Here is a 69,952-nt window from a genome sequence, read left to right as displayed (position 1 = left end):
GACAAAAGCTAAACTTTTGTTATATTGAGCCAGTAGAACTTGGGAGTTTATTGGTTACTACAGTGTAACAGAAACTGTCCTGACTGATACACCTGGCTTTGTAATTTGCTCCAGAGGTAGAGGCTAGCTCCACTTGGTTCAGGGGCTATAACAAAGTCTGTCTACACTGGGACAAGCAAGCAACAGAGTTCTGGTGAGACCACCCTCTGGGGTCAGGGAGCCAGCATGACTGGGTCCTAAAGAGGGCCCTCTTTGGGGTTGCAGAGTGCTGGGTTCTCTCTGTACATTCATATGACAGACAGACAGACAGACAGCTCATTCTTTGGCCCCTTCTTAGAGGGCCACTAATTCCATTGGTGAGGGCTCCACCCTCATAGTCAAATTATGTCCAACGCCCGCACTTCCAAGGACCATCACCTGGAGGTTAGAATTTCAACAGATGAGGTTTGTGAGCACTGTTTGACCCCTCATGGGCATAAGCAGGTGACACTCTCAGACTGGCCAAGACATTCATCTAGATTGCTCTTGCCTGCAGGAGCGCTGTCCCATCCAGGAGCGTCTGAGGTTAAATTTATCCCCCACTTTGCTGCCACTTCTCACACTGAGCACAGGCGTCCAGCTATCTTGTCACCATTTCACTGGGTCCAGGGCCTTGGTTTGTTTGTTTAGGTTTTTTGTTTTGTTTTGTTGTTGTTGTTGTTTGCTTGCTTGCTTTGGGTTTGTATGGGAACTTTTTATAGGACACCGACACCTGGAGTAGTAGTTGTTTGCTGGAAGCGCCTGTCTCCACTGAGGTAAGCATTCAACTGGTGAGCTGTCAACGGGTGAGTGCTTGAAGAGTAACCTACCACCTGGCCACCCACAGAGGAACAGGGTACACACATGCTTTTGATGAAGGCAACAAGAGGTTCTCTGTGGTCAGCGACTCAGGTCTAGCCTCTTTCTTGCTGCTTACACAGAGTCCCCAAGGCCCTACTCTGAGACAGTCATTTGCCTCAGCTGACCTACTTCTTGCTAAACTGTTGGTGTAATGTTCTTGTGGACTGTATACAATTTACCCTTGTTCATTCACATGCTGATTTCTCTACTCCACTAATTTGTTTCAATCCGGACATTGCATTGTGATGTTTATTCTAAGCATAGTCTGTCTCAAATTTGTGTAAACATGCTACCATGTTCTCTGCGTTGCCAACAAAACTGAGCAATGGAGAGAATAGGGTGGGACATCCTACAGCAGCAATGCTGAGCAATGGAGAGAATAGGGTGGGACATCCTGGTCCAGAGGGAAGGAGAAAAGCAGTGAGGGGGAGGAAAGGCTGGGAGAGAGCCGAGAGGAGAGGAACTGGAGACACCAGGAGAGAGGAACTGGACCTAAGATTTAACTAAAAGCAAGTATAATGTGGGAAATCTGAACGGGAAGAAGCTATGTGGGCTTGGAGGTTTAGAAAGAGTAATTATTGCCCAGCATTGTGTTGTAGGTTAATTAAATAAATCCCAATCTCTGTGTGGTGATTTGGGTATACAGCTGGTTTAGGAATAACTACTGTTTAACTAAAAGATAAATCAATAATAAATATTAATAATCATCAACACTAACCTGTTCCAGATCAGCTCTCAGGGCTGGCTGCGCATTGGTGTGACCCCACCTTCACTTCCTGCCCCCATCTTTCCCTTTCAACTCCTCATGAACTCAAGAAAAATTCTTTTTCAGCATGTTCTAATTCCTCCCATTTCTTTCTTTCTTTCTTTCCTTTTTTTTTTTTTTTTTTTTTTTTTTGGTTCTACTTAACAGAAGGCTCAATGACTTGTGATTTGAATGTGAACTGTCCCCTATAGGCTCCTGTGTTTGAACCCTTGCTCCCCAGCAGGTGCCATTGTTTTGGGGAGACTGCAGAAACTTTAGGAGGTGAATCTCACCAGCAGAAGTAGGTGTCTAGGGATAGGCCTTGAAGTTGACATTTGCTCCTGGTACTAGTTTGAGCTTTCTACGTTCTAATCTTATACATGCTTTAAAAAACGTAGTCTTATATCAGTGCTGCATAAGACGTTGTAATTTGCAGTTTTCAGGTGAGATTGCTGGGGATCTAAGACGACCAGTATTCTAGAAAGACATGTGACCTCACACCCTGCCCTCTCACAAGCTGGGATGAGAGAGTTACCAGTTCCCCCCAACCCCACAACTGTCTCGAGGCATCGCTGGAGTGCAAGTGATGACAGGTGAGATGTGGAGTCTGAAGTGATTCATTCAGAGCAATAAAAAGAATTTTGGGCATGGGGAAAAGGTGTTAAATAATGTAACAAGGTGGTAAAAAATTCTGTGTGTACAATTATCAAATGTAATGATCACAGCTATGTGAAGACAGACATATCTGCGGGAGTCCTGTCTACCCAACCAGAACATTCTAGGGCAGCTCTGTGTTTAATGACTGTAGTTAATGACAGTCTTTTTTTTCCCTCCAAAACATAATTTTTATTGCTTATTTGGGAGTTTCAAATAATACACCCCAATCACATTTACCTCCCAGTCTTTCCAGGTCCATCCCTTCACCCTTGCGACCTCCCTCCCTTCAAAAAAGAAGATGAAAAGAAGGAGGAGGAAGAAGAAGAAAAAGAAGAAATATATACAAACCCCCATGTTTTGTTGCCCAGATACTCACTGGAGCATGGTCAAACTGCCAGTGGTCAGCCCTTTCAAGAAAACTGAGTCCTTCTCCACCCCCACCCCCACCAGAAGCATCAGATCCCGATCACAGTTTTTTAAGAGTTCTCTTCAATGGCTTCCCATCTAGACTGTCTTTTTTGTGGGGGAGGGGCAGTGGTCACAGAAGTAGTCCATGCCTCTCATTTTCAACCTTGAGTCTGTAGTCATTGATACCACTGCAAAAAAAGCTCCACTGCCCTTTACAGTCAATGAGAGCATGGATCATGGACTTCCACATTGTTTCTTGTAAAAACATGAACATACAGACCACAGACACCCTCATGGCCCTCAGTGGCAACATAGGCCACTGCCCTCAACATGGCCTCCAGCTGATGACAGTCTTAAACTAGATGCTGTGCTCTGAGTTTTGGAGGCTTGGGGACACATGACTACTTAAAGCCAAAGGATATGCTGCAAACACCTAAGCAGGTAGCATTTTATTTTATTTTTTTTAAATATAAAACTTGGGAAAATTAAAGGGTGCTACAAATCTAGGGGGTTAAGGAGCAGACATTTGGAGGGGCTATCACAGTGTTGCTAATTACTGTAAGTTGTTGCTGATGCCTGGCCTAGTCATCAAAAGGCTTCTGCAAGCACTGGCTTTTGATAGTGAATGGACCAACTCCGTTAGAAGTCATGCTCCCTCCACCCAGCAGTATAAGCAAAAAGAGTCAGGGAAAGGCCTTATATTCACTTCCAATAGTGAGCAGCAATGATAGGGTTATCCTGTTAGATTTTTCAAAAACCTACTTTATTTTGGGTTCTTAAATCCCTCTACCTCCCTTCCAACCTCCCTGCCTCTAGTTAGGAGAGAAAGGGAGAGAAAGGTTAGTAGGGACATGGGGCACAAACTTGTCTAGCTACTTCCTGATGGTTTGGGTCGTTGGGTTCTTTAGGGCAATATCAATCTCAATTATCCAGATTCCAGAAGTCCAGTCAAACAGCCAACAGCAAATGGTAGCAGCAACCTGGAAACGATCTGTGTAGTTTTTCTCTCTAGGAGCATCTTGAAGTGAAACAAAGCCAAGTGATGTCAAGCCATGCAAAGTAGCAAAGTGATACAAAGCGACATTTCTCTGCCTCTGGGCTCTTATTTATATGTTCTCAGAATCCAAACAAGGATGTTTTCCAGCTGACAAAAACCACACCCCTTGTGCAAGGTAGTTTCCAGCTGGAAAAGATCAGGTGCCTTTCAAGTGTCTGTTTTCATGGGTGGATAAAGCATTTCCACATCCCACACTTGGGACCAAAACAAAAACACATTCTCATAACACAACTGAGTTTTTAAAGAAACCAAGACTTCCACTACATTGACTCCATTAGTTGTCTCCAGTGGGTTATTTGGAATTGTTTTTATTTGAGGATTCTTATTATCCTGCATTCATGTTAGTTCTTCCAGCTTGTCATTTCATCCACTGATGGTTGGCCCATCCATCCATCCCTTCTTTCAGTATTTACCAGTCTCCTGTTATGTCCTAAGTTCTGTGCTAGCACTGAGCAATCCTCAGGTTCTTGCCTGTGATGGCCTCACTGGTACATCTGGTGATCCCAGGTGCACACTGGAACATGTGATATCCAGTTGATTTGTCAAATCCTTTCAGAGAGTTTGTGCCCGAGACTCCATTTCACCCAGGGCACAGTGCTTTCCTAAGCAGAGGAGAAAGCCATCTTGTCCTGCTTCTAGTGAGCTCATGGACCGGTGGAGGAGATACAGACAGGGCAATCATTACAGATAACCATCAGTTATAAGAGGGGATTTTCAGTAAGGGGACTAGCTAGTGATTCAGCAGCTATGGGTGTTGGAGGTTGGGTCTGTGTTACTGGCCTTCAGGATCTGGTTACTCCTATTTTTATATGCCTAAAACATACCTGATGATTGATTGATTGATTGATTGATTGATTGATTGATTAAATGGCCTATACCTGGGCAGGGCAGAATGGGGTAGGTGTGGTTAAAGTTTCTGGGCTTTGGGGTTTAAGAGAGAATCAACAGGAAACAGATCGAAGGGAAGAGAGGAGGAAAGAGGACACCACGATGGGTTAGTGTGGAGAAAAATCCATGCGGGCCGAGAACAAGTTCTCCAAAAATGGTTGAAAAGGCGCAGATGAAGAATACAAGCAAGTACCATGGGATTATGGATGGAAGGTAGTCTAGATGAGGAGAATTAAAGTGGATGGCATTGGATGGGGTCTGGGATGGTGAGGCTATTAAACCAGCATATGTGAAATGTCTGCCCGGCCCAAGGCAAATAAGGCAAGTATAAAATTTAACAGGTGTCTTATTATTTGTGATAACAAGTTAAATTGCGCCACCGTGATAATCTTAGGGTTAATAATAATATATAGCACAACAGTTTTGGTTTTTTTTTACAACAACATATGTGTGCAGAGTTCAAGCAGGAAGGGGCTAAGATGAGGCTGGAGAGATAAAGAGGCCTTTGGTCACCATGCTAGGCAGGGGAGCTAGAAACCGGTCTGTCTGGCCAGTGATAACCGCAGCGCTTACCAGCCCTACCCACTCCCAGCCCTGAATATGTCAAATTCCTGGGACTCATGAGTGCCTATAAGGCCAGATGATAAAATACCACTAGTTGTATTTTATGCCATGTTATCCATGTATTTAGTACTTTACGCTTTAAAAGGCAAATCACAGAGGCTGGGGAGATGGCTCCGTGGCTAAGAGCACTGGTGCTCTTCCAGGAACCCAGGTTTGAGTCCTCGAACCTACATGATGGCTCACAACTGTCTGTTACTCCTGTTCCGGGAGACTCAGTGTCTTTTTCTGACCTCTGTAGGCATCAAACATGCATGTGAGAAAAACACTCATACATATAACAAAATAATAATAATGAAGAAGAAGAGGAGGAGGAGGAGGAAGAGGAGGAGGAGGAGGAGGAGGAGGAGGAGGAGGAGGAGGAGGAGGAGCCAGGCAGTGGTGGTGCATGCCTTTAATCCCAGCACTCAGGGAGGCAGAGGCAAACAGATCTCTGAGTTCAAGGCCAGCCTCTTCTATAGAGTGAGTTCCAGGGCAACCAAGCTACACAGAGAAACCCTGTCTCAAAAAACAAAAAATAAAACAAAACCAAGAAAACAAGTCATAGGGTTGCCTCTGAAAATTTAACTGATTTTCCTAGTTCGGAAAATGGTCTTTAAAGTCCTTTGGGGGTGTTTTTCCTCAAACTTGGCTGAAGTCTGTGTTTTCGTTCCTCAGTGGGGGTGTAGAAGACATCAAAAAACAGTAGCCAGTATCCATAACGGGAGTTAGGGGTTACACCAACAAATTTTGGTCTAGGGTTCCTAGCCAGCTTAGACCATGGAGAATGGCCGCATGAGAAGCCATATATAGCTTTGCCCCCCTCCTCCCCACATCTGCCCAGTGACCTGGATCTGCAAGGCCTGAGGTTCTAGATCAAGGTCAAAGCAGCAAAGCTCTTTGGCAAGGAGAAAGCAACACCCCGTGCGGCAGGGAAGGCTTCAGCTGGAAGCTGGGGCCACTCAGCAGGAAAAGCAGAGCAGCCTGGCATGCTTCCTGGTAATCAGAGCTTAAGATTCATAACTCTTTTTCTTTTAAATTTTATGTATTTATTATTTGTACAGTGTTCTGCCTGCACACCAGAAGAGGCCATCAAATCTCACTATGGTTGTGAACCACCTAGTGGTTGCTGGGAATTGAACTCAGGACCTCTGGAAGAGCAGCCAGTGCTCTTAACCTCTGAGGCATCTCTCCAGTCCCCCAAAGATTCACAATTCTTGATTTTCATTTAAAAATTAAAAAAAAAAAAAAGATTATATCAGCACTGAAAATTTAAAAGCATTCTTCCAAATTAAAGGTATTAGGTCAGATAGTCCAGAGGGACTTCCAGAAAGGTTAGCAACTGGAAGGTCAGTTTTAGTGGGTCTCAGGAGACAGCTGGTGTCTGTCTGTCCTCGGGGCAGGAAGCTAGCTCTTGGTTAGTGGTGCACAGCCAGGAGCTGGGGAATGTGTCCTTGGTGCCATGGAGCCAGGTGTGAACTCTCTCGAGTCCTTCCTTCCAGAGTCTAAGCTTTCGGATAAGGTTGGAGGGGAGGGTCTCAGAGAAGTGAGACTCTTGTCCCAGGCCACCTGAAAGGAAAAGGCAGGACAGCTGGCTCAGCAAGGTTATTAGGACTCCAGCAAAATGTTGTTTTCTGATGAACAGTGCTGAGGGAGGGAAGGGAAGAGAAGAAAATCAGGGAGGAGAAGCAAACGGACAAAAAAATAAATAAATAAATAAAAAGAGAAAAATAGAAGAAGAAAGCCATTAGGAATGAGGGAAGAGGAGGTGGGAGATCAGAGTTTGTCTTTTTTAGCAGTGTCTGTCTGTGTAGCTCAGGCTGGCCTTAAATGAGTAAGCATCCTACCTCAACTTCCCTAATTGCATGAGGTTATCTTATTTATGTGGCTGTTTATTTGGGTGTTTGTATGTGTTGGGGGGTGCATGTCCACATGTGTGTGTCACATGTGGAGTCACCCTAATCACTCTCCACACACACACACACACACACACACACACACACGCAAACATTTTATTTATTTGTTTGTTTGTTTGTTTGTTTGAGACAGGGTCTCACTACTGTTACAATGGCTGTCCTGGAACTTGCTATACAGTTTTTCTGGTTTTTAACTCACAGAGATCTGCCTGCCTCTGCCTCCGGAGTGCTGAAATTAAAGGTGTGTATGTATCACCAGGTCTGGCTTCACCTTATGTTTTTAATGCAGGGTCTCTCTCTAAATCTGAGGCTTACCTTTTGGCCCATGGAGCCCAGGAAGGATCCTCTTGTCCCCTCCCCAGCCCTGAAGTTACCGGCACATGTATGCTGGCATGAAGCCGAGGGCCTCACACTGTGAGCGCATTACCAGCTATCTTCAGCCTAAGACCGTCATTGACTAAAGCCTCAACCCATCAGCTGCTCTATTGGTTTGTTTTTTGTTTTGTTTTGTTTTGTTTCAAAGTTTTTATTTTTTTTCAAATCCCAAAGAAGGTAATAATGTATTGCCAGCCTGGCTGTGTTTCAATGCTTAAGACGCCATATCTGAAAAGCCCATTGTTCTGTATGCTGAGAATCTAAGTCTGTCAGTGGTACAGTCCTGGACACAAAGCACCCCTCCTCCCACTGGTGACCTGCACGGACAGCCTAATGCCCTCTGGTATGCAGCGCCCGAAGAGTAGGGCTGGCCTTTCACAAACAGCTGGCCTGATTCATCTAGAACAAAGGCAGCTCTTCCTGCTAAATCCCTGGCAGGCATGAGCTGTGAGGCCAGCAGGGACCCTGTGCCCACCACTAGAGTCTCCCCCACTCCTCTCTGTCTTTCTCACCCTCTCTCTATTTTAGTTACTTCTCTATTGACGTGACAAAACACCATGACCAAGGAAACTTACAGAGGGAAGAGTTTATTGGGTTTTCAGAGGGTGAGTTTGGCAGACTGAGAACCACCAAAAGTCCTTTGCCCATGTTCTAGGTTCCTTCCTGCCTTCAATGACTCTGTCGATGGCCCTGTCCTTATGAATAGCCGATTTGACATCTATTTTCCATATGTGCATGTTCCATATCCCGTATAAAGCCCACTACCACAACCTGATCCACCCAGAGACAGCCATTTTACACTTCTTCCCCCCATCCCTAATCAATCTCTCGTGTGAGGTCTTTTCTGTGGCGACGCTCTGTGACCTATTCATTTGTGGTATTCCTTGGCTCAGGATTGCCAAGATACTTTTTCACCACAAAAACCTTTTCGATATGACCATCATGGTGAGAACTATAGTAGGAGGTAGGCAGGCATGATGCTGGAGCAGAGAGCTAAGAACTCGCTTCCTTAAGAGAGAGAGTAGGGAAAAACCCCCAAAGGAATTAATTGTTCTCAGTCATTGTCTGGAGTGGACAAGGAGGGGCTTAACATTGTGCTGTAACACTAAGTGAGATACTTCTTTTTTTTAAATATTTGTTTTATATTAAATTATGTGTACAGGAAGGCAGGTGCCTGCAGAGGACAGAAGGCGCTGGACTTAAAGGTTGTTGTGAGCCGCTCACAGTGCATGCTGGGAACAGAACAGGACTCTCTTCAAGAGCAGCAAGTGTTCTTAGCCTCTGAGGTTTCTTTTCAGCCCCTTGATGAAATAATTCTTGATACTGTATAGCAGGCACAGAAAGGACCTTGATCCTGAACTGCCTTTCGCTTTGGCCGAAGAAAGGATTCTCGTTAGAGACAGATCTGGGTTCAAATCCCCTTCTGTGGCTCTCCTAGCTCAGCAATTGGAGACGCTGACATTAACAGCGCTTAATGGAAGGAATAAGTGGCGGTTGTGACTATGCTTTTCGTTGTCATTATTAGCGTGAATGCCACCGTCAAAAGGCCTGAGGTGTGCAGCCGGGGGGGGGCGGGCAGCAGCGGAAGGCTCAGCAGAACGAAAGAATAAATGGCACTTGGCGTCTTTCCTTGATAATGTGCCTTGAAAGGCCAGGAGGCTGGGAAGTCCTGGCTGCGGGGCGGGGCGGGGCGGGGGGGGGGGGGGGGGGGCGGGGCAGGGCCAGGCTGGATGCAGTCAGTGGTGTGCTGGTGTTTGAAGGGAGACTCAGGGACACAAGGGCTGGAAGCCCTGACCTAAGGCTCTTTCTGATTCCTGTAGAGACAGCCACCTCAGCTGATTTCTGACTATCATTCCCTGCATGATATCAGGGAAGGCAGAGTTAGAAAGAGACGTCAGAACTAGTTGGTCTAATAATTAGTGCCCAGTTACACGTGGCATTTCTGCCATATGGGGGAAATACTGGAAATGACCTTGAAGTCTAGTCAGTAGTGAGCTATAGTAAATTTGGGAGTCCTGCTTTCAGAATGAATTAACGGTGCAGTTTATTTAATAATAGGTTCATATGAGTTATTATTCATATAAATTGTGTTTAAGTTGGCTTTAAAATATTCCGAGAGGTTTACTAATCAACGCTTGTAAGCTGGTGTGAGCTGGCTGCAGCCATCCCTGAAGGGCAGCGGACTCCTCCCTCCAGCTCCGCCTCCATTCTCTACACATCTGAGCCTTCGAAAAAAAGTGGGTCTCCTTTTTCGAGTCCATCCTTGTGCCTCCATCCTTCCAAAGATGCCTCCGCCTTCTGCCTGGTAAAGCTGTCTTTCTCTATCAGAATTCCATCATTTTTTTTAATTAATGAGGAATTTCTTTCTTGAGACAGCAGCTCCTGTAGCCCAGGCTGGCTGGAGACTTGCTGTCTAGTCAAGAACGGCCTTGAACATGGGATCCTCATGCCTCTACCTCCGAAGCGCCAGGATTACAGTCAGGTAGCACCATGCCTGCTTGGTGAAGTACTGAGGATGAACCCAGGGCCTTGTACCTGTGAGGGAAGCATTTTACGAACTAAGCTTCAGCCCCTGGAACGGCATCCCTGCAACCACCGATGAGGGTAGGAGAAGTCAGGTTTCTGTGGCTCGAACCTGCTACTCTGGCTAGAGTATGTTACAAACATGGAAGATAGTGCAAATACGGGTTCCTCGTGAGAGTGATGTCTGTGGGTAAAACGGTAAAACGAGGCAATCTTGAGAAGGAAGCAGGCGCTTCAAATTGTCTACTGCATGACCTATGTGTGACTCATCTCTCACATCCTCATGCTAAGCACGGAAAGGTCTTCTGTCAGGAGACTATGTCAAGATTCATTCTGTCATCTGCAGGTGAGGATCCAGGTCAAACATACCTGACTGAGGCTGAGCTTCAGGGAGAGGATAGCACCTGTGCTGGCTAGTGTCACGTCAACTTGACACAAGCTAGAGTGATTGGAAAGGAGGGAACCTCAACTCAGAAAAACGTTCCCATAAGATCCAGCAGTAATTTTCTTAATTAGTGATTGATGGGGGAGGGCCCAGCCCATTAGGGGTGGGGCCACACCCAAGGGGGTGGTCCTGGGTTCTATAAGAACGTGAGCAAGCCATGGGGAAGCAAGCCAGGGAGTAGTGTGCCCTACCGAGACTTCTACATCAGCCCCTGCCTCCAGGCCCCTGCCCTACGTTTCTGTCCTGACTTCCTTCAGTGATGAACAGTGCTGTGGGAGTGTAAGCCGAATAAACCCTTTCCTCCCCAGCTTGCTTTTTGGTCATGGTGTTTGTCGTAGCAAACAGAAACCCTGCCATCTTCAGATATGGCGCTGAAGGGACTTCGAGACCCCTGCAGAGCAAACTTGACCTGAAAGGGCAGGTTGGGATATCCCCTGGGCATCTGTAAACACTAGGAAGCGGATGGACCAGAAACCTGCTTGCCTCCCCCCCCCCCTTCAAGCATCCCTAATCATCCCAGCTTTATCCTTATAATTAGTTTTAGTAATTTCAGGTGACAGCTCGGCGCTGCTCCAGCCACTCTGGAATGAGCAGTGTTTCAGCAATAAGTCCCTTCTCCCTCTGAGCCTCAGACCCTCTTCTCTAACAGGAGGGCCTGAGCAAAGGTTCTCTAGGGTGTCTTCTATGCCAACACGATACTCTTCAGCTTGGGGGAGACACAGATGTAAGGTTCCTCCCCCCTCTGTCTGGAAGGCGCTGCTGGGTTTGGAAATGATGTGTTAGGTAATTCAGTACACGTAGGCCCAGGCTCGGAGTCAGAGCAGAGAGCAGAGCAGCTGGAGCTTTTGCCTTCAGCCCACTGGGAGGGCCACACGCAGCCTCTGGAAGAACCAGAGTAACCGAGGTGGGTGTGAGATTCCCTTCGTGTGGGCATGCTAGATTTTTAGAGAAAGTGGAACTGTGTAGGGCTTGTCACGCCAGGAAGAATGGCACAATGTGACATAGGACTTTGAACAAAGGAGCCAGGGCCAAGCCTCGTCCATAGAAGACCAAGCCCAGAGAACTACTCAACCCTTTCTGTGGCTTGGTCATCTCATCTGAAAAGTGTGCATCAAAATGCCTACCTCGGGAGACAGGAAAGGGAGGATAAAAGCTGGAACTCGGGAAGCACTTGTGTGTACTAAGAGGAGTAGGCGGAGGCGTGTGTGTGTGTGTGTGTGTGTGTGTGTGTGTTTGTGTGTAAGAACCAGGCAGGATTCCCCAGGCCTTGCAGCTTTCCTGGCTACTTCTCAGGGAAAGACCAAACTAGGATGCTGATTCCGAGGTCTTGCTTTCTCCGCTACCAAAACACCAGCCTTGGCACCTAGTAATTATGGGAATCCCGGTACATTTCAGTCGCTGGCAAACAGGAGTTACTGTCAGCACTCAGCCTGGAGCGGGCGTCCGTCTTTTGGTGCAATCCCACGTGTGGTATGTGGATTTGCCTTGGCCCCGTGAACCTCGGTTTATGAGTGATCCACCATGTTTGCTGAGCGTTTTCCCTCCCATTTGGCAAGTGACTGCCCTCAGGGTGAGAGGTGTGACGCTCATTGCCTAAAGGCCTCGGGGCTGGACGCGTCAGGAGTTCCAGTCCGGGCCTCCCGGGTCTCACACCTAGCTACTGCTCGCGTTTAGGAGGGGTTGCCTTGGCAGTTTCCGCTTCTGGGTGACTTTGGAAGAGATTCTCCTTCATGCTCTCCAGGAGGGCGAGCTGCTGGCCGACTGCACCCTGGGCCTCTTCTGTCGGGGAGCTACTTCTCAGTCGGAGGGCTTTTCCCCTGAAGGCCCTCCGGGAGCTGCTTTAGCTCTGCACCGCAGGCTACCCACGCCCAGGGCCGTCTTCCGTCCCCAGCCTCGCCCTGGTGAAACCTCCCCACCACCTTAGGCCCCTCCAGATCTGCCCTCCACGGCCCGAGCCTCAGTTTCCTCCTCCAGACCGCAGAGAGCTTGAAGGACACCTCCCCCCCACCCCACCCCCCCGGACAGAGGGAGCGGTGGCGCCCTGGACGAGTGCCACCCCCAGAGCCGGAGTCCACACCCCCGGCAGCCGCGCTCCTCCCCGCAGCCCGCCCCGCCTCCAGGGCGGCCCGGGTGCGCGCCCTGCCCACCCGGCCGCCGGCGCCGCGCATCCCGCCCCAGCGCCAGGAGCCAGCTGAGCGCACAGCTGGACCGAGCCGCCGCCGCCGCCCGCGCCCTCGCAGCAGGTAGGGAGGCCCGCCGCCGGGGGCCCGGCCTTCCGGGGTCGCGGGCTGAGCGGGGCTTTCTTTCCCTCCCGCGCCCATCGCGAGGTCGCGGAAACCTGGAGCTCGGCCCGCGCGCGGGCGTTGGGGGGAGAAGGACGTGCTCGCTCGCTCTGCCTCTCTTCCACGGGACCTGGGGGTGTGGCTGGGGGCTGGAGGAGCGGTCCGTGCCGCCAGGCCTAGATCCGCTGTGCTGCAGGCTCCGGACCCCACTTTGACCCCTCCCCGCGAGTGCGGGGCACTGGGCCTGAGTCATCATTGCCTTGGGGGGGTGTCTGACCCCACATACAAGTGACTGCCCACGCATGATTTGGACAGTGGCTGGGCGAGAAGTGCGCGCATCCGGCTGTCACTCCTGAGCAGTCCCTTCCTCCTTGGGGCGCAGAACTGTTAGAAAGTTCTTCCTCGGGTGTGCCTGACCTCTCCCTGACTGTTACCTGCAGGCTCTAGCTCTTTCATTCCCGCCCTGCAGTGCTGTGTTCCCTTCCGGACTGGAGAAAAAGCTTCTGACTGACCGCGGACCCCTTCCTGAGTGATTGGAACCTCGCCTCAGGGCCTCCATCACTTTTCAGGTCCGCCCCCCCCCCCCCCCCCCCCCCCCCCCCCCCCCCCCGCGCCCCCCCCCCCCCACGCCCCCCCCCCCCCTTGGGGCCCCCCCCCCCCCCCCCCCCCCGCCCAGCTCTACCGCAGTAACTTCCCCATGGTGGGGGACTCTTGGGCTGGATGGGCCTGCGGTGGAAGGATGTGGGCTAGCGGGGGATAGGACTGTCGGTTCTCCTCAGCCCGGACACCCACCCTTTCGTCCATCCTTACACTCTTCACAGAGTGTAAGAATCTTTTCAAAGACCCAGGTGTCCCTCCTGGCAGCCCCGTGGGTAGCCTTTGTGGAAGGGGTTAGCTTCTGGCTTTGTTTGGCCTCGGGGTCTTCTTACTTAACCTGCCTGTCCTGTTCCTAGGGACCACATTTCTGACCTCGCTCTGTGGATTTGCACCCCATCTCCGAGTGTAACCCCCAGGCCCGAGTCTCACAGTGAGGCAGGGCCCGGGACCCCAGCTCTGTGGGCTTTGAGACTCTCTGGTATTCCATGCAGTGCAGGCCCCACCCTGCCCCACACTGTTGAGGACAGGGCTGGTATGCCTTGGGGGACTTTAAAGGAAGGAGGGAGAAGGATGCTAAAAGGGGACCCTGGGTTTCCAGCTTCTTCCAGACTCTTTTCCTTTCATGGGCCTCCCTATTTATAAATGCCAGGGGAATCATCAACCGCCAAGGGAGCTTGGTTTGGCTCTTGTGTAAATTACACAGCGACAAAGGTTTCCGTGTGAACCAGGGGAGGAATTTACTCCAGAATTTTCCATAGTCTTTTTATTAGGAACTCACACAGACCAGGGAAGCAGGCGGGCTCGCTGGTCAGTCTGTTTCCTTCCCTCCTACCCTGCTGTGGCCGCTTATGCTCCTGGTCCTGACTACAGAGGAACCCAGGAGCTCCAAGGAGAGTGCTCTATACTCCCCATCTTGACATATCTAGACCATACCAGTTACTTCAGCCTTGAAAGAGGGGGTGACTCATTGTATCCAGGTGAGCCAGGCCTTGGAAATGAGTAATAGTTTGCCAGAAGAGGGCCGGAGACAGAGCTATTCTAACAGGCAGGGAAGTTTGTGCAAAGGCACTGAGCATTTCTGAGCACGCCACATGGCTAGAAGGGAGGTGGAGGGCGAGTGCTGGATTGGGACTGTAAATGAAGACAGAACTGTGAGAACTGAGGCCTTCGACTTTACCTCACAGGTAAACTAAGGTGGTAAAATGCAGGGAAAGGTTTGTGACCAGTGCAGTGACCGGGTGACTGATGTGGGGGCGCCCGGGGGAACAGCGGTAGTGAAGGCAGGGAGGCCCCGAGGGGGTGGTCTCACGGTCAGCAGGCAGATCCAACCCAGAGCAATGCCTGCTGGGATGATCAATGAGATCCAGGAAACTCAGCTTCTGGTCACGGAAGCTGTAACCTTTATCTGAAAACAAGTGGGATGCAGCTGCCGGGAAGATGCTGTTATCGTCAGTGTCTCAGTGCTGATGTTGTTCTTAAAAAGTAGTTAAAAGAAAAAAAAAAAAAAGACCACTGGTATAGGTTCAAGACAAGGGACGGCCACACAGGCTCCTTTGTCTTGACTGCCCCACTGTGAACAGTGGTCTGTGCAAGGAGACGGGCTGTCACAGCGAGAACGAGGCATGGGAGGGGGGACTCGGTGTTTCCTAGTCATCTGGAGCCAGCGGGCCCTCCTTCCAGGTCCATGTGGGCAGTTTGGTCCTTACATGACACGCTGCCTAGCCACAGAGGTGGTATCCTTCTGGCCTGTAGTGCTTTGCGGAGACACTGATCTTTGATTTTCTTCAAGGAAACTCTTGTGGTCCGCACCCACAGCGGCTGAGTATTTGCTGACCAGAGATGATAGGTTAGGGGGAGAGAGAATGTAAGCATAATTACAAGTGCTAGCTTAGGCGTAGGGCTGCGTTCTTTGTTCTTTTTTTTTTTTATGTCTGTATGTGGTATGTGTGTGTGTGTGTGTGCATGCGTGCATGCGTGCGTGCGTGCGTGTGTATATGTGTGTGTGTGTGTGTGTGTGTGTGTGTGTACAGGTGTGTATCCGTAAGGTATATTTGCAGAGGCCAGAGGTCAAATTCAGGTATCTTCTGCCCCTTTCACTTTATTTTTATTGCGGTTGTGTTATTGTGTGGGTGGGCCGGGGTGCTGAGCGCACGTGTGCAGGCCTGAGGACAACTTTGTGGAGTCCTCTCCGCTTCCACCTTTCCGTGGATCCTGGGGGCCACGCTCCCGTCATCGGGTGTGCAGGAAGCTCTCACCCTGCCCGGCCCTCTGCCAGGTCAGCCAGGCTGACTGGCCAGTGAGCTTCAGGGGCTCGCGGGTCTCCGATCCCTCCACCCTCAGCGCTGGGCGTGCAGCAGCTGTGCCCCCGGTGCCCCCGCCCCGCCTTTACACATGTGCAGGGGACTTGGTATGCACAGCCCAGGAAGACTGGCGGGGCCTCAGGGCCGTCCATCAACGGGTCCCCAGAGCGTGTGTCCATCTGCCATCTATTTCAGGAAATTCCGGCTCCTGGATGCGGGCAAAAGGTCTCTTGTTAGCTGGGCGCCCTTTCTGCCATTTGACAAACTTTTAGACAACCCCAAAATCTGGGGGAAATGAGTGCCCCTGGTACCCCCCCCCCCCGAAGAAAATGTGGACTGAAGCAGAGAAGCGGGTCCCAGGAGTGGTGCGTGGTGGCGGCGGCGGCGGGGAGGGGCCAGCAATGTTTAGGCAGCTGAGGGACGCGGAGTAAAAATATCTCCTTCCTTTTCAGCTGCATGAGCGTGTGTCATGTTTCAGCCCGCTGCGGTTTGCGAAGTCGGAGACCACAGGCCGGCTTAGTTCCCGCCGCCTCTCGCTCCCCCTCCCCCTCTTCTTGAGCTGTGTCTGCCGGCTCCTACCCCGCCTGGGACCGCAGGGGCAATTGCAGGGTAGAGGAGAGCGAAGCCGCGGGTGTGGTGGGCGGAGCTGGGCCGCCGGGGTTGGGGGTCCCGTCTGTGCCGCCGACAAAACGAAGGGTGACGCTGGGCTCCTGGCGCTTCTCTCATGGGCTCCGGTGGACGCCCCAGGAGGGGCAGGACAAGGCGTGCCAGGCGTGCCCGGCTCCCAGGCCTGCTGGGCCAGGGTGCGCTGCCCTCAGCGTGCCAGCCTGGCACCCGCAGGCGGAGGGACGCGGGTGAGCCCGATGCGGTCAGAGGCAGGAGCCCTGTGGCCGGTCTGGAGCCTGAGTGGAACCCGCTGTCCCGTCTTGCACAGGGGAAGTTGGGAGTGAGGTCGCGCTCAGGCCCAGTTCCCCGACCTCCCGGCCGCTGTGCGCTCCCCTTCAGGCTCATGCTGGGGAGTGAAGTCACTTAAACCTTATCGCAACCCCAGTGCTGCCCTTTGGTAGCCCATTCTGCAGATGGGGAAACTGAGGCCCGAAACACTGAGACTCCTTGCCCAGACACCCCTTCCCCGCTCTTTCACCCTGCAGTTCGTCATCAGCTTCACAAGCTGCCTCGGCACCTCTCGCGCTCCGTGCTTCATTTAAGCCATGAGAACTGGATCTCGCTATGTGGCCCAGGCTAGCCTAGAACTCACTGTGTAAACCAGGCTGGCCCAGAACTTACAGCGATCTGCCTGCCTCTGCTCCCGAGGGCTGGTATTAAAAACGTGCCTCAGTTTTGAGGTTCGTTTTATTTTTATTTGTTATTGTTGTTATTAGTATTACTATTATTATTGTCGTTTCCGGTTATAAAAGTCTCCCTGAAAATGGCTTTTCCAAGAGGAATCCAGAAAGGATTTGAGCCATGGAGCCTGGTGGGGAGCACTGACGAGGCAGCCAGGCCAATGGGAGTGGACCCCTTTAGTTTGCTAAGTTGGTTAAGCGAAGGGTGTCTTGTTACCCTCCAACCTCAACAGACCTGTCATTTGGGGCAAGTACTTATCAAGCAAAGGATACGTATACATAAGTCAGCCTGCAGGGAGGGGCTCTTGACTTCTCTGCTGCAGAGACTGGGCTGGGCTCAGTAAATACTAGTTAAATTTGCAGAGTGGCTTAGTGGCATGGGTGGCTGCTATGCTTTGTCTCTTTATGGACCTTTCTTCCTCATGGTGCCAAGAGCTTGTAATAGAAATATGGGAAAATAAAATCTGTTTTTATTTTTAAATTTATTTATTTGTTTATATTTTATGTGCATTGGTGGTGTTGCTTTGTTTTGTTTTGTTTTTGCTGTTGTTTGTTTGTTTGCAGGGTGTTGGATTTTTTTTTTTTTTTTTTTTTTTTTTTTGGTTTTTCAACACAGGGTTTCTCTGTGTAACTTTGGCTGTCCTGGACTCACTTTGTAGAGCAGTTTGGCCTCGAACTCACATTGATCCTCCTGCTTCTGCGTCCCTGAGTTCTGGGATTAAAGGCGTGCCCCGCCATACCTGGCTAGTGTGCCTGGCATTTTGCTTGCCTGTGTATCTGTGGGAGGGTGTTGGAGCTCCTGGGGCTGGAGTTCCAGACAGTGGTGAGCTGCCATGTGAGTGCTGGGAATTTAACCCGAGTCCTCTGGAAGAGCACCCAGCGCTCTAAACTGATGAGCCATGTCTCCAGCCCCAGAAAATAAAAAGATTTAAAGGCTAAAACCAAAACAAACAAAAAACCCCAGAGAACTATCCATAACAGCCACCCACATGACCACTGCTAACGTTTGGGTGTGTTTTCTTCCTGGCATTTTCTTTCTCAAAAACTATTTATTCCATTGTTTTAATGTGCATGCCAGTGTATCTGTGTGTGGGTTTGTGTACTTTAGTGCAAACATGTGCAGAGGCCAGGGGCATCTGAGCTCCTGGAGCTGTCGTGGCAGGCAGTTGTGAGCTGTCTGCCATGGGTTCTGTGAACTGAACTCAGGTCTCCTAGAAGAGAATCACCTCTTTAGACTCCTGTCAGTCTCCTGTCCGTCTGTCTCCTGTTCGCCTCCTGTCTGCCTTCCGACTCCTGTCCTCCTCTCCAGCCTCCTCTTCCTGACATTTTCAACACCGCGTGACGGTCATACTGTATTCATAATTTTCTGTTCTTTTCCTCAATATTACAACATAAACATTTCCTCATTAAAGATTCTTTAAACTTAACTTTTAAAAGCGGTCTCAGGTTTACCGTTCTTAGGTAAGTGCGTGCATGTTTTCGCTGTGTAAATTCCTTTCCTCTTACGAGCCAGAAGGGTACAATCATAGAATAATATAGTTTATTTATTTATTTATTTTAAGTTTTCTTTTTCTTTTCATTCTTGGTGCTGGGTATTAAACTCCAGGCTTTGACAGCAGATGCTTCCAAACCCTGAGGCACCTCTTGCCTCTGGGTCCCTCCTTCATTTTTACAAACGGAGTTCCTGACTGAGTTGGGACACATTGCATGTATCGCATCGTGGTCCACTGTCTAGCTTCTGCCAGATTGTTATTCGGAAAGAATAAGAGCGGCACCTGTTCCTCCTGTCATGGGTGAGGAAATGATATTCTTGAAGGAGCACCGTAGCAGACTATCAAAAGTCTAGCTGTCCTACAGAAAGTCTAGGAACCGTTTTCCTGAGACAGCAGACTTCAGCTCATTCTCTCAGCAAACGTTTTTGCATAGTCCAGTATCAGAAAAAGGTAGAACTTCGATCCTAGTCTGAAGAGCAGAGGGAACTGGGTTCTCTTTGTACTTGAGATTCAGTTCTGAGCACATGGCCTCTCTGGGGTCTGGTTTCCTGAAGGGTAAAGTTAGGATTTCAACGCTAGCTTCCTACATTTTTGTAAGTCTGTTTTTAAGACAGGGTTTCCAATAGTCCAGGCTGGCTAGTCACTATGTTGCTAAGGAAAACTGGAACGCCTCGCTCCGTCCCTCGACGTGCTGGGATTACGGTCATGCGCTGATGTGCACAGTTGCATGAGGCCCTGAGGACCGAACCCAGGGCGTTTGTACATGCTAAACAAGCACTGAATCAACCCAGCCCATTCCCAGGGTTTTGAGAAGTGCTGACGTGATGCTTTGCCAGTGTAGATCATTCAGATCCTGGGGACTGCTGTTTCCTCATCTGATTTAAAACATCCTGGAACAGGAGCAGAAGGGTAAGGATATTATTATTATTAATTTTTTGGTCATGTGTTCTAGGCTTCTCAAGCTTCAGGTCAGGAAGTGGAAGCCACTTGAGCAATGCCGTTCAGAGTATTTCTCTACAAAGCATGAGAACAGTTCATTCTAGAACACTCCTTTAGAAGTTGGGAACTGCCTGCCTGACTCCTTAAATGGCCTTTGAAAAAAGTTTGTAGGATTTGTGGTAGCATAAAATTCCATTTTCACAGCTGTAAATGGTATTTTAGATGCTGGAGGGCTGCTTTTGGAAATCGCAGGCTCTGCCCTTAGCGTGGCCATACTTGGTAACTAAGAAAACAGGGATGCTAGTGAAATTAACATTTCAGACAGAGAAGGAATAGCTATTTAGTATTAGTATCTTCTCTGCAATATTTAAGGAATACTTATGAAGAAAAACCAGTGCATATCTGCAGTTCAAATTTAAAGGAACATGCAGCGTTTTATCCAGCAGCCCCATCTTCTTTGGGCCTGCCGTATCTGTTCTGCACTCGTACAGGAGGCTCATGGGATAGTCCTACACAGTTTCAAGTGCTGGAGGCCTTGCTGCAAACGGAGCCGAATCCTTCCCGTAATGACTGCGTGTGTAAAATCAAGCGTCGTGTTTGCAGGGGGACTGGTAGTTCCCACATGACTCATTTGTGTACATCTGGGTGTTCCTATAGTGTGCTTTCACACGACAGAGATCTGTAGGACTCATTACCTCGCCACTGGGCCTGCCCTCCGGCTCCAAAAAGTCTGCCACGTTACGAGAGAAATAATACAATCTGTAGAGAGATGGGAAAATTCATTTATTCGTGATTTTGTCTAAAAGTATGGTGAGTGGGAGAGTCTCAGAGTGGCAACATGTAGAGGGGAAAAAAAAGGAACAAAAGCCAGGAAATGTGCACAGTGGCAGAGTGTTTCTCTAGGCATCAGGGCTTCTGTGGGTGGCCCACCTTCACCCCCCACATGGAATGTTCCTAGAAGAATCCCAGTTCCTCAGCCCCATTGTTGGCAGCTGAAGGAAGGATTCTTGGCTCTCATCAGAAGGCCCGGCAGCTCGGGAGGCCTCAGTTTCCTCACCATTCTAAGCATCCCCGCCAGGGTCCACGCCAGGCTCCTCTCTGCCTCCACGCTTGGGATGGCGGCACCAAGCTCTGTGCTCCTAACCCCGAGACTCTGTCGGGGAGACTGTGCAGAGGGCGCCACCCTGTCCTCTCACCTGACAGGCCACCAGTTCCAGACTGCGTAGATGGGCCATCTGCTTAGTTCCGCCTCTTCGCTCCCCAGGCCAGGGGTTCCCACACCCCAGACAGCAAGTCCCAAACACCCTCCTAGGGCCCTGGGCGCCATCACTTATGATAGTTCAAGAATACACACCTACATCAAAAATTATTTCAGTTACTGTTGAGCCCAGGGCCTAGGAAGGTCGGTGAACCCGGCCTCGGACATACCTGAGCTCATCGTGGCTGCTGAGCTAGGGTGCATCATTCGCTCACCTGTCTAACCTGGCTCTGTAGCCGGGCTCGCACTCCTCTTGAAATGAGAATCTCCTCCCAAGGTGCTGCCCTACCTGGCGGGGTGGAGCGTGCTTTCTGAGTGTGCTGGCGATCTGAGAGCAGAGTGACGCAGCGGCGCCAGGGAGGGGGCCGTTACACTCCTTTTGGCAGTATTGAAAAAAGACGGAAAGGATGGTCTAAAGAATCTCCCAGAGACCACCTGGGGAGAACGTAGGTGCTGCTTTCTTAGGGCTGGGCTGGGGCCTGGAATCTGCATTCTGATGGCTGATGTCGCTGGTCCGGGGAGGGGGGGGGGTCACGCTGAATTGGAAGATTATAAGCTGAGGACTGTGTAGAGTGCGTACCCAGCATGCCTGAGTCCCTGAGTTAGATCCCAGCAGTGCTAAAGGGCCTACGGTGATACGCACCTGTGTAAAGTGGGCACAGTTCAAGATCTCTTGGATGTGTATTGAATTCAAGGCCAGCCTGGGGTAAATGAGACCCCCTGTCTTAAAGAAAAAAACGGAGGGGCAGATAATCAGTTGACTGTCAATTTATAATGAGCACGTAAAAGTTAAGTCTATCCATAAGGCACAAACAGCCAGTCCAGAGCCAGGTGCGTCTTCGGTTTCTTCAGAGCTGGGAGTAGAACCCCGAGCCTCGTGCATGCTGGACAGGCGCTTCACCCATGAGCCGCCCCGAACCCCGGTCCTTTACTATCTCACCCTCGAGATTCCTTCTATCCATGCCACCCGCTTCCCTCTTCTCTCTGTACTCCGGGTCAGACTTTACTGTTTCTAGAATGTGAGCGGTTGTTGAAATAGTTTCCTGCTAAGTCACGGAGAAGGAGGGCGCCTCCATCGGAGAGAGTGACTCTGAAGGGAGAGAGAGCAGCTCAGGGGCTGCAACATGGCTTCGGTCAACATCTCCACCAGCAGGTATTAGACTTGAGCGGATAAATGCGTTCTCAGTAAATATGCGAATGGGTGTTGCCGAGGGGCCTCGATTCGTCTCTGTATGGCCCCGAGCTAAGAATGCTTTTTAAGAAACAGTAAGTACACAAACAAGCAAACAAAAGAAACAGAAAGAAGAAAGAAAGGGAGCGAAAAGGGAGTGTAACGGTGTCTGCCTGGCAGGCTTATGGCATTGCCTGGAGTCTGGTGCGGAGGAGCTGTGCAGAGAGGGCCATCTGAATTCTCGTGGTGTGACTGGACATCAGGCCCAAAATCCTCCTGAGTACTCGGGGGCGGGAGTCTTGTAGGAGGAGACGAGCCACTGCCGTAGCCTCCACTGCTATGAGCTCCACTCACGGGCAGCCTGGACCTAGACCGACCAGGTCCTCCGATGGCTTGCACGCTGACTGTCAGTGAGCTCCTGGCCCAAAGGCCACCCTTTCCTTGATGGACAGCCTGACTCTCTCTCTCTCTCCTCTCCCTGAGCTCTGAGGTGCTGTTCATCAGGCAGACTCAGGACCAGAGGCCCCAAGCTGGGCTGGCGAGGGCTGCAACAGAAACCCCCTCTTTCTTGCTCCACTGGGAGTGTGTGGGTGGAGACCGGCTGCCGGCATCGGCATTTGTGGATCTTGTTTTCAGGTTGCCACAGCCTGCAGGGTCCAGAAGGGGAACCCACAAACGCAGACTTAGCTTGGGGCTTGTTGTAAACCCAGCCTGGTGTGAAACCTGGTGTCACAGTCTCGTGTAAGGCTTTTCCTGACCGTGGACGGCAGCATCTGTTCTGTGAACAAGCTCTCCGGGAATGTGCCCATGAGCACATGTGTTACCCATGTGTACAAGCATATTGCTCACTGGCTTCTTCCTTTGGACTCTCTGGAGCTGCAGCGGGCCAGGGTCTAGGTAGCATAAAGAAATCTTAGTCAACTGAGAGAGGCTAATACAGAAATAGATGGTTGTAATTGAGTGTGGCAGAAGACCCGGGGGGGGGGGGCTGGGGGATTCAAGAAAACAGTGCATACAAAGATCACAAAGAGGATACAAGGGACAAAACACACTTCTGGCTGGCTGGACTCTGCAGGCTACAGACAGCAGGTGCCAAGGGATGGGAGCTGTGGTTCAAGGGGTTGGCCATGCAAACCACAAAGAGCAGACATTGACAGGTTGGTAAAGGACCCTGAACTTTGGTGGCTGTGTGGAGTCCCAGCAGAGTCTGAATGACTTGGTGGGGTGGTCCGGGCCTGCTCTGGGGAGACTGCACAGTGATAAGAGACAGACTGTGCGGCTGAGAGGGGACAGTGGCGGTGCAGAGCAGCTGTGTGTTCTGGTGTGGCCAGCGGCTGAGCTGGCGAGAGGTAGTTGGAAGTCAGTGAACTGGGGGTTGGGGAGGATGATGCCCGGATGGTGGGTGGGAGGTGGTGGCTCGTGGTACCCTTTGCTGACTGGGAAGGCGTGAGGAAAGGCTCACACTTGGGGACATCCTTACAGGAACAGGTGGGTTTGGTCTGGAGTGAGTAGAACATCCCTAGTCGCCTGTTGTTTTCAAAAAACAACCCCCCAGCGTACTTTGACCTACTCCTGGGAAGGAAGGATTTCCTCCATGAGATGCAGGAGATGCATGAGAAAGGCCTGCAGAGATGCACGTTAAACTTCGGTTCCCCCCGGGCCCGGCTAAGCATGTGACCTCTGCCCGTGGCTCCTGGTCTGCCACTGTACTTCTGTGACACCGACCAACACTGCAGAAACCATCAGCAATGTCTGGGCCATATACTGGGATTAAGAAGGGGCTTATCCCCGAATCCCAGGATCCTCTGCGGCTCACTGTACTGGGATCCCAAATCTCCCGCTGGCGGGGAGAAGCTGGTTTGGGTAGCAGAATCTTGCAGCATGGGCAGGAGTCAGGTTTCTCGGCTGCTGACTGGGACTTTTGGGTAGTAGCATATAGGAGTGAAGTTCCAGGATGTCCCTGGAGGGCAGGAGCCGGAGGGCTCAGCTGTACGATCCACCACTGGTCTGGGGCTAGGATAGGATGGTCCTTCAGTCCATCGCTTAACAGTGCGGTGGATGTGGCGCTCGCCAGTCTCAGAGCTCATGGCCTGGCATCCTGGGGGCCACGCTTAACCGGCCCAACCCTCCAGCAGCAGGTGTGGGCAGTGCTGGCAGGAAGTGAGTGTCTCATCCCCGGCGATATGCAAGTAGGAGGGAGTTAGCACGTGACCTCAGACACTTGACGCTGAGATTTCTGGGCCCTTTTCCAGGTACCACCAGCTCCTCTTTCCTGGTGCTGCAGCCACTGTCATAGTCCCCTCACGGAGTGGCTCTCTTCTCCTCGCACAGCCCTGTAAGGTAGGTAGAGCAACGCAGTCCACCCAGTGTCCAGGGGAGTCCAGCCGATTCCATAGAGGAAGCCGATGACCAGCCCTTGTGGATTTAATGGCTCCCCCTTGTGGCCAGTACTGTTTACTCATGACTTCATTCGCGCCTCGATGTGGGTAGCCCTGAGGGCAAGGGATGAGGCGGGCTGAGTTCCCCCATGCCTGCTCCCACCTGGCTGTGCTTCAAGCTTGCTCTGTTCTCAAGCCTTCCGGGTCCTCTCCAAAAGTGGGGTGGATTCCCCATGAGGAAGGAGGAGAGGCAGGAAGTCTTCCTGCTGGTTGTGGGGAGGTGAGAGAAGTTGGAGCGCGGCCACCGAGTCCTCCCCCACCCCCACCCCCTGTTGACCTTAGGAGGCACCTGAGGAGTGTGAGTCACGGGAGGCTGGATGAGTCATCCCCACCCGGCTGGCTGGGTGGGTGGGCCCACCTATCAGATTCCAGGTGAGCCTGCAGCGCCCTGGGAGTGCTGGGCGGCAAGCCAGGACACACATTCCCTTGCCAGTGGGTTCTGAGCTTTCTCCCCTGTAAGGCGGTGCGATCGGTTCCCCTACCCCAGCTAACAAGGATGTGGTGGGGATCAGACGAGCCTGTAGATGCCAAAGGCCTCTGTGAGATGCAAAGCCGAGAGGCTGACTATGAGAGCATTTCAACCCTGAACAGAAGAGAATTTCTAATTGTTTGAAGAGAAAGGAATAGCTAGCCTCGCCGGGTGTGGTGGTGCACGCCTGTGATCCCAGCACTCACAGAGCCAGAGGCAGGTGGATCTCTCTGAGTTCGTGGCTAGCCTGTTCTACAAAGTGAGTCCAGGACAGTGAAGGCTACACAGAGAAACCCTGTCTCAAAAACAAAAACAAACAAAAACCAAAATAAAAACAAAAAACCACCACCAACAACAATAAAAAACAAAAATGAGAGAGGGAGAAGGAGGCACTCTCCAGCCCATGACATCAACGACCAGCGATGATGTCCCTGCTGCTTGCCAAAAGAGGCAGGAAGTTCTGCATTGCTCAGAATTCCACTGCACCTAGCTTCTGGGAGGTGACCGGAGCTGACCACGACTCTGTCCCTCTTAAAGCCCAGATGAAGGGCCACTAATCGTCCTCAATTAGTCCTCGGAGCCAGGGTTCCTAGAAGGTTCTCTAGGCCCAGACAGAGGCCCAGCCCCGCCCCAGCTGCCAAAGAAGGGCCACGCCTGGCTTCTGGAGTGCTGCTTTGCTCCAGAAGGGGAGCTCTCTCAAAGAGATCATATCAGTAAGGAGTGTTCCTTTCTGCTTCTGCTAGCCATGTCATAAGCCATGCATTCTGCCTGCCGGCCCGAGCCCGAAAACGCCACAGGGCCACAGCCGGACCTGCTGGGGCCTAGCTGAGTATGAGTGTGCCGCATGTCTGCCTGCTCAGCCTTGCCACTCCCCTCACGCACGCCTCACACTTACATCCATGAACGCCGTGTAAGCGAGCCTCCCTGGTGTCCCCCTGTCATTTCCTCAGATCTCCTTGTCCCACGTCTCAGGCATGTTGGCTCCTTCTTCATCTAGGACACTCTCTTCCTTGCTGCCGGGAGGCTGTGCTGTCTGTTTCCTGAGCTGTCCCACCCCACCCTTTCTGACTATGCACAGGGCTTTGTTTTGCTGACTTAAATGTTCTCTGGATTCTGGAGTCCAGGCACTCACAGGATCACGTGACAGATATTTAGGCTCTGAGCTGGGTGCTGGGGAATGAACGAAGAATAAAACTTTTCCGTACCTCCTGGGTCTTGTGTAGCTAGTTATTCCTGCCACTGGTTTCTCATTTCACCCAAGGAGGATGTGACTGAGGGAGGAGGCGCAGAGAAGCCTGAATTCGGGGCACGACTGTGGGTTTCACTCCAGGCTACTGAGGACTGCTAGGAGCTTCCCAGTGGGAGACTTGGAGAACTTTATTAGTGGAACCATCACACACAAACATACACACACTGACCCCGCATGGTGTTGCTGTAGGGTTTTCCTCACTGGTGTGCCCTGATGCTTTCTTATATGCACTTTCCCAGGATTCCCTTGGCTCTTTGGCCCCTCCCCCGATTACCCAGTCAACCCTTGCTGACTTCTGTACTGGAAAGGGCAGTGAACTGTACTTCTAGAGAGCTGCTCTAATTCCCGAGGGAGGCAATGGTAGCTGGTGCCCGGAGTGCATTTGACGCCTTCCAAGATACCCAGGTTCTGCCCATGAGGTGAACACGGGGCTGAGATGGGGAGTTGAGTGTTCCAGGCAAGAGGATTATGTGCAAAGGGCTGGGTCACCTGGAGGAGCCCTGTGTGCCTGAGGACTAATGAGTCATGGCTAGAGACTGAGGAGGCAGTGGCAGGAGGTGACAGGGACATCTAGAGAGACCTCGAATACTAAACTTCAGTTTTCTGCATCACTGGGAGCCACCGATGGCTGTTGAGGAGAGGAGTGACTTGATTGATGGGGCTGCAGAGCAGTCAATGGGTGGCAGGCAAGGAGGAGGGCGGGTCGGAGAGGGGCAATGCTGAAAGCCGGTAGGAGAGAATGTGTTACCAGTGACGACCTGTCACTTTGCTTCATTACACACACACACACACAGGCACGTACATACACATACACAGAGATACACAGGGGCACGTACACAGGTATACATATACACACACTCCGACACACAAACATGCTCAGACACTCACAGATATACACACACACACATACGCAGAGGTACACAAATGTATACATACTCAGACACACACACACGCGCACGCGCGCGCGCACACACACACACACACACAGAGGGATAGCCTGCCTGTTCCTCTCTGTTCTTCGATCTGGTCAGGTTCTGTCCCCACTGACCTGCTAGGCTGACCTGAGTCAGGACCCTGCAGCTCTGCACTGGAGCAGTGAGAGAGTCTGGGCCAGTGTCTCCCTGACCGAATGTGGCCCGGGCCCACTCAGCTTTATTTTCTGCATCCATGAAGTAAGGCTTGGACGGTGGCTGGGAGTGAGCGGAAAGGCAAGGTTTTGTACATGCGTGTGCATGGAGTGGCTGGGAAGCCTTTCTCTTAGCAATGGTTAAGGCCCTGCCCAGGTCACATGCTGCCCCATGGGGACTCTTTGGCCATAATTCTGCAGTCTGAACCGGAAACAAGATGTTCCCAGCAGTGCTCACAGAGGCCACTAGGAGGACTTGGGGGGGGGGGGGTGGAAATGCCCAAAGGCCAGGCATGAGGGGGGAGGGAGGACTCTTCATCCTGGGCTTATCAGCACTCAGGATGGCTAGATCCTCAAAAAATCTTAAACAACAATAACAACAAAGAACTTGGACTTGAAATGTGCCATTGGGACTGTGGATGTAGCTCAGATAAGAAGAGTGGCCTGGGCTGGGCCCTGGGATTGGTTCCTGGCACTGAAATGATACAGAGGATAATAACGTACAATGTCCAAGCTGACTGGGACAGGGCACAATGAAGTAGGTATGTGAGAGGAACAGGGTATCACAGGCAGACCGGGACATCCTGGCTGGAAGGGCCCAAGGGCACTGACCTCCCTAGTTCCCATTTTGGAAAATCGAGTGCCAGGCAGAAGCAATGGAAATAAGAAGCAGAAAAAAGAAGCCTAGGCCCAGGTCCAGTATCCCCTCTAGGCCAGTGTAGCTCTTTGGCAAATCCACTCCCTCTAAGGAGTGTGAAGAATGGCTTTCTGGGAAAGTTTTGGAAAACAGAGGAGGGGAGACACAGAAGAGACATTTCCGGGGCTGTTTGTGCCCAGATGCCTGTGAAGTTGGGATTGGTATAGCTATGTCAGCCCAAACCACAGGACCCTATTTATAGGCCTGTTTGATTAGCCTGGCCTATGTGACGGGCCTTATCGTCTCTGCCCTGCCCAGCCAGAGCTGGGGAAAAAGCCCTAGCAGGAAGGGGGATTGAGGGTGCGCTCTGAAACCTGCTCAGAGGCTGGGCCCCAGCTCAGCTACGGGCTGTAGAAGGCTCTCTGCCTGTTCTGCTGCCCTCTTCTGGCCTCCACGGGTACTGCATGTACATGCTCCCGAGGACCCCTCAGGCAAAGCACCCGCAAATGTACAAGTAAGTAAACCTTTAAAAACAAGAACAAAAAAGATGTATTTCTTTCTATTTTATGGATCTTGCCTGCCTCTCTTCAGCACTGTATGTGTTGCTGGTGCCGAAGAGACTAGAAGAGGGCATTGCATGCCCTGCAAGTGGAGTTACCGGTGGTTGTAAACTGCCAGTTCGTGCTGGGACCTGAACCCAGGTCCTCTGCAAGAGCAGCCGGGGCTCTTAACCACCGAGTCATCTCTCCAGCCCACGTAGGGAGGTGCTTTTTAAAGGGAGCGAGTAGCAGGCTTCAAAAATCAAGCAGCGCTCTGCATTTCCTAACTGCAACGTCAATCGAAGCCCTCAGAGCCTCAGTTTCCCCATCTGTCAAATTGGACGATGACACTCATAAGTGTTAGGAGCATTCAGAAAAAAAATTATGCTTATGAAGTTCATATCGTAGGGCTGAGGAGATGACTTAGGTAAGTGCTGGCCCCACACACCTGATGGACCCCCAGCATCCCCATGGTCAGAGGGAAGGGAAGGAGGGGGGAGGCAGAGACAGGAGGGTCCCCCCGGGCTCTCTGCTTAGACTGTCCGAGCCAGTACGTGAGTTCCAGGTTCAAGGAGAAAACATGTCCCCCTAAGTAAGGTAGAGAGTGATTGAGGAACACACCTGACTTCCTTGATCTCTAGCCTCTGCTTGCACATAGACATCAGCACAAACACACATACATACACGTTCGTGCACACATGTGCATACATTACACACACAGGCAGGAACGCACACATGCGCACACACACACACACACACACAGAGTTCTTGGCATGATGCCTGTTGCATGCTGTGCTTCTGTGTGCAGTGGGAGGCTTTATTTGGCCATGAGGAAACTGAGGGCTTTAATACAGTGCACAAGTCAGTGGCCAAGAGCAGTCAGGTCTGGGCAGCCCTGGCTTCCCACGCTGCCCCGAGTTTTCCTTCTCCTCCTCCCAGCCCGCTGGGCCTATCCTGTTCCCAAGATCCGGGGAGTTTTGTGTTTGGGATTGTTTTTCTTAAGAAGTTCCTTCTGTGGTGCCACAGGGTGACTCAGAGCTCTGAGTCAACAGCTGATGGCAGCGGGAGGCCCGCCCTGGGAGGGAGGCAGAGGGGACTGGAGAAGAGAAAACAAGAAGAGGAGCCCGTCAGGGCCCAGCTGTCCGGCTGTTCCATCAGCCAGACTCAACAGGTTCCCTCTCCTGCTTAGTCTCAGTTTCCACGACTGTGGTATTTCTAGGTGGTTCCTGCTGGGAACTGATCCTTAGGATTGGGTTCTCGGGACCCACCCAGACCTACACACTCCAGGGCTGGGGCTGGGCTCGGGAGTGTGCAGGCTGTCCTCCCAGGGATTCCACTTGCCCACCTCGTTCGCAGAGGCAGTCATGCCATCCTGTGCTGCCAGCAGCCCCAAGCTACTCTCAGCTGGGCGTCAAGTCGTTGACAAGGGAAAGCTCACTTCTCTAGCCAAACGCTAGGGATTTTTGTTCCCAAAGCAACATTCCTGAAATACATTTTACATAAACGATTAGAGGAAGGCACGTAGGGTTTCCATATGTGTAACACCCCCATTTTCATCAACTCAGTGATTTTTAATGAATTTGGAGTTTTGTAGACCAGGCTATTCTGGAACTCAGAGATTCGCCTGCCTCTGCCTCCTGAGTGCTGGGACTAGAGGCGTGTGCCTCTAGCAAGAGGCAAGAACGTTTTCATCACCCCCAGAAAGATCCCTTGTGGGCTGTGAGGGTTTCCCCAGCATGCACAGGGCCTCAGGCACGGCAGGGCACATGGGATTCCGGCGCCCAGCACACAGACTCAGGCAACATTTCAAAGCACTTAACCTAGTACCTCCAGCACCGGGACACACATCAGTGCATTGTGCAGCAGGCAATGCACATAGCGGAGTGTGTCAGGCCGCAGGTCAGGGAATCGTGGCTGAGGGCAAGAGTGACAGAAATAAAGCTACAAAGTAGCCCCTCACCACCAAGTCTGGGAAACACAGGCCTGGCGTGTGACGTAGTCACGTGGCATATTGTGACCCTGGGGGTGGAACAGCATGTAAGGTGTACAGACATGGTCTCGAGAGCTTAGCACTTGAGCCCAGGTAGTTATGCTTTCCTGGGCCCCAGTGAGCTCTCTCATGGAAGATCTGGGGCCCAGCAAGCAGGCAGTACAAAGGCCTGCCTGTTTCTGGACGCCAAAGAACAAGAATATTCCAGAGGAGTGCTGGGGCCCAAGTACACCCACTGCCCCTTTAGCTCAGGCAGGGGTCAAGACATGGGACCAAGTCCATGGTTCAGGAAGAGCCTGCCAGCCCCGAGAGCATCAGCGAGGGCCAGGACTTGCTAGGGCCAGCATGGGTAATTTTCCTCTCGCCCATCCTCCTTTTGATTGGCTCCTTGGCTGCTTTCCTGGCTGGAGAGAAACTGCCTTCCAGGCCTTTGGGGAGAAAGAGCTACTCTGTTGTTGGGGCCCTCGAGCAGATTGCTAACAGCTGCTGAGGGAGGTGCCGAAGAGGAGGCTGTGGGATACAAGAGTTGTTCCTTGAGCCCTCTCGGTACCTGGAACTCAGCATTTTGCTTTGCCTCTTCTGAACAAGAGTGGCAGGCCCCAGGTCACACGTAGCCAGAATTAAAGCTGGGTCCCAGGGTTCTGGGAGGCAGGGAGCTGAGGTCATATAGAGGACAGGCTAGATGGCAGAGGATGTTTGGGTGGTCAGTGAGCAGTAATGCTTAAGGCAGGTGGTCAACCAGATCTTAGAGGACAAGCTTGGGGGTCCTAGCTGCCTGCACCGGGGCCACAGAAGAGTCTAGAGCAGCGGTTCCCACAGTTCTATTGAACACAAAATCTTGTGAATCCTCTCTCCCCTGTTTCTTGCCAGCCCCTGACCATTATCGCTCCAATGGAGTTTTTCTTCTATTTATTTTTAATTAATAGTAAATGTAGCACATCTGTGACACAGTCAGGCCATTCTCCATCCAAGCGAGCCTCCACCGCACCTGCTGGATGCTCATGAAGAATGAAGTTGGCCTCCAAATCAAGTCGGCCAGATGCAGTGTTCACCCTCTTCTCTTTCTGTGTCTTTAAGTCCCAAGGCCTGAGCAGTCCTGGAGAAGGGCTGGTCACACATGTCTGAGTCCTGTTGACTGGATCCTCCAAACGAGCAGATGATTTTATTGTGACACAGTAGACCTAACACAAAACAGCACATTTTAGACACATGGTTCCACGGTGTCGAATACATTACATGTCTTAAACCCATCACTGCTGCTCATCCCCAGAGCTCTCCATCTTCCAGAACTTGTTACTCCAAAAGATGTAGGGAGAAAGAACACTGACCCAAACCATTACAGCCAAATGAGTTAAAGTGGGCCTTTTTGAATTCGTGTGCCTGGGTTGCCTCTGCTTAAAATTGACATTCAAGAGACCAGCGTTGGATGTGAGGAAGACAAGGTTTTTTATAGCTCAGGGGTAGGGCTTTTCCAAATGAGGAACTAGGAGTAGGGCCGGAGAAATACGGGGCCTTCCAGGAGCAGAACATAAGCACGACAAGTTAGTGCTGAGAACCTCTGGCGACAGTCATGTCTGCAAGGCAGCCATAACAATGCAGTCTGACACCGCAGTTGTAGCAAACTTTTGAAACAAAGGTAGGGTTGCAAGATGGTTATAATAACTTTTTGAAACAAAGACGTGATTGGAGTTTTCTAGAACGGGGAGTATAGAGCCATTTGTAGTTAAAAGTCATAGCTCAGTCCTTGGGAAACAGAGGTTTAGTCATAGACAGGAATGAACCTAGTTTGTCTTTACTATAAAATGGCTTTCAAGCCCAAGATGGAGGCAGGCTGGTTCCGCAAACTGAAGTTCTGCCCTCTCTAGACAATACCTTCCCCTTACAACTCTCACTTCACTGTATGCCCCCTATAAATCTGATTCTTCTCAGAACTTCATGGAAGTAGATTCACAATATTTGCTATTTTGTGACTGGCATGGTGTCCTTGAGGTTTGTCCCTGTAGCAGGATGTAATCTTTTTGGAGGTTACTGTTCCTCTATTTGAGTGTATTTGTTGATTGTGTACTCACTTGTTAATGAACAGATGGCTTGCTTCCATGTTTTAGCTGTGTGGGCATTACAGCTATGAATGTGGGTGTGCAGATGTCTCTTAGACAACTTGCTTTTATAACCCAATATTTTTGAACATTTTTATCCAAGGAAAGTCTGGTCCTTGGATCTTTCACATCAGTGATCTTATTTGCTGTTTTTCACTAGCATTAAACACACACACACACACACACACACACACACACACACACACACACACACTGTTTTTTGTTTTAAGATCTAGTCATGCTAGCTAACCCTGAGTGAGCAGAAACTTATTATGTAAACCAGGCTGGCCTCAAACTTGCTTCTTTCTCCCAAGTGCTGGCATTACAGGTACACACTGTCATACTTGGCAGGGAAGGCCTTTCTACCTCTAATTTACACATGAGAGCATTGATACTCAAAAGAGACAGAAACTCACCCAAGCAACTGACCTTGCAAATTTAGCAGCGCTCTCTCTCTCTCTCTCTCTCTCTCTCTCTCTGTGTGTGTGTGTGTGTGTGGTATGTAAGTGCAGGGAACAGCAGAGGCCAGAAGGGGGTGTCAGATCCTCTGGGGCGGGAGTCACAGGTGGTTGTGGGCCCCCTGGTATGAGTATTGGGAACCAGAGTAAGATCCTCTGCCAGGGCCATTTGTACTCAACAGCTGAACAGTCTTTCCTGTTCCCTTTATTAAATTCTTACAACCTTCACGGGAAGAAAACACCACGACCCCTACCTACAGATGAGGAAATGGAGGCTCGGAGAGCTACCCAGCTGCTTTGATGGTAGAGTTTAATCCCCACTTTTGCTAGTGGCAACGTTTCCCGATTACATGACAAATGCTTCCTTGGAGCAGCTGCCTCCAGGAGCATCTCTTGTGCTTCTCTGCCCTGGCTGGGACATCACAGATCTGTATGCCACTCGGGTCTCCTGCTGACCCTGCGCCAAGTCACATGCCTGTGCTTGGCTCTCTTTGTCCCACCGTTGACCCGTGTTTGTGCCCGGGCTCCTCCAGGGGTTGTTGCAGAGTTCTATGGGTAGGATGGGGGCCTAGGACTCAGTTCTTTGCAGTCCCAAGTCTCCCAGGGCTAGAGTGTCTGCGCAGGGTAGAGGAAACTGATTGCCACCACAGTTCTGGTGGAAGAGGCCGTAGGCTCTCACACGTGATCAAATCCTGTTACTTCCAGGCGACAGGGCCAGGAAGAGGAACGGCCAAGCCTCCTCTGAATGTCCTGACTTGGCTCACAACACTACCTGGCGCTGGCTCTGGTAGCTGGGAGAGGGTCAGTGGCTTCAGTTCCTGGGATAGAGTCAACCAAGCCCCACTGGCCATCTTCCCAAAACTGTCCACACCCAGGATAGACTTGGCCAGGGCAGAGGCCCAGCTGGCCATGTCAGAGAACCCTGTTCCATGAGACTCAGGCCTTGGCTCTGACCTGGTTGCCACAGACATGAGTTCTAAGTCTGGTCTATGGACACTGCTCAGTGCCTGGAGACATCGCCTTCTTCTGCTTGGTGTTATCTACAGAGATAAGAGGCCTGTGACCTTTACTACTTGACCTGACTACCTTTACAGGTAGTCCTGTGTCTTGCCCTATTTCCCCCCACAATCCTACAAAAGAACATCACTGTCCCTGTTTACAAATGAGTGACTGGTGGCTCACAAAGAGAAATAACTCTGGATTGCACAGTCCAACCTGAGCCCATGTCCCATTTGAAATCTGTAGTCTTACCTCTGCTGCTGCAGGCTGCTGTCATCCAGGAGGCATGGATGTACTGAGTTCAGCCTCTGAGAGAAGAAAAGCAGGCCAGCCAGGAACCCCTTGGGAGATCCTGTGTATCAGGCCTTGGGTTTCTTTGCTGTTCCAAGGGCCCGGCATCATCCTCTCTGTTTTAAAATGAGGAAACTGAGGCCTCCCTTGATCACAGGTGCTGAGGCCTGTGTGCTCTCAAGTCCACGGGGGCTTGCCAGAACTTGTGCTGGCCCTCTTTGGTCACTGGGTTTCATAATGGCCTTCTTTGTTTACTGACCATTGTCCCTCCTGGCAAGATCCTAGGCCAGAAGGGTGGGTGCTCCCAGGGGGATCAGAGAATAGCAATGGGCCAAAAGCAAACAAGCTCTGAGAGAGAAAGAGAGAGAGAGAGAAAGAGGGCACTTCCAGTGAATGGCTTGCTGCCTGGGAGATCAAGAGCTGTCTAGGGTGAGGAACAGAACAGGGTGGTGTCTTCAGAGCCTGCCAAGGCCTTTTGTATACCGAGGCGGAGGGTGGAGGCTGAGGGTGAGACATCTCATCTGGTAGCCACCCTAGGAGGCACAAAGAGACCCACAGATTGACTCGAAGTTAACCGTAGAGAGAAGGGGTCAAGAGATGGTCGTGGGGTCCTGGATCCAACCACAGGGCAGGGAGGGACAAGAGCTGTGCCTCCAGATCCTGTGGCAGATACTGAGGGCTGCCTGGGGGGGGGGGGGAGCACTGGGCAGGACTCACAAACAGCCGAGATGGGAGATCAACAGGGTCTCTAAGGCACAACGAAGAAGAGCAGGGACCAGGATGCGCAGCAAACATGTTGATGGCAGGCAGTGCTACACCCCATTTGGAGCAACCATGCCATGTCTGAGTGTCTTGCCAAGGAGGTGCCACAGTCTTTCTCCACCCAGTGGCCATGGCCTGGGGAACCCTTTTAGGCATGCGTTTGTCCTGGGTAATGTCCTGGGTACCTGAGGGCTTTGCTGACCCCTCCCCTTGCCTCGGCCTGGGAGATGTGGTGGTCCCCACTGCTGTAGAGACATCTGGCTGCCTGCTTGGCACAGGCTTGGAGAGGTTTAGCAACAACAACCCCTTTTCCCGTGTAGGGTAGCTGCTCCCTGCCCAGGTGGGGCGAGGCCAAGGCTCCTGTTTTGTCTCCCAAGTAGGACTGGGTCCCAGGAGCCCTAGACAAGGATTTGAATATCAGCATGATATTCCACATGAGTGGCCCGTTTCTCTAACACTGGTGTGCCTTCCTTTCTTTTGCGTTTGTACCTACTTCTTCCCTGAGTGCATACATCTTTTTCCAAGCAGGGAGCAGAGTAAGACAAGGGTTACCCCATCATAGTCTCCACTCTATGGAGCGAGAGGCTCCAGGCTCTGGAGTCCCATGGGACAGCAGCCAGGGCTTTTGATGACTCACCAGTGGGGTAACATGCTACTTCTGATTTCGGGGCCTCCTGTTCACGTCCTAGGGCCTAGGTGGTCTGATTCAGAAGGACCTGTCAAGGTGACCTGGCCCAGTGTCCTCATTTTGCACCTGGGGACTTTGAAGCTCAGAAGCAAGTCAGTTCTGGGCAGGATGGTGTAGCCAGGATCTGGGGCCAGAAATAGGCCTTAGAGTCAGAGTATCAAGGCCTTGCCTTTTTCATGGACACTGAAACCCAGAAAGGGACAATTAGTTACCCAGGGTTATCTAGGAAGTCTGTGGTAGAGCCTTCCCTAACAGGGGAAATCCCCTTTCAATTTCACTTTAACCCCCTTATTCCCTTGAGCTCACGAGCCTGTCTCAGGCAGGGAACAGAGATTGCCAACACGCCACATCCCAGTCTCCATTCACTGATGCCCCGAGGTGAGAGTCTCTAGGCTTCAGGGTCCCAGAAGGCAGGGGCTGGGCCTTGGTCACTGTGGCCCAAATTCCATGGCCACACAGTCAGCAAAGCTGCACCACCTTTGTGATCATTAACCTGTGGGACCCTGGGCTGGTGGTCACTGACCCCAGGGGTCGAGGCCAAGCCCCAACAGCCCTCTGTTAATCACCAACCAGGCAAGCTGGGGTCACACTGCTCCCTGCTCCTGAGGGGGCTGCTTAGGTAGGCCGCTGCTGGCTTAGGTTCCTTGTCACGTCCCAAGTTGGCCAAGGAACAAGTCTCCCTTTAAGCATATTCTTAAAGCATTCTATCTAGACTACACTTTAAACAAACAAACTCTATTGGATATATATATATATATATATATATATATATATATATATATATATGCTTATTTTTGAGACAGGGTTTCTCTGTCCCGGAACTCACTCTCTAGACCAAGCTGGATATATTCGTATCACGTTTTCAATCTTGTGCCTTTTGAAGCTGCTTTTTGAAGTAAGAGTCTCGCTATGTAATCTGTGTACTATGCACAATTCACTGACATACGCAGTTCTGTGACTTTTTTTTTTTTTTTTTAGTGGTGTGAACTGGTTGCATGATCACCGTCATGGTGTAGTATTAAAAAATTTCCACCACCACCCTGAAAGGTTCTTGTGCCAATGACAGTGAACCGAACGTTCCTTCCAGCCCCGGGTAGCCGTGGCACTGTCCAGGGTAAAAACCTCACTCTTGGTCACTTTAAAGCATTTGGCCTTAACAGTGTGGCATTTACCGGCTTTGCAAGGGTTTGTGCATCAGCTATACCGGTGTAGAGAGGAAGCGAGGGGCCACTCTATAGCCATCATTGTGCCCTTTGCTCCTTGCACCTGGTGGTCTCTGCGTGCCTACAGAGCGCCCACTATGTGCCACCAGGCACAATTGGCTCTAACTCATTTTTTTTTTTTCACAGCTGCATTGTGGTCCATTGTGTGACAACTCTGTCACTTATTTCCTCAGGATGTGTTGGGTCCTTTCCAATTCTCTTCAGACAATGCTTCAGTGAATATACCCTTGCCCATTGCAAGCGATACTGTAGGGAAAGTCGTGCTGTGTGCTTTGACTATGCACAGTCTAATTGTTATCTAGAGAGGGTGAAATGTCCTGTGCCATCAGGAATGTCCACTCGAACAGTGTGGGCTTTGATCAGCTCTCTGAGTTGAGTCCAGGGCAGCCCACCGCAGGCTCCGTAGGCCTGAAGGTAGGCTCATAGACCATGGAGGCCAGCAAACTCAAGGCTTCTACATATGCATGATGAAATACAGAATTCTAGGATTGCACAGAGGCCTTGGGGTACCCACCTTCCTTGCCAGCTTCACTGTCCTTGCCCTCTGTAATGACCCTCCCTTGCCATCCACAGGGCATGGCCTGTGTTTGCCTACCCTTTGCCCATATGCCATTCCCTCCCCTGGGAGGCTGTTTTCAGTCTCTATCTATCCCCCGTGACCTTCAAGGCCCAGGCCACATGAAGTCTCCTCTAATCCCTCAGCTCTCCTCTGTGTTCCCTTAGCCACAACCTGCTTCCCGCTAAGTGGGAAGAAACTGGGGTGGGAGAGGGCAAAGGTCAGCCTTATTCGCTAGAAGTCACGCAGTGCAGGCTCGGAAGGGAGCTGGGGTTACTGAGCACAGTCACCTGCAGACCAGGCCATCTCAGCAGGCCTGATCTAACCCTCTGCAACCTCTGCGGAGCAGGAGACTGAGGCACAGGAAAAAACAGGTGCTACATAGGAGTCCAAGCTAGGTCCCCTCCCACCCCCCGCCCCCCGCCCCCACCCCCACTTCCTGCTTCCCGGTGATGGCATGAGGTCTCAAATCCTGGCTCCCCAGAAAGAGAGAACAGAGGGGCCTGAAATAGAAAAAAAAAAAAAAAAATAGATCACAGAAGGAAATGGAGGTGTCATCAGCAAGGGGAGTAGATACAAGCGGCAGCCCCAGGACAGAGGCAAGCACCACCAGCCAAAAGGCAACGATTTTGTACAACGAACTAAGATTTGCTCAAAAAAAAAAAAAAAGTTTTTTTTTAAAATGTTATTGAAAAAGAGAGAGATGCCATTTTGAGGAAAGTAGAACCAAGGGTTAGAGTTCTGGCCGGCTGGTGGGGAGCCAGTGCCCCAGCTTGTAGACTGGTCTGCATTTAGCACAGGTGTCCAGACCCAGGACTACCCGAAACAGGGGTTGGCAGTACTGTAGCTGCACTCTTCGGTGGCTGTGTGTGCCAGTCCTGGACTATTCTGCACCTTTCCCTCCCTGTGAAACGGGCTCTAGCGAGTCCTTGAGCCCAAAGCCCCACAGACTGTTAGTTCATGCTATGCAGTTTTGGTTGTTTTTAGTTTTTGTTGGACCTGCACCGATTAGAAGGGGCTTCCAGGGGTCACACGCCGGGTCTCCCGCTTGGAAACTAGGGTTCAAGGAGCGACCGCACCCAGCCGGTCGGAAGGGAACCCAGATGTCTCGGAGATCCGGGAGAGATCTCCGCCTCCCCCGCGGGCCGCCAGGCCCTCCCTGGGGGGCGGTTCCCAGCTAGGGCGGGATGGGGCGGCCGGCTACTTAAAGATCGGGGCGACCAAGTAGCCGCGGCCGCAGCCTGGGTCCCCACCGTCGCCATGGCTCCGTACCGCTCCTCGCTGCTCTGCGCCCTGGTCCTGGCGCTGTGCGCCCTGTCGCCGCCGTCCCGTGCGGCCACCGCGTCTCGGGGCACGGCCCGAGAGAGGGCGCCCCAAGGTCGGGCGTCCGAGGCGCGGGTGAGTGCCTAGGGTCCCCCGGGCTCCCCGAGTAATTGTCTATTGTAAGTTCTTGCAGATACAGCGCTAGGAAAAGGGGAATAATTCAGGTGTAGAATGGAAAAACTGTTTTGTTGCTTTGTAAGTATGTCTCGCTGCTTCGGGGCTCCTGGGGGTGGGGCGGGGGGTGGGGGCCGAGGCCGAGGCTGTTTCCTTCCCTTGTAGGCTAACCTCACCTTGGCCGGATCTTTCCCCGCTGCTGATTCGGATCCCACCTTTACCATGTCTAACTTCTTCTGTCTGCCCTACCACCCTCCTTGCTGGCCTGTTCCCAGTCAGGCTCCTCTTCATTCGGTGCTTGTCTGTCCCATCCTTTCTCTGACTTGTTTTGCCTCTGGACAGGACTGTTATTTCTTTCTCCTCTTCCCTCTTCCACCCCCTCCCACCTGCCGTTTCCCTCTCCTCTTCTCCCTTCTGCCCGTCTGAGTTTCTCTCCCCGGTCTGCTCTGACTTCTGCCCGATTTTTGTTCTCCAGACCTCCCTCTGCCTGAGCTGACCTGCTGTCTTCCGTCCTTAGGTGCCAAACTAACCGTCTGTCCATCCATCCCCATCCCCAGAGCATGACTGGCATCCCCTCCCACCCTTGGCCTTTTCCTCCTAACAGGTCCCCCTCCCCGCCCCCGCAGACTTCAGGCTCCATCCCTCCCCCTTTTCCAAGACATGAAAATTTGGGGGTGGGGTGCCGGGGCTGGCAGGAGGGAGGAGACAGGCGGCACAGGAGGCCACTTGGGCCCATCAAGCCAATCCTTTGTTGGGGTGTGATGGAAGATGGAGGGGGCGGAGGTGATCCTCCCCCTTCAAAAGAGCAAAAGCAAGTGGGATATGGGACCAGGGGTCAGCTCCTTCCATTTTGATCCTCAGTTTCCCCATTTGCAGAGTGGGCATGGAGTTCTAAGCAATGAAGGTGCTGGAAGAAAGCAAGCTGAGTCCCCGGGTGCTGGGGTATTTGCCACTACTGAATGGGAGAGTCTAGCCATGGAGTCACAGTGTGCCCTTGGAGCCCAGGGCCATCCCGCTCTGTTGGCTCTGTTGTTTTCTAACTGGGGGTCCCCGGAAGACAGCCTGCCTCTTGTGCCTTAGCTGTTCTCATTGGCAACAAAAAAGAGAGGGAGCGCTCTGCCTCTTCCGTCACATCGCCAAATGGGAAAGCACAGAGGGTGACAGCCTGGCCTGGCCAGAGCTGAGAACTAGAGTATGTATTTCCTAACCCCCAGAGCCACTACCATGGGGAAAGCATGAGGCTCAAGTGAGTCATTCTCGGTGCTCGAACCTGCCCTCCCTCATGCCCGGGGTCTGTCGCTGAGGAGACCCACACACCCCTGCTCACGCTCCGCCCTGTCTCTCTGCAGCCCAGCACCATGGTGGTGGAGCACCCTGAGTTCCTCAAGGCAGGGAAGGAGCCCGGCCTGCAGATCTGGCGGGTGGAGAAGTTTGACCTGGTACCCGTGCCCCCCAACCTCTACGGGGACTTCTTCACGGGTGACGCCTACGTCATCCTGAAGACAGTGCAGCTGAGGAACGGGAATCTGCAGTATGACCTCCACTACTGGCTGGGTAGGTGAGCGCTCCTGCTCCGCCCCGCCCCTGACCCCCAATAGCATGGGTCTACCTGGAAACTTTGAACTGAGTGCTGTGTATGCCAGGCCTTGGTTAGGGGTCAGGAGCCACTACACTACACTCTAGAGCCAGCCTGGCCAAGTTCACATCGCAGCTTTGCCCCTGGACCTGTAATCTGCCCTTCAGCAACTCGCCCGTGTTTTCTATAGAGCAGACATGCTGATAGCTATGCTACCTCAAGAGGAAAAACAAGTTACTCTCGGTGTCATGGGGACCCTAAATCCCCCTGTGCTTCTTTTGCTCAGCTCCAATCACTCTCTCGTCTCGCTTTCTCATCAGAGCTGGGAGCCTAGAGTCTCTAACGTTGGCTCTGATCTGTTTGTTTTAGGGTCACCCCATTAAACAGATGGAGTAACTGAGGCTCTTGGAAAGCAGGGAGGGACCAGCCCAATTTCTAGAGCCAGGCCAGAGTAGAGCTGGATACCGCCGCCCCAGAGGGCTGAGACTGCCATCCAGAAGCCAGTGTCATGCTACCCTCATGTTCCCTAGGCAACGAGTGCAGCCAGGACGAGAGCGGGGCTGCTGCCATCTTTACTGTGCAGCTGGATGACTACCTGAATGGCCGGGCTGTGCAGCATCGCGAGGTTCAGGGCTTCGAGTCGTCCACCTTCCTCGGCTACTTCAAGTCCGGGCTGAAGTACAAGGTGGGTCGGGGGCAGGGCTCACAGACTTCCAGCCACAAGGAAGGAGGATGATGGACAGACAGCCCAAGTTCAGGCTCTGGAGTTCCATCAACCGTGGTTCGAACCCTGGGTCCTTCTTACCAGTGTGGTCTTGGCTGGGCCACACACCCTGAGTTTTGAAGATTCTCTACAGCCTGGTAGGGTTTTCCTCCAGGCATCACAGGGAATCCACAGGCGGCACAGCCCCCCAGGAGCTTGTGCCAAGTCCTGATCCTGTTAGGGCTTTGTTGACAGAGGGCCCTATGATAGGGATATGATAGACTCCTTTCATTCACACCCCTCTCCCTGCTTCCCCATGCCACATTTTTTCCCTTGAACTTGGACACATCTGTACTATGTTGTTTGTTTGTTTGTTTGCGTGCTTCTTTCTTTCTCTGTCTGTCTGTCTGTCTGTCTTTCTTTCGTACCCCAATATGCTGGGCAACCTCTAGCCAGCCCCTTGATACCCAGAGCCTGCCTTTCCTCTCTGGTTGCTGGAGAGCCAGTTACACCTGCCCTACAGGACCAGGGAGAGGATTTGGTGAAGAGATAGCTGGGAAGTGCCCCACATGGGGCTTGGTTCCCTGAAGGGCTCAAGAGAAGCTGCAGATTTATGATGCTCAACTCTCTCTGTTCAGGCTAGAGAGGGGATTACAAGTTTATGAACTAGGTGGGCCTAGAGCCATCATTTTATGGGGGCTGGGGCAACCAAAGCACAGAGAGGTGGAGCAATTGGGGCGGGGCCTCACGGTGAGCTGATGCAGGGGCTAGGACCAGAGCCCAGATTGCTTTCCTGTCTCCCAGTGTTGTTTCCACTAAGCCAACCTGTCTCTCCTGACCGCTTCTAAGGAGGACATATGCCCTACCTGTGCCACTGACCCTCTCTGGGCCTCAGAGTCCTCTTAGTCCATGCAGAAGTGACTCCCTCTTTCCCAGGTGAGGGGCAGGGATTGAGTGATGGAAAAATGCCCATGAGACTTAGATAACACGGCAGGGTGTGTCCTGGGACCAGCAGCCCAGGCTGGGTGGGGCTGGGCTGCCTTCCCTGGCATCTACCCAGCTCCAGTTGCTGGGTTGGCATGGCCAAGCTCCTGCTGCTGCCCAGCTGCGCAGCTCTGCCTTCCTCCTGCTGTAGTCGGGGGTCCTTGCAATCCTGAGGAAGGAGAGGTGGGGAGCCTAGCCCTGGGGTGCTGAAAGACCACCATAGTCACTCATAGTCACTTAGCAGCCGGTTTTTAAACTCCTAGATCAGGCTGGGCTCAGGGGTACATGCTTCTGATCCCAGAATAAGGAGGCAGAAAGTCAGGAGTTCAACATCATCTTCTGCTACATAGAGTGAGGCCAGGTTGCACCTCACAAGACCATACATATACATATATATGAACATACATATATGTGTATATGTATGCATGGAACGAGGGAAGGAAGGCAGACCCGGATGAGCACCCACTGTGGCTGTCATGGTGCAGGTGCTGTATTGGGAATGTATGTGACCTTGCTTTATCCTTGAAGGTATCGGTGGGAGACCCGAGGCTCAGAAGGGTCACATAACTGCAAGTGGGAGGAGCTGTATTCAAGCCCAGGCCCCTGCTCATTCCCAGGCTCTGTGCTGAGCGCCAGGGGTCCGAGTGAGGCAGATGGCCTCTTTTCTAAGGACTTCAGAGGACTGGCAGTCTTCAGAGAGTGGGTGGCTGAGCAAGGAAGGAGGAGAAGGGAGGACCACATGGTCAGTTCTCACGGGGATCAGGGCTGTCTGTCCGTCTCAGCTCCCTGTTGCTTTAGGAAGAGCTAAGCAGATAGAAATGTGGCAGTTGTCATGAACACAAGGACAGGTTGCCTGGCCAGAGAACGTTGCAGAGCAGGCTATGGGCCCCCCAGGCTTGAGGCTTTTCTACAGGCTCTCATGTCCTTCTCACTGCTGCTGTTAGAGTGTCGGTGATAGTCCCATTTCATAGATGGGAAAGCTGAGGTTCAGTGGGATGGACCACGAGACGTGTTACATCTCTTTACTACGTATTCTCCTCAGTTTTTGTCATACTGGGAGGTGGTCGCTAGTACTGGCCCCGCTGTGTAAATGAGGAAAGTGAAGGGCAGGGATGCTAAGCCACCTCCCAAGGCCACACAGCTGGGGGGCAATGGGAATGAGATTCAGACTCAAGTGTGAAGGGTCTAGCTTAACCCAGAGCTAGTCCAGAGTAGATGGTTCGGGAGTCCCCGCCCGACCTTTCATTTTAGCTAGGTGGGGCTCATCGCCCGCATGTGTAACCAGCCTCTCCTATATCAAGGGGATTTTCTGGAATGTTCTTGACCACGCCCTGAGGAATGCTGAGAGGTGGATCCCAGGCAGGGCTCAGATTTGTGGCTTTAGCCATGAAAGAAAGTGGCCCCTGGAGGACATCTGAGGCCCCTGGGCAGCCCTGTTTACACCTCCTGCCAGTCCTCAGGGTGCCCCCACACTTGGCAGGCTTAGACCAAGGTTCTCGGACTCCCCGCCCTCATCTATAATAGATGCAGAGGAGCCAGGCTTGTTACACAAGACTTGTTTCTATGAAAGCCTCCCAGGAGCCACTTCTGTCTTGGAGTCACAGAAGGGGCAGAGAGGGGACACGGAGCTGCCAGGGAGACCTGCCTTTATTGTTCTGCCACCCCGGTCATTCCTAAGTCACTGTCCTGGGAGGGGTGGGAAGAGCTCCGATCCTCTATCCCTCACCCTCTGGCTCTCCCCTTTCACCCTCACCCAGAGCCCTGCCCACCCTCCCAAGGCTGGCTTATTTTAAGTCCTTTGCTGGAAGGGAGACTGGGCCTATCAGAGTCCTGGGAGCCCTGGGCCATGAGACAGCTGGAAATGAGGCTGGGACCTTTTCTTAGGAGAGGACTCTGGGAGCCAGGTGTGGTGGCGCAGGCCTTTAATCCCCTCAGAGGCCAGCAGGTTGCTGTGAGTTCAAGGCTAGCCTGGTCTACAAGGCTACATAGAGAAACCCTGTCTCAGGAAAAAAAAAAAAAAAAAGGAAAAAAGAAAGAAGAGAAAATGTCTCTGAGTTGGATGAATAGGTCCAGCCTCATCAAGAAGTTCTTTTTTCTGTGCACACTTTGGCTTCTTGTTTTTTCACGGGGATTATAGTGCCCCCCATCTTGCTGGCAGAGTAATCAAGCTTGATATAAACTAGCCAAAAGCAGGAAGCAGCAGTCAGAAGGGAACATCCTGGCAGCCCGGCCCTGTAGGCACAAACCAAATGGTGGCTGGATACTTTGCTTCTTCCCACAAACCTGACTACCAGCCTCTCGCCTTTATTCTGAGAGTGGCTCTTTAAACAACTCACCCTGCATAATTTTGTTCAGAGATTTTGATGCCAATCTCTTCCTACCCCATCCAAAAATTAGACTAGGTAGCAATAATCAATCCCTTTTTAAAAAGTAATAAAAAAAAATCCTAAAAATTCCCATCCTTTCCCTTGTCAATCTGCTGGTTCTTCTGAGAACTTGCTTTATTTATTATTTACGTGTGTGTATGCACGTGTGTATGTATGTGATGTGTGCATGTATGTGATGTGTGTATGTATGTGATGTGTGTGTGCATATGTATGATGTGTATATGTGTGTGTGTGTATGCATGTGTGTGCATGTGTGTGTGAATGCATGTGTGTCTCTCTCCAAGTGTCTTTCCCTGGGTCAGCAGCAGTGACTGGCATGCCATCAGGCTCGCCAGTCAAGAGTTGATGCGATGGCTCTTCCTACCTCAGAGCCTTGTGGGTCCTGCATGGACAGCAGGTGCCCAGCCTTCCTACCGCTCAGTCAGGTGGCCCTGGGGTCCCATGGGTGGCTGTGGCATGAGCACGGGGTGATGGGGTATGCTGCCCCGTATCTGCCCCTTGCCTCGTCCCCAGTGACTGCCTCAGCCCTTGTCTCCTCCAGCCCCAACATTATTCTGGGGTTCAGGCCTCATGGCCACCTGCACTCAGATGTGTTCTTTCCATGATGGGAAAAGTTCCTGGCTTGCTATTGACTTGTGGACTTCCAAGTCAAGATGAAAGCCATGGATATGGCCCACTCCACACTGAGGTCATTCATACCGAGTGGCCCCACGGCTCTGCCTGGAGTGCTCTTGTCAGAACTCCATGCTTTGACCTAGGCCTGGGCTGTGCTGAATAGGCTCTACGCCCATACCAAGAATGGACACCAGAGGGCGCTCCAGCCCCTAGGAATGCCGAACTGCTTGTCCCTGGCTCTAAGACCTGATACTGGGAGGAAGAACATGATTTTGTAGATTCAGACACACTTGAGTTTTGATCCCAGCCCCACCACCCATCCCACTGGGAGAGCTTGCATAACAGGAAGCTGATTTGAAATGGCTACCTCTGCTTCCTTGCCTCCGTCAAGTTTGAATGGCTTGACGGGCATTGGAGGAGAAGGGCAGATAGGGTCCTGCTGGAAGCCTTGACTGCCACAGGCTTGCTGAGCACGCCTGAGGAGGTCACTTCACTTCTCTGGCTAAGGCATAGACAAGGTCAAGGGCTGGCGAGTACCTGGAGCTGGAGAAGCTCCAGCCGGCTAGCTTTGGCTTCCTACTGAGCCAAGAGCACGCAGCAGCCTTGGCAAGGAAGCCAGCCCGTGAGCAGGCTCCTCCAGAATATGGTGGTAGCTAAAGGGTGGAGGAGAGACCCGAGGCTGACAGAGGGGAGGCGATGAGTGAAAGTCACCCAGTGCTGTGGTGGAGGCTGTCCCTCCCTCTTCCTGCCTCTGAAGGCCCAAGTGGACTGGACACGGCAGGAGAAGGGAGATGGGTGATATGGGCTGGGGAAGTCTAAGAGGATCTTCAGAGAACCTCGAAGGATGGGAAGGAGGGACGGAGATGGCTTGGATCAGCATGAGCGAATTGCAAAACAGGTGGCGAACAGGGCGGGATGGAGGAGCTATGCAGAGGTTATGTGACACAGAAGGCGAGCAGGGTGCTCGCCGTAGGAGCCTTTGCTGTGTTCGTGTGCGTCGTGCAACAATCAGGGACAGCGAATAAGGAGCATCCCCACTTCGGTCACGGATCCCTTTCCTTGAAGAGTATCCTGAGTAGGCTGCCTCGGGGGCTCCTGTGGGGCATGCTGATTTTGAGAGAAGAGTGTTTACAGCCCTTTGATCTGGGGAAGTGGCTCCAGGGATCTTTTAGGTGGAGTGTAAGGCTCTGTGGGGTGTAGGGAAGCTGACACCTCTTAGCCAAGTGCTCTCTGGTAAATATTATCCATTTTCCTGAACCTCAGAAAAGACTGTCTCACTGTTAGACAGTCACAGGGAAAGCCGAGCAGCTGCTGGGCGGAATTTTTCTCACCCCAGTCTCCTGCCAATCTATGTCACTGGACCACCACCACCCCACCCCACCCCACCCCCACTAACACTGTCCCTTCCACCTGACAGAAAGGAGGCGTGGCATCTGGATTCAAGCACGTGGTACCCAATGAGGTGGTGGTACAGAGGCTCTTCCAGGTCAAAGGACGCCGCGTAATCCGTGCCACAGAGGTGCCTGTGTCCTGGGACAGCTTCAACACTGGTGACTGCTTCATTCTGGACCTGGGAAACGTGAGTCTTGCCCGCCCTTTTCCAGGGCCACTGTGGTGGCGGTCTGACTAAGGGGAGGGATGAACACTTGTGAACGGGTACATGAACACTCCGGGGACAGGCCTTGGAGATCAGAGGGCCCGATGTGTCAGGCAGACAGAGCATGCGTGGAGGGGTCCGGTACTAGATCCCCACACGTGGACTCAAGCCCGTCACGCGTGGATGCATGATCCTCGGGCCCCCATCCTCTGCACAGTGTTCTCGAGAGGCAGCCTCCCCGATGCATGACACGCACAGCTGTATAATTAAAATATATTCACTCACTTAAAGTCTAGACACTCACTTCCAAGCACACGGCTGCTGTGGGCAGAACTGTAGCCCTTGTCCACCATGGTCACTGCAGTGAGTGGCTACAGGTGTCGACTTGGACCCACAGCGTATGACATGGCATCATTGGTTGCCTGTGTACTTGGTGTATGGCAATGTGTGTGGTACACACCCCCAGGACCACTGACGGGTAAATGCGTGGTGCTTCCTCCCTAGCCTCATAGGTCCACGTGAGCACAAACCTGCAAATGCTCGCTCGTAGCCAGGCGTTGCACCCTAAAACTTCTGTGCGTATGAGCACGAGGTACGTGTGAGGATGTGTGGGTGTGTGTGTGTGTGTGTGTGTGTGTGTGCGCGCGCACCATCCGGGCCTCCAGAGACTGGAAGAGGGAGCCGGCTCCCCTCGGACTGGCTGGCTGTGCGCTGCTGCGTGGGTGCTCGGAGTGGAACCCAGGCAGGCCCTCTGCAGGAGCAGCCAGTGCTCTGACTGCTGAGCTGCCCGTTCAGCCTCAGCTTAGTTTCTTGCTGAAACAAAATGGCATGCCTCGTTACAGTCCCAGCTACCGTTCTGTGGGTTTCACCCGGTGAATGTACCCGTCGAACTGCCAACTGCAGATCAAGAAACAAAGCATCGAAGCTCCCTGCAAGCATTGGTGTTTTCTGCCGGTCCCTTTGCCCCCGGGGAGGCAGCCGTCGGAACTCTCTCTACAGGATCGACTTCGCTTTTGCACGTTTCTGGAGTTCTGCGCAGGAGCCCTTCCTCCCTTGTGTCAAGTTCTTTTCAGCCTTGCACTTCCGAGAGTCTGCTGTAATGTTGCATTTTGGCGCAGCACGCCCACCCCTCGCTGTGAGGAGTCGGCTCTATGGGGACTCAGCTACTTCTTCATTATTGGCGTTGTGAAGGGCTCCCGGGTGGCTCTGGCTTGGGCTGCTCCGAACCTTCTAGCGTAGGTCTTTTGGCGGCCGTGTATATGCAGTTCCAATGGATGTGTAGCTTAGAGTGGCGTTGCTGGCTCACAAGGTGTTCTAGCTTCCTTTCTGTTGCCGCGTTAATCGCCGTGACCAGAAGCGACTGAGAGGTGAATGGGTTTGGTTCAGCTCACGCTTCCATGTCATCCACCACTGAGGGAATCAGGACAGGAGCTCAAGTAGGAACCGAAGTAGAAACCGGAGGAGTACAGCTTACCCGCCTGCCTAGGGAAGTCCCCGCCCACAGTGGGCTGGGTCCTCCCACAGTCAGCAGTCAAGGCAGTCATTCACAGAACCTGGCCACAGGCCACCTGTGATTTGGGCAGTTTCTCAGTGAGGTTCCTGCCTCCCACATGACTCTAGGTTTTGTTAAGTTGAAAATAAAGCTGAGCAGACAGGCGGAGTGTAGGTCGGGAACGCTCTGGGGCCGGGAGCAAATGGTGCATGCAGGGTTGCTTCGCACCAGCAGGGGTCGCTATAACAGATGCTCAGAGATGACCTAACTTTTAAGTAACCATTGTTCTTAGGCTCACAGGCTGGGGAGCGAGAGGTGTGGCGGTGGCTGTCTAGACACTGACTGGCTGCTTTACAAAAGAGCCAATGTAAAACAGTCGAGATACAGAGGTGGCCTGCACTGCAGTAGGAAAAACTGAACCCATAAAAAAAAAAAAAAAAGAAGTTAATCTCGATAATCACAAAGGCCTGTCCTCCGAGCACTGCCACAATGCCACTACACTTCAACAGGGACTTCAGAGGAACAAGTCACACGCAAAGCCATAGCAGCCAGCAAGCTAGCTGCTGTACATGGCAGGATCCTCAAAGGCAGAGATCCTTCCACTGGGTGTGTGTGCTCTGCCAGCCCTCACCCGGGCAAGCCCAGGCCAAGGGGGCCTGGTACACAGCTGCTGTCTGCATGATGCCATCCTGACAGGCAGCCGCCTTGTGCAAAGCTTGGGCTCTGACTTCCTGGGGTCTCTGTCCTTCTTACAGAATATCTATCAGTGGTGTGGCTCCAGCAGCAACAAATTTGAAAGGCTGAAGGCCACGCAGGTGTCCAAGGGCATCCGGGACAACGAGAGGAGTGGCCGTGCTCAAGTACACGTGTCCGAAGAGGGTGGAGAGCCAGAAGCCATGCTCCAGGTGTCTGTGGGGCTATGTGTGTGTGTGTGTGTGTGTGCGCGCGCGCGCGCGCGTGCGTGTGGACGGGGAGTCGGGGACTTGGAGCAGGCTACTCCTGCCTCCTTTATGAAGACTTATTTATTTATTAAGGTCCTTCCCTGCCCTTCAAGACCTTTTGTTGTCTTCTACCTAGCCTGAGCACTTAGGGAATGGAAAGATAGCTCCCCGCCTGCAGCTGTAACTTCCCTGAGATCTGGAATCCTGGGGTGTGAGGCATGCTGGGAGCACACAGGCAAGGAGGACCAAGTCTTCCAGAGGAGCAGGCTAGGAAAAAGGTTCTTCCGACATTTCTTAAGGACTAGCAGAAACAACTGAGACCTGGCTGTCCATGTCCTCTTCTGACACGCCTGTTCATTTACGGCTCCTTTAGTTAATGGTATGATGGGCTCGTCAGCCCAGCTACCTGGCTTTGAGGATCTACCAGCAGAGAGCAAGGCTCCCTGGGAAAAAGAAGGGGCAGAATGTCTGCTCTGTGCCGCCTTGCTCCTACTTGCAGGGGCCACTTAATTCTGATTTTTACAAAGGGATTTTATGGGAGAAAAGAAAAAGATCCCAGGCACCAGGGCTAGTAGCTGGGATGGAGCGGAGCAGAGCTATGAAGTCATGACGGTTGAGGTTCCAGTTTTGACAGATGCAGTTGGCTCAGATGCAAAGTAGATGACTGAGGGAAGGTTCAGGCTGGAGGAGGGGCACAGGAAGGGAAGGGCTTTTTCTCAGAAGGAATAGATTCAAGATGCCAGGGCTAGGCAGGTTCCATGGGGGGGCATGGGCATGGCTGTCCATGTAGCCGGGCCTCTTGGGGCGCTCTCTCGGAAGTCTCCATGCTCATGGCCACCCTTCCACCCCCACCTTGACACTTCCTCCAGGTGCTGGGCCCCAAACCTGCTCTGCCTGCAGGTACCGAGGACACAGCCAAGGAGGACGCAGCCAATCGAAAGCTGGCCAAGCTGTACAAGGTGAGCCCAGGGGTGCGGTCTCTGTACAGGGTCAGGCTGCGAGGCAGGAGCCCCAGCTCAGCTGCCCTGATGTCCCAGGCCCCAGTGTGTTTGCTGTTTTCCTGAAGGCAGGGAGATAAAAGCTGAACTCAGCTGAACATGAAGTACTTGGCTCCCTACTCCTTCTCTGCAGAAGAAGCAAACTTGCTGTTATTTTGGTTTCGGTTGGATTTTGGTTCTGTTACTGTTACTTGTTGGACAGGATCTTCACTTACTCTACAGTCCCAGCTAGCCTTGATCCTCCTGTCTCAGTCCTAGGATTACAGGTGTGCACCACTGTGCCTAGCCAGGGGTCATCTCTGTAGAATTTTGTAGGATTTCTGGGAGTCTTCACTGGGGTGAGGGGATGAAAGAGTATCTCAGGAAAACACTGCACTGCAGAACCAGGCAAGGGTGCTGACATTTCTGATGACGTCTTCCTTGTGTGTATTTGGGTCTACCTTTCAGTGCTGGTGGGGCCGTTCCAGGCCTTGGCTTGTGCGCACCGGGCAGGTGCCAGCCCTCCCCCTCCCTGAGGCTCATGGCTTTGGCTGTGTGGCAGTCCCCAGCTCCCAAATCTCCCTCATTGGGGATCCAGAAGCCTCTGCTTACCCAGAGTCAGTCTTGTGAGATTTGGCTAGTGGACACCTCGTGTTTTAAGTTGAATGAACTCTTTATATTAGAACTTCTTAGATTTACAGGAATATTGCAGATAGTCCGTATGCTGTCATCCTGCTTCTCCTTAGCATCCTGATGTAAGGAGACGTTGTCAGCTAAGTGACAGAGACTGGCCAGTGCTGCCAATCAATCATACACATTATTCTGATTCTCTCAAGTTCTTTCCAAGCACACTCCAGGACAGCACATCACATTTAGCTCTTGCCATTCTTCTTTTCATTATTCATGATTTCAAAAGCTTTTCAGCAAACTCTGTATCTTCTCAGAGGCCCCACACTTTCTGTTTTTGTTTCTTTGTTTTGGTTTTGGTTTTTTGAGACAGGTTTTCTCTGTGTAGCCCTGGCTGTCCAAGACTCGATTTGTTGACCAGGCTGGCCTTGAACTCAGAGACCCACCTGCCTCTACCTCCTGAGTGCTGGGGTTAAGAGCATGTGCCACCACTCCCAGTGACCCTACACTTTTAGTAAGACAAGGTCTCATGAACTCCAGGCTGGCTTTCAACTCACTGGGTGGCTGAGGATGAATTTCTGATCCCCTCCTCTGCCTCCTGAGTTCTAGGAATACAGCTGTGTACTGCCACAGCTGGTTTATGTGGTGCTGGGAGAATAGAGCCCCAGGCTTTGTGTATGCTAGGCTAGCACCAACTGTAAGCTACATATCCGAACCCAAGCTCCTGCCCCCTCTCCTTCATTCCCCCACCTTCCTATCCCGGGTGCAGTGTCCATGCTAGGTGAAAAGCAAAAGCAGGCTCGGCTGTGCTGCAGAGCTGGGTGGGTGGGTGTTGCTCTGCCCCTCTGCCTGCCTGGGTGCTCACACGCCCCCTTCTCGGTCCCCACAGGTCTCCAATGGTGCAGGTAGCATGTCAGTCTCCCTCGTGGCTGATGAGAACCCCTTCGCCCAGGGCGCCCTGAGATCCGAGGACTGCTTTATCCTGGACCATGGCAAAGACGGGAAAATCTTTGTCTGGAAAGGTATGGGGCAGGGACCTAGGTTCCACCTGCCACCAGAGGCTTCCAGGATCCCAGTCCCAGGAAGAGCAGAGTGCTGGGACAGTGAAGGCAATCAGGATCCTAAGTGATTGCCTGGTTTGGCAGTTGACTCATTGTATGATCTTAGACCCTTGCTGGGCTTGAGTCCCTGTTTGCACTCAAATGAATATTTACAAGATCAGTTTTCTGAGAAGTGAATTGACACCGTGTGTGTGTGTGTGTGTGTGTGTGTGTGTGTGTGTGTGTGTGTATGAAAGATGGAGCTCTGTGGGTTCAGTACTTGCTGGACCTCAGCATGCTGAAGAGGGTTAAGCAGTATGTTATCATGAGTCATGGAACTCTCCACTGAGTGTGGGGCCTTTTGTGAAGGTGATTGTTCCAGGAGGCACCAGGGAAGTCTTGGTGGGTGGGTGGCTCCTGTGAGACTTTTGGGCCCGGTTGTTTCTGAGAGCCCAGAGACATCTGAGAAGACCCCCAGTGCTTCCTCAGACATTGAGACTGGGGCTGGGAGGAGGAGGGAGGCAGTGGGTGAAGACAGCCAGAACTTGAGAGGCCCCTGAACCTGGGCTGGCCATCCGAGGAATGTGGTCATGCACCGGCCAGGGCCTCACCTGACTATTTGAGGCTCTCATGGGCCAGAGCAGAGGTTATCCTGTGGATAGGGAGGACCACATTGCCTTGGAAGGAGGCTTCTGTGCAGTGTTCAGCCTGGGTGTCTACCGATTCGGTATGCTAACTCCTACAACCTCTCTGAGACACCGTTTCCTTATATATGAGGGGGAACAAGGCGGCCATGACCTCCGTGATTTAAGGCCGCATGTGGAATAAGTGGAATGATCTCTGTGTAGGTTTAGCACCAAATCTGTTCTCAGTAAATTGGCTACGATGGTTGTCATGGTGCTGTTATTGGCCAGGACCCCAGAGGGGGTGTCTCTTCAAACTAGGAGCCCTCAGCTCTTAGGGGTGATGGTCCCTGGCTGTTGTCTTAAGTCCCAGGAGAGTAAGGAGGTGAGTTGGCTGCCCCTTTCTGGGACCTCTGGCTGCTAACCTTGCGTCATTTCTCTGACTTCCGGCAGGCAAGCAGGCTAACATGGAGGAGCGGAAGGCGGCCCTTAAAACAGCCTCTGACTTCATCTCCAAGATGCAGTACCCCAGGCAGACCCAGGTGAGGGTCTGAGGCCAGGAAAAGGGACGTTCGGTGGGGGTAAGGGATGGAGAGGGTGCCCCGTCCTCCTTAGGGACTGGACGTGGACCTGAGGCTCCTTCGAGGCAGCATTGCCTCATCTTATCCCCCTCCTTCCTTCCCAGGTTTCAGTCCTCCCAGAGGGTGGCGAGACCCCGCTCTTCAAGCAGTTCTTTAAGAACTGGCGGGACCCAGACCAGACAGATGGCCCCGGCCTGGCCTACCTCTCCAGCCACATTGCCAACGTGGAGCGCGTGCCTTTCGATGCTGCCACACTACACACCTCCACCGCCATGGCCGCTCAGCATGGCATGGATGATGATGGCACTGGCCAGAAACAGGTATTGGAGCCACAGTCCTAGAGCTAGGGCCTGGCTCCACCAGATTCCACAAGCCAGGGTCGGTCACTGTGGCGTTACTGCAGCTAGAGAAGGGTGAAGGGCAGACGCAGAGCTTATTAGTGTAGCCACATTAGGAAGAGCAAGAAAAGGGGCCTCAAGACCCCCAAGTCCATCCTCACGAAACACATGTGAGCTTTAGGTTTAAACAGGGAGAGTTGGGGCTGGAGGTGTGCATAAATGAGCAGTCTTGAGCCAAGCATGGCCTGGTTAGTCATCTCAGATCTGGTTCAGAAGGAAGTATGGAGAGGCCAGCTGCACTCTGGGGTGCTGCCCCGCCCTCTTGGGTACTCACCATCACTGGAGGTGACCAGCCCCTCGAGAGTGAGTGTGCGTTCAGGACAATGACTCATCTTTGTGCCTTTATTCTTGAAGGCAGGTGAGATAGATGAGCCACACGCCCCCTCGAGGGAGACCCAAGCAAAATGGAGGCCGAGATGTCCTCCCGGCTTCAGTTCTCCTGGGGGCCCAGGCAGGAGCCAGTGCTTTCTAACAAAGGCAGTTTCTAAGTACTTGTTATGGTGTGGCTGTGCCTGGGCTGCCACTCATGCCCCGCCCTCTACCTTCCTGAGGGTGTTTTTCTCAAGGGATTTTTCCCCCCACAGTTGTGGTGGGTGAGAGTCTTTTCATTTTCACTCTTTTGTTTCTTTTTTGGCAACAAACATTTCCCTGAGTATGAGTATCTATTGTGTGCCAGGCTCCCAGACCCCATACTCTTCCCTAGCAGTGCCTGGATGGGAGGGGAGGTGACCACAACCACAGCAGAGCCTTGAAATCTGTTATTCCCAGAATTGAAGGAAAGCCCAGGGGATTTTGTGGGAACGCGGGAAGGGCAGTTGGAATGGGGTGGCTGGGATTGGGTATCACAGTAGGGGTAGGAGTTTGCTGCCGGGGAGTCGGGCCACATTCCAGGCAGGACCTGCTGTTTGAGGAGGATGGTGCTGGTGGCATCCTCAGGAGGGACCATGAGTGCCATTCATGGGGTAGAGCAGTAATAACGTATTTTGGGCTTTTATTTTTTCTTTTGTTTTTAGTACATGTATGACAGATTTGGTCCTGTGCTTTAAAAACCTACCACAAAAATAGGCAGGAGGCAGAAACATGAGCTGGAACATCGGGGAGGGGAGATTTAGGGGAGAGAAGATGAGACACCTGGGACTGGGTGTGGGTGGAGGTGTGTTCGTAGATGCTTAAGGCCCAAAGTCCATTCCAGGCCAGTGTCCATTGTTTCCCTAAGAGGTAAAGCAACCATTGCCATTGCTGGCGTGGGTGCTGTTCTTTCATTCCTGTAGGGTGTGAGGAGGAGGCAGCAAAAGCATTTAGCAGACAGAGTTGAGCCTGGCCGATCCGCTGTGGCCATTTAGCCTGACTCTCTGAGCCTGACTTTCTCACTTGTAAAATGACCCATCACAGTCAAGACTGCGTGTTATAGGGCTCAGTGCCTCCACTTTACCACCAGACGTCGCCAGAGTTCCCCGTAGAGATCCGCCTGCTGGGGTCATTCTGAGGCCAACCATGGCCCTGACAGATGAGGCGGCCCATCAAATCCTAGTGATTCCGTTACCATGGGGAGAATGGAAAGCTCGGTGATATAATGCCAATCCTATTAATAGCAGCTGAGCCTGAGAGAGCCAGCTCGTGGTACAGGGCATCCTGCCATCTTCTTGACCAGCATTTAAGGCTTGAAGGAGTTCCCCTAACTGTTGTCACCACCACTTTTCAGGTGAGAAAACAGAGGCTCTGAGAGGGGAAGTTGCTGGAAGTCCTATGACCTCCTGGAGAATGGGGCTTAGGTTTGCCTCAGGCCTGGCTCAATCTTCTAAGCTAGAGCTATCTTGAGGAGTCTTTCAGCCAGGACCACAGAGCTGCTGGCCAGATGTGCTAGGAAGAACCAGAGCAGGAACCCTGGGGTCATATCTCTGCCTTGCCTCTCGGCAGCTCTGCGTGCTGGGTGTCTGACCTCAGCTCTACCCCTGCAGATCTGGAGAATCGAAGGTTCCAACAAGGTTCCGGTGGACCCTGCCACATACGGGCAGTTCTATGGAGGGGACAGCTACATCATTCTGTACAACTACCGCCATGGGGGCCGCCAGGGACAGATCATCTACAACTGGTGAGGGGGCTGGGCTGTCTGCCGGGGAAGCATGGGGGGCCCTGGCTGTGCCTGGCTATGGTGACCTGGCTACAGTGACGAAGGGGAGTGAGTTGATTGGAGGGATGGCGTCTGGAGTGTAGAGGCCTGAGTTGGGGCAGCCACACCCTGCTGGGACCCATTCACAGCCAGACTCACAACTCTGAGCTCCTTGTCATTAGCGTATGACACGCCCAGTCCAGGGACAGACACACCAACCCAGCAAGCTCCTGGCAGGTAGTGCCTAGTCCTCATACAAGTTCATCCTTCCAGAGGCTTCCGCTGTTAACTCTTACAAATTATCCTGCACTTTATGTAGTGATATATATATATATATATATAATCACATTGCTCCAAACCCAAAGCAGAGTCCAAAGGTGTCATCTTGACCTTTTCAACTTTTCCTGGTACCCCTGCCCAGGTGACTCATCCACCAAGCCCCACCCTTTCCTCTTGACCGGTTGAGGAATTTCTTATTTCTTCTTTTTGCATAAATGACTGGAAAGACTATGTATCGTAATCAGAGGCTAAGTGCATTGCCCTGTAGCTGGCTTTTTGGAAGCTAGCTTCCTGGAGTTGACAGCTTCCTGCTGTGGGTTGTGTGTGCCTAACAGCCGTGCCGTTCCTTTGAGTTGCTACACCGTGGTTTATTGGCATGTGCCCACACCCATGCCTACGTGGGTGTTAGTCCACGGCATCATGAAGACTAGTAACTGTCAGCCAACAGGTGGGTGCTTACAGGAAACTCCGTGGTGGGTTCCCAGAAGTGGATTGCTAGACTCAGAGAGTCGATGGACCCGTCACTTTGATAGATGGCCCCAGCTTCTCTAGCTAGTGCTTGGAGCCTTTCATATTCCGGTATTCCTGCCAGCTACACTCGGGGGTCCCCGTTTGCCTGCATCCGCTTCATCCAACTTCCTTGTTCAACTCAAGACTGTTTGTCACTGTAATAGTTTCTGAAGGGGTATCTTACAGACTTTGAATTTGCCTTTGGGGTCAGGGGTGTGGCTCAGTGGCAGAGCATGCATGCTGAGGCTGGCGTCTCTGGGTCCCTCCCCTAGCACTGAAAAACAAACAATAAATGAAAATGGTGTCTCCGTTACTAGACAGTTTCAGACTTTTGTCTGAATAATAGCTGTTGAATTTCTTCTTTGTTAAAATTTTCATTTAGACCCACTGAAAAGTTGCAACACCAAAACAAAAAACCCAACCAGTTATCTGGCCGGTTCTCACGCATGCGCGGCCCCACCTGCTTCTCCCACACCCCGAGCAGCTGTGGGCCAGCTGATGAAGGGCTGTGTACTTGTCTGTGTGTACTCCAGTGTCACCAAATCTTTGTTCCCATGTCTTCTTCTGGCCCACACCCTAACCCAAGACTCCATGGGACAGCTCTAGGGCCGAGGACCCCACAAGGGATTTCTTCCTTGTGACCCCTCGGTCTTCCCGGGTCTGTGGCACAGCCTGTCCTTTTCCTTCATGACCATAGACCCCTGAAGAGAGATGCTCAGGAATCTCATACACAGACTCTTTGACATCCCCATACTTTTGAAAGCATTTGCCTTTTGTTTGTTTTGGTTGGTTTTTTGAGTTTTTGTTTGTTTGTGTTTTGTTTTGAGGCAGGGTTTTTTTCTGTGTAGCCCTGGCTGTCTGGAACTCACTCTGCAGAAAAAAGCTGGGCTCAAACTCACAGAGATCCTCCTGCCTCTGGCACGTGCCACCACCTCCCGGCTGAAAGCATATGTATTTTTAAACTAGATAATGCACACATCATTATTGCAGAGATATGAGGATGCTGGGGTTTGAACCCAGAGCCTGGTACATATGAGGCTAGCCTCCACCACTGGTCTGGAAATAAGCTCAGTACTTTTTTACCTTTTGTTTTGAGACGTAGGCTCACTAATTTGCCCACACTGGCCTTGAATTTGCTCTCCTTCTGCCTCAACTCCCCAAGCAGCTAAAACTTCAGGCCTGTACCACTAAGTTCAACATATGATACAGAATTCTTATAGGGCTTTTTGACATATGGTGTGTGCCAGGTATAGCAGTACAAGCCCAGCCTTGGCAAGAAGCGGGAGGCACAAGGACCCTGAGTCTCCCTAACTCTCCTCTCTCCTCTCTCAGTGAACATCCGGGCACATACCCCACGAGGCTAACCGACTGATGCCTTTCCCACATCATACCTGCTGTTTCTGACCCATGTCTGTGTACAGGGAAATGCCCTGGCTGCTTTTGTATACTTTGCATTTGAGTCTCGGTACTCTCTCTTGTGTGTCCATCAAGCGATCCAGGGAGTTCCCCTGCAGGCACATTTAGGACAAGAAAGTCTGCCCAGTGTACCAGGACCTAAGTAAGCAGACAATGTGCTATACTAGGAGTGGACAGCTTGGCTAGGCCATTGTCTCTGGTTCTCCCCACAGCTCCTGTACTTCTCCCTCTCACTTCCATCTCTGCAACAAGGAGGCTCACAGGTTACTAGAGCCCAGGGCAGGGAAGAAGTCCTGAGCTCTCTGGAAACTAGAGCTGAGTCTCTTTCCCTCCTTTAGGCAGGGTGCCCAGTCTACCCAGGACGAAGTTGCTGCGTCGGCCATCCTAACTGCCCAGCTAGATGAGGAACTGGGAGGAACTCCTGTCCAGGTGAGTCACAGCAGTGTCCCTTAGGGCTTCAGCCAGGGCCATGTCTGTCTGCTCACTTAGCTGTGTCCTTATCCATCCATTCTTCCATGCATCTGCCCACTCATCCGTCTGTCCGTCCGTCCATCAATCCATCCACCCTCCTAGACATCCACACATTTATCCATCCATCCCTCCCTCCATCCATCCCTTCATCTCTTCATCCATCTACCCTCCTACACATCCATCCATCTATCCATCCATCCATCCACTCTAACCCACCTACCTACTCATCCATTCCCCCACCCATACACCTCTATCCGTCTGTCTGTCTACTCACCTACCTATGCAATAAATATTTATGCAGGGATTCTATGCGCTGGACTTAATGTCTGCATCCAGATATGTAGACACTGTCCTTTCTGGGCAGTGTCTCCGTACTCTCCCTCGGCTGTCCTACGGGGGATGACAATTGATCCCTGCAGGGCACGTTTAAGAGGGAAATCCATGTGCTGTGTTTAGATCCAAGTGAGAAGACAGGCTAGGGACAGAGCTGGGAGTCGGGGCTGCATGGGCTGTAGTCATGCCTCTAGACCTGAAAGGCTCTTCCCATGCCTCGGACTGACGTCAGCATTCAAGCATGTGCTCAGGCAATCTGTCCTTCCTTTTAAGGTCATATTTGCAAACTTGGGCTTTCCTGGTTCTTGGACCAGACTCAGAGGCTGCAGGGCAAGGCTTCCCAGAGGCAAAGGGTGGGGAAACAGGACCCAGGGAACCTTGGCAGTGACACCATCTCGGTACCCTGGTGCTGTGGACTCCAGGTGCTTCTTGCACGGTGCTCCCTGACAGTCAGACACAGTGTGGTGGCCTTCCTGGAGGGAATGCATTCCACCCCCCCAAAAAAAAGAGAGGAAGGAAGGAAGGAAGGAAGGGAAAGGAAAAAAGCTGACTTTCTCCTCTCTCACTGCCAGAGCCGAGTGGTCCAAGGCAAGGAACCTGCACACCTCATGAGCTTGTTTGGCGGGAAGCCCATGATCATCTACAAGGGTGGCACCTCCCGAGATGGTGGGCAGACAACCCCTGCCAGCACCCGCCTCTTCCAAGTTCGAGCCAGCAGCTCTGGAGCCACCAGGGCGGTTGAGGTAATGCCAGGTCCCAGAACACAGGCAGGATTTCCCTCCTGAAGTCTTCTAGGCCCAATGAGTAGGCCTCCAGAGGCCCGGGAGGTGGGCCTGGATGGAGAAGGAAGCAGATTTTCAGGGCTCCCTGCTCTGACAGCTCCTTGCCCCTTAGGGTTCCTTACACAGTTTCCATTACAGAAGTTTGTCCCGCTGCAGGGCCTGCAGGGTCTCCTGGCTGGCAGGAGAAGGGCTGGGCTGTTTGGTCTGTTTCCTGATGGATTGAGTGCTGCCTGTCTCCCCCCCCTCCCCCCGCCTCCAGGTGATGCCTAAGGCTGGTGCTCTGAACTCCAACGACGCCTTTGTGCTGAAAACCCCCTCGGCTGCCTACCTGTGGGTGGGTGCAGGAGCCAGTGAGGCGGAGAAGACCGGGGCCCAGGAGCTGCTGAGGGTGCTGCAAGCCCAGCCAGTGCAGGTGGAGGAGGGCAGGGAACCAGGTAAGAGCCGGGGACCCATCACTTCCCCCTGCCTGGGGTTCCATCTCCACACCCTTCTCCGGTGTGTTGACAGAATGAGGGTGGTGGCCAGCGACAGGGTAATCCCATGTCTCCTGAAGAAAGGAGAACTTGGAGTGGATGGTCCAAGAGGGCCTCGGGGGGGGGATGATAACTATTTCCCAGGAAGTCTTGTGAGGGAGACCGGGAAAGGAAGGCCACAGCTCCAGGCCTCAGCCCTCTTTTGTGCTGATACTCAGAACCCATCCCCCATTTTCTTGGTGTCTCACGGAAGCAGTGAAGTACAGCTTGGCCTGCATGGAGCCTCTTTGTCCCACAGACAATTCCGTTAGGATGGGTGTTCTGTGTCTGTCAGCCCCAGTTGGGTGACTGATGGTCGCTGTGGAATTTGGGTACTTGAAATGTGGCTGGTGGCAATGAATGGACACGAGGAAGGTGTGTCTTCAGTTGTGATAAATTTTCTATAGAAATGGCCACAGAGAGACAGAACATGCATAGACGGAGCAGGTACTGTAGAAAGAATATGGAAATTGGACTTGGAAAATGTATGGATTTAGGTGCTGTCTGGAGCCCTCCAGGATCTTAAAGTGGGGAGCAGCCAAATTAAACTGGATTTGGCCACAGTTTAATCTGGGGTCTGGTGGGATGTGCTCATGGAGGGCCATGGTTTCCCTTGACAGCCAGTGTGATCTCCCCTCACAGATGGCTTCTGGGAGGCTCTGGGCGGGAAGACTGCCTACCGCACGTCCCCAAGGCTGAAGGACAAGAAGATGGACGCCCACCCTCCTCGTCTCTTTGCCTGCTCCAACAGGATCGGACGCTTTGTGGTGAGTCTGGAGGTGACACCTTCAGCTTGTGCCTAGAGAAGGAGGTGGCTTTCGGGGTCAGTGAACCTCAGGGCCTGAAGAAACGGTCTGATGGCCCGGTGCAGGGGGATGGTCCCCGGAGGCAAGACCAGCCCTTTGAACTCATCCCGGGTACCAATGGGGGCTGAATCTTCTTCCTTGACCTCCTTTGACCCTTCCCAGATCGAAGAGGTTCCTGGCGAGCTTATGCAGGAAGACCTGGCTACTGATGACGTCATGCTCCTGGACACCTGGGACCAGGTGAGTGAAGAAGAGGTGGGGAGGGCGAGGGTAGAGGGAGAATCTGGGCACTTAGCTCCAAGATGAGCCATTCATTCATTCAGCACTAATGAAGGATGTCACATCGGCCTCTGCTTCCCTCTGGGTCTATTCCCACGGGAGTATGAGCTCAATAACTCTTTTATCAGGTGCCTGCTCCCAGCATCCTTCAGGCTGTAGGATGGCTGAACACAAAGGCCCACGTCTTTCTCCCATGGGGCAGCTTTGGGAGCAGCTCAGTTGAGAGCATGTGTTTGTAGCCTGAACCATTGGCTGTCATCATTGACAGCCATTGGTGATGTCACCTGTTTATGCCTATCCTTGGCAGTCCTAGGCCAGTGTTTCTTAGCATCACGGTCTTCCAGGCAAAATGCTAAGTTCTGGGAATCCTGAGACAAACCAAAGGAACACAGGGTTGGCCCCAACTCAGAGGGCTTGTTGGTTCTGTAAGGAGCTTGTTGGTAGATAAGGAAAAGCCATTGAGCCTGGCATTTTCTTGTCTAAAGCATTTGATAAAATTGAATGCCGCTGAGAAATGGCAATTGCTCTTGAATATGATTAGCTTGAGAGACACATAAAAATAGATGCAGAGCTGGGGAGATGGCCCAGTGGATAAACTGGCCATACACGCATGAGCATATGAGTTCAGGTCTTCAGAGCACGAGGAAAAGCCGAGAAAGGCGTACCTGTAACACCATGTTCCCGAGGCAAGAGGGGAATGGGGGAATGGGAGACAGGAGACTTCCCAGGAGTTCATGGGTGAGCCTGCCTGGTTACATCACGATGAACAAGAAGATCCTACCTCAAACACAGTGTAAGGTGAGGACCCACCCCCAAGGTTGTCCACCAACCTTCACGTGTGCACTGTGCCACAAGTATGCACACATACATACACAAAAAAGGTAAAGAAAACAGACAGTGTGTAAAAATCAGCAGAGGTCTTTATGTGTGACCAAATTTACTATAAGGCTCACAGTGACCTGGGCTTTTTATTTTTTTGTTTTTTTTAAAGATTTATTAGTATATAGCGTTCTGCCTGCAGGCCAGAAGAGGGCGCCAGATCTCATTATAGAGATCTCATTATAGACGATCGTGAACCACCATGTGGTTGCTGGGAATTGAACTCAGGACCTCTGGAAGGGCAGCCAGTGCTTTTAACCTCTGAGCTATTTCTCTAGCTCTTGACCTGGGCTTTGTATTACAAACTTTAGACAGGTGTCAGTTAGGACGCAGAGATGGGTAGCCTTCCTGCGTATTTGTCGGACGAAGGCTTCAGAACATCCGTCCACTCATTTGTTGAATGGATCCACACCCCGCCCCTGTATTGCAATGATTATGAGTGAGCAGCCTGGTGTGAGGAATATGTAGCCTGAGGCAAACTGGACATACCCACCAAATCGGCACACTTTTCGGCTTCATCCAGGGGATGAAGGTGGTGGCCCAGCTTCCAGATCCTCCAGTGTTTCAGGAAAGTTGGAAACCCAGACTGTCCTGACAGCGTTGACAACTAAACCAGAAGACAGTGCTATGACAGGCCAGCACGTGTTAACAGCAAGCGGGTTTGTAGGTCACCACCGTGCGGCCTTTGTCTCATGCCCATCCAGTTGCTGTGTAACGGCTGTTAGTTGTGGAGTTTTGTCTATTTCTCACAGGACTCACCTCTACCCTTGTTCTTTATCTGGTAGTGACTGTCACCAGCACCTCTCATGTGATTTTCATTTCACATCTCACCTCCAGGTCTTTGTCTGGGTTGGAAAGGACTCACAGGAAGAGGAAAAGACTGAAGCCTTGACCTCTGGTGAGGACCCAAAGCTCTAGGGTGGGAGTGGGGTCTTTGACTGTAGCTGGGGGTGGGTCTTTGGCTGTTGGTCGGGTCTTTGCCTGTGGGTGAGGTGGGTCTTTGGCTGTGGTGGGTGGGTGTGGCTGTGGTGGACATGGGGTCTTTGGCTGTGGGTAGGTGGCAACAGCTTCTGATGCTGTCTAATAGCATCCATGGGATGGGACCTCCTGCTCATAGTCTGACCTTCTAGAGCTCTGCTCAGGGTGATGTCCCAATTGCTTTTTGTGATTACCTGAGACAATTGATTCATAAAGAACTTTCAGCCCAGGTCAGTTGACTCTGGTGATTGTGGTAAAGCCACTGGGACGTGGAAGGGAGATGAAATCTCACCATCACCTTCAAGGCATGCCTCAAAGAGCAAAAGATACAGTCCCTTGGAGTTCCCACTGCCCCCAAGCTGAGGACAAGGCTTTGAGGGTTAGCATACCTGAGGGACAGGTGTGAGCGAAAGCAGGTGTGAGGAGATCAAAGTGTCCCTTCAGAATGCCAGAGGGCTTACCAGGGAAAGGAACAGAGGGGAGCCAATACCCAGCATGCCCAGTGAATCCCTTGTTAGGGTCCCCAGGTAGGAAGGCAGAATCCTGGAAGCTAATCTAGAGGCTGGGAATATAAGAACAGTCTCTTTATTTAATATCTTTTAATCACCAGGGGAACGATACACACAGGGAAGGGCTGAGAGCTTTGTGAAGCAGGAATTTCAGAACAGGAAGTTCTTCCTGTTTGGGGGAAATCCACATAGAGTCTTTGCCTGTAAGCCATTGTGATGGTCAGTAGGGCTGAGAGCTTAGTCTCTGGCAACCCCTACTTCCTCCCTGAGAGGGCACTGAGAGCTCCTGGTCTCCTTTTCCTCGTGTGTCTACAGCTAAGCGGTACATTGAGACGGACCCAGCTAACCGGGACCGGCGGACCCCCATCACCATCGTGAGGCAAGGCTTCGAGCCTCCATCCTTCGTGGGCTGGTTCCTCGGCTGGGATGACAGTTACTGGTCGGTGGACCCCCTGGACAGGGCCCTGGCTGAGCTGGCTGCCTGAGTGAGGGCCAGAGCCACCGAAGTCACCACTCAGTGCCTTTGAGGACTGTCTGTCTTCCAAAGAGATCACATGGCAAGCGGGAAAACTATGGTGTGTGTGCGTGGTTTTTTTGCTTTGTTTTGTTTTGGTTTTTTGTTTTTGTTTGTTTTTTTTTACAGTAGCCAAAACCAGCCCTGGGAAAATTCAGGGTCTTTACAAAATTGCTTCAAGTATCCATGCTTTGGAAATTGAATTCAATAAAAGCTTTCTGAAGGGTGTTCTCCCCAGGCCTGTCTCTGGTTCCTCATTCCGTGGCTCTGAACCCTGCTCATGACCCTGGTGACTCTGTGGTGCCTGGGCAGGTGCCTGTGAGTGAGCAGATGAAGTCTACCCTCCTGTGTGTGCATCGTGGTCCTTGGGAAGCTGATGGCACGCAAGGAGAGCTGAGCGTACATGGTACTGGGGAGTGTCTTGGTTTGCTCTCTGTTGCTGTGGTAAAAACAATGACCCAAAGCAACTTGGGGAAGAAATGGCTTATCTCATCTTATAGCTTATAGCCTGTCTTGCAAGGAGGTTGGGCCAGGAACTCAAGACAGGAACCTAGAGTCAGGAACTGAAGAAGAGGCCATGGAGGAATGCTGCTTATTGGCTTGCCCACGGTCAGCACCTCCCTTGTGGGCTGGACCCCTCCCACATCAAACATTGATCCAGAAAATGTCGCCCAGGCACTTGCCTGCAGCCCACCCAATAGAGGCAATTGCTCAGCCAAGGTTCCCTTTCCCCAGATGACCCTGGCTTGTGTCTAGCCGGCAAGAGCTAGCCAGCACAGGAAACCATGGAACCAGGAGGCAGGGTTGACCTAAGAGACAGCAAGAGAGGCAAAGGAGGGAGAGTGGGAGTGCCCTGCTCATTGCTGAGTCCAGTAAAGTTTGCAAGGCTTTTCCATAGGCCTGGGCCAAAGTGAAAAGGTTTTGTTTAATTTTTACTTTGATGGCATTGTCTGTTCTTTGTTTGTTTTTTGTTTGTTTTTTCAGGATTGAACCGCAGATTCTGTGCAAGTTTGACAAGTGCTCTACCACAGACTATAACCTTCTCTCTCTCTCTCTCTCTGTGTGTGTGTGTGGCGATGAGAGGGCAGCTTTGAGAAGCAGCATCTTCTCTCCTGTCACTGTGTGGGTTCTAGAAATCAAACTCAGGTCACCAAGCTTGAGCCTCAAGCACCTTGACCCTCTGAGCAACTTTTGCAGCCCTGTCTCCCCTTCCTGGGCCCTGTTCTGTTTTGCTCTGAGAAAGGGTCTCACTCGGTTGTCCAGATTTGGTTTCAATTGCAGATCTCCTCCTCAGCCTCCCCCAAAGCTGAGATTCTAGGCATGTGCCACCATGCCCAGTTTCTGCTGTTTTTCGTATAGCAAGCTCTGTGTGACAGAGTATTTCATTTTAACCACTCTTAGGCATACAATAATGTGATATAAGCTGTTACTACTACCTGTACCCAAACTTTAAAAAGACTTTCAAAGATTAAAAAAAAATTATGTGTATAAGGTTTTTGCCTGCATGTGTGTATACATACCATGTACCTCTGAGCAGGTGAGAAAAAAGCATTGCATCTCCTGGAACTGGAGTTGCAGACACTTGTGAGCTGTGATGTGGGTGCTGGGAATCTAATCTGGGTCCTCTTGATGTTCTCTTAACAGTTGAGCCATCTCTCCAGCCTAATCCAAACATTTTTATAGCCCTCAACCTGAGTGTATTTATTATTATTGTTGTTGTTATTGGTTTTTTTCAAGACAATGTTTCACTTTGGCTGTCCTGGAACTCACTCTGTAGACCAGGCTGGCCTCAAACTCACAGAGATCCACCTGCCTCTGCCTCTGGAGTGCTGGGATTACAGGAGTGCGTGGATTACAGGAGTGTGCCACCACCCCTGGCTTCTAGGTGCTTCTTATTAAGTAAGCCCTCATTTCTATCTCCACCACCCTGGGAAATCCCTGTGTGTGTGTGTGTGTGTGTGTGTTTTTTTTTTTTTTTTTTTTTTTTTTTTGGTCTGATAAATTTGCTTGTTCTGCATGCTTCACCAAAGAGGAGTCATATAATACTTATTGTCTTTGTCTGGCTGATTTTACTTAGAATTACGCTCTCAAAAGCAACCATTGGTCTACACTGATGGGTAAATACTCTTCCATTATATTTACACACTTATCCATCTTCCACCACGGGTGGTGCGGATTATTTTCACCTTTTGACTGCTGTCTACAGTGCTGTTGTGAATGTAGGGCACATTTGGGTTCTAGAATGTTCTAAGCCGGCTGACAACTGAGTTGTATATCTCCTATGAGCACGTGAGTCTTGCCTCCCCTATCCTCTACTGTCACTAGGAGGCGTGGCCTTAGAGCAGGGCTGGGGATAGAGGGCAAAGCCAACTGCAGTCTCTGGAGTAGGATTTGGGCAAGGTGCATTGTCACAGAGCCACATCCTGTCATGTCTGCCCGTGCCTGCCTTTACAGCTGGTTTCTTCTGCTCATTCTGCTGCTCAAAAGACTCTTTGGTGTGATCTCTGCATTGGCAGCTGCTGCAGCCAGAGAGGCCCCTGGATATTCCCCGGGTTGCAGCCTGTGGAGCACAGGAGAGGGACTCCTTGGTGTCTAGTGTGGCCTGGATTCCTGCTGGTGTTCAGAGTATCCAAACTCCCTCTTGGACAACTCCCACAGTCTGCCTCAAAAGCTTTTCTCCAGGGAGAAGCCAGACCAGCACGGATAACTAGACTACGGGGCCTGTTCCCTCCCCTCCTTCCTTCCTGGTTCTTGCCAGCTCTCCCCTTGGTGCATGGCACTCCATGTTATTGGAGCATCTGTATGTGACGATGGAACAGAGCCCCAGGGTGAGGTAGCCTAGGAAGCCTGAGAGAGTTGTGTGTTTACACTCTTGTTTCCAACTCTGGCTGGGCCCTGAAACTGTCCAGGGAGCTTTTTAGAAGCATGGTTCCCTTGCGGCCCTTCCTCTAGAGATTCTGAGTCATTGCCAGGGTGATGAGGGCAACGGAGGAGAAAATTTCCAAGCGGAAGAGGAGATGGACTGCGGGTGGAGGCAGATCACTTCCAGCAGGTTGCAGAAAAAGCAAAGGTGGGGTGCTGTGAGGAGAGGGCTGCCCTCGGAATCAAACATGTGGCCGGAGCAGCTTGGGAGCCACAGGCTTCAAAGGTGAGCAGTGAGCAGGCGCCTTGACCACTCTGCTAAGGGGCTAGACTTGATCCGTCTGCCTTGCTGACCTCCAAACGGTGGCTCTCGGTAATCACAGCCGTTGACTTGGCAAGTGAAACGTGCTGAAAACGATTAGCACAAACAGCAGTTGGCCTGGAAAGTGTAACATGCTGAAAACACATGGCACAACCGGAGACTGCTCCCAGGGCCTGTGAGCAATTTTCTCCCAGAGATAAAACATTTCATCTCAGAGGGGAACCCGTGAAGCTCAGGCCAGAAGTAAACAGCACAGAAGCTTCAGAAAGTCCCTGAAACTGACCAAATCTACTAGGGCTCTCCCTCCCCCAGTTTATATAAGCTGTCAGGGGCTGTTGAGAGACACCCTCGGAGGAGCCGAGCTGCCTCAGAGAAGCTAAGAATGACTGACATGTCAGGAAGAGACATCTCTCCCCCCTGTTGCGCTGTCAGCTCTATGAGCTCTGGGTCCCCGCTTTTTGGGAGCCACACCCTATGCTGTGGTAGGCTTTGGTGAGGCAGCTGTTTGTGGCTAATCTCTGCTCCTGTAAGTTACCCCAGTAAACCCATTTGGTCCTTCAGTGGTATCCTGACTTTGATTTGAGAGGTTCTGGCTTACCCAAGATTACATGTACAGAGCCTGGTGCATTGTGGGAGTAAGCCTGCCCTGTGCTGGGTTGGACAGGATGTGTTGGACATATATGATGGAGAGCCAGCCCACACTGAATTGCCTCAGGAGCTCTCTGTGAGTCTGGAATCTAGGGACATTGGTGCCTGACTCAAGCTGCTATGACTAGGGTTCCCACGGCTCGCTTGGCTTCGAGTGTCCATCAGCATGGTAGTGAAATGTCTGCAGGCATCTGGCTCTCAGCCATGCATGGGCAGGATGAAGGGAAGACAAATTCATTGTTTGTAGATGTTTTCCTGGGAGAGAGACTATGAGCTGCTTCCAAGTCCACAGAAAACCTTATTCGGTTGACAGGAGTCCTCACGCCCGTTCCTGGGGGAGGTCAGAGGTCATCGAGGCCCATCTGGTCGCTGGGTGCATTTCTCCTCTCCTGAGGGAACACTCTCAGGGAATCCCTAGGAACACGGCAGGGGTTCTGAGGAAGGAAGGAGGCAAATGGACACAGTGGATGGAGATTTTGTTGACTTTGGGGGGCCTGATGTTAAAACTAAAAAACTTAACATAGTTCCTATGGCTTTGTGGCGTACATTCTCATTAAGCTTCGATTTCCAATCCCTTTCTCCCTCCCCAAGCAAAATCTTGAGAATTTATTTACTTGTGTTTTCATGAGTGTTTGCCTGCGTGCTCACGTGTACACCACATGTGTTCCTGGTGCCTGAGGAAGCAAGAGTGTCTGATCTCCTGGAACAGAGTTGCTGCTGGTTGTGAGCTGCTTTCCCTAACAGGTAAGACAGTGCAGAGGTTCCTCCATCTTGTATTCTTTCGGAGGCCATTTCAGCTTTACCTAGAATTTGATCTCTTTGGTGGAGAATCCCATGGGAAAGTACCTCACTCTACCCTAGGAACTCAAGGTCAGGATGCCCAGCTAACTGATCTCAGGGTCTGCTAAGCTGCCTGCTGCTGCAGAACCCCCCTCCAGCCAACCATTCCAGCTTCTGTCAAATTGCTTGCTTGCTTTGGAGAAGCCTGGCCCCATGAAGCTGCCAATCAAGTATGAGACCAAAACGGGAACAAGAACACCTCTTGCAAGTTAATGGGAGACCAAAGCAGTTAATATCCCTTGCAGATTAAGGATTCTGTTTGCAGTTAAGACAGTGGAGCATAAGTTCCTGTTTGTCCTGTGTTTGTTTGACCCATCTGCACGAGCGGTGCTGGATCACATGAGGGTGGGAGCTATGTGGGCAGGAAATACGTCAGAATGAATGCTTGCCCCTGATTGGGGTGAGTTGTGGGTTTTGCTTTTTTAAGCCCCTGCAAAATGTGACCTGCGGCCATTTTGTGAGAACCCATCCACCTAGCCAGTGTTTAATTAAAACTTGCTTCAAATTTGGCTTTCCGTTGTAGAAGTGGCCTTATTTTCGACTGGTAGGATTAACACAAGCTGCCCATGCTCTGGACACTCAGGGCTATCCCCAGGTCCCCAAATACCTGTCCCAGACTGCTATTCCAGAGGGCTGGGATGAAGACTTTCAGTTGGCTATAAACTGTGTCTGGGTGGTCATCTCTGGTGAACTCCTGTAACAATGTGTGTGCTGGCACGGATGCTGGAGTCCTCTGCAAGAGGAACAAGTTCTAACCTTGGCGTCATCTCTTTAGCTCCTGCCCCCAGAATCTTTAAAAAAACGTTGTATTATGTGTGGCTGCCTGTGCATGTCATGGCAGGTCTGATAAGAGGACAACCTGCAGGAGTTGGCTCTCCTTCCACCATGTGTGTTCTGGGAATTGAACTCCTCAGGCCTGGAGACAGGTGCCTTTACTCCCAGAGCCATCTAGCTGCCCTTCCCCCTTATCTTTTAGGGAAGACCCACAGTGTTTATTATTCATGCTAACTCTCTGCAGCATGTTTTAACAAAGGCTTTCAACATCCTCTCACCAAATCCTTCTGGCTATAAAGCAGATCCCCAAAAGCGGGATACATCTTTTTAGTGTCTCCTCTAGGCAAGTCCTAGCTTCACCTGAGCCTGGACCTGTTCTGTACCTGATGTCATGGCATCACTTGGAGATGGCCCCAACCAGTCCAGAGGTTCCCCTTGGGCTGGTCCGCACACCAGGTGGACCGTGAATGGAAGGAAAGATAGCACCCTGCTGTGCACAGCACTTGGCATTGGATAAATTATGGTCTCCTTAGCAATCTTTAGTTGGCATGAAGGTAACTGGGTATCTGTAGAGTTGGAATGTAGGGTAACGTTGTCGAGGAGTTCTGATGTCTGGAAGGCACGGCTAGCCAGATTAGTGCGGTCCCCCTCTGAGCAGGTGTACAAGTTTGCGTGCTCCCCATGTGTGCAGTCTCCAGGGATGCTCTGCAGCAGGTAGGAACCATCCGAGGTCATGCTCCAGGCTGAACA

The 69,952-nt window shown here is 51.8% G+C and overlaps 1 protein-coding gene across 5 annotated transcripts; it reads left to right on the top strand.

Annotated features, from left to right (window-relative positions):
• Positions 1 to 12,659: 12,659 nt before the first annotated feature.
• On the top strand, positions 12,660 to 63,994 carry Gsn (gelsolin). Of its 5 annotated transcripts, none has more exons than XM_055600357.1 (18): positions 12,660 to 12,736; positions 24,132 to 24,219; positions 40,187 to 40,391; positions 40,944 to 41,098; positions 46,520 to 46,681; positions 48,947 to 49,096; positions 50,002 to 50,091; positions 51,626 to 51,758; positions 52,853 to 52,941; positions 53,085 to 53,300; positions 55,337 to 55,470; positions 58,032 to 58,122; positions 59,070 to 59,240; positions 59,539 to 59,713; positions 60,434 to 60,558; positions 60,760 to 60,837; positions 62,593 to 62,653; positions 63,558 to 63,994. In XM_055600357.1, exons 3-18 carry the CDS (start codon positions 40,196 to 40,198, stop codon positions 63,725 to 63,727), a joined length of 2,196 nt encoding a protein of 731 aa, XP_055456332.1. In that variant the 5' UTR covers positions 12,660 to 12,736; positions 24,132 to 24,219; positions 40,187 to 40,195; the 3' UTR covers positions 63,728 to 63,994. The 5 variants fall into 5 exon arrangements, with proteins under 5 accessions (XP_055456332.1, XP_055456331.1, XP_055456334.1 ...); XM_055600359.1 differs by lacking the exon at positions 12,660 to 12,736 and adding an exon at positions 13,284 to 13,344; XM_055600355.1 differs by lacking the exon at positions 12,660 to 12,736 and adding an exon at positions 38,848 to 38,918 and having other exon boundaries at positions 24,146 to 24,219.
• The last annotated feature ends 5,958 nt before the right edge of the window (positions 63,995 to 69,952 follow it).

The sequence above is a fragment of the Psammomys obesus genome, unplaced genomic scaffold, assembly GCF_907164565.1.
Source record: "Psammomys obesus unplaced genomic scaffold, mPsaObe1.curated_primary_1811, whole genome shotgun sequence".
NCBI lineage: Eukaryota > Metazoa > Chordata > Mammalia > Rodentia > Muridae > Psammomys > Psammomys obesus.
This window is presented reverse-complemented; position numbering and strand designations above follow the sequence as displayed.

What these genes read in the sequence shown, in the direction of transcription:
- Gsn (XM_055600354.1), top strand. Translation starts at nt 38,661, where the DNA reads ATGGCTCCGTACCGCTCCTCGCTGCTCTGCGCCCTGGTCCTGGCGCTG. An exon ending in AGCTGGCCAAGCTGTACAAG is followed by an intron (nt 50,092 to 51,625) that starts GTGAGCCCAGGG and finishes CGGTCCCCACAG; the next exon opens with GTCTCCAATGGTGCAGGTAG. An exon ending in TCCTGGACACCTGGGACCAG is followed by an intron (nt 60,838 to 62,592) that starts GTGAGTGAAGAA and finishes TCTCACCTCCAG; the next exon opens with GTCTTTGTCTGGGTTGGAAA.